The sequence below is a fragment of the Pristiophorus japonicus genome, chromosome 14 (assembly GCF_044704955.1).
Source record: "Pristiophorus japonicus isolate sPriJap1 chromosome 14, sPriJap1.hap1, whole genome shotgun sequence".
NCBI classification, from domain to species: Eukaryota; Metazoa; Chordata; class Chondrichthyes; family Pristiophoridae; genus Pristiophorus; species Pristiophorus japonicus.
The window spans coordinates 117302634-117374722 of NC_091990.1; the positions used below are offsets into that span (position 1 = coordinate 117302634).

General features: G+C 45.3%; 2 protein-coding genes across 2 annotated transcripts in view; one reads left to right on the forward strand and one right to left on the reverse strand.

Annotated features, from left to right (window-relative positions):
• Nucleotides 1–14618: 14618 nt before the first annotated feature.
• Nucleotides 14619–52765, forward strand: rcn1 (reticulocalbin 1, EF-hand calcium binding domain). Its single transcript, XM_070898602.1, has 7 exons — nucleotides 14619–14760; nucleotides 14869–15116; nucleotides 24716–24909; nucleotides 33159–33337; nucleotides 43624–43684; nucleotides 46911–47110; nucleotides 52360–52765. Exons 2-7 carry the CDS (start codon nucleotides 14875–14877, stop codon nucleotides 52465–52467), a joined length of 984 nt encoding a protein of 327 aa, XP_070754703.1. The 5' UTR covers nucleotides 14619–14760; nucleotides 14869–14874; the 3' UTR covers nucleotides 52468–52765.
• A 10587-nt stretch (nucleotides 52766–63352) lies between these two features.
• The window catches only part of LOC139280056 (uncharacterized), a 73501-nt gene continuing 64764 nt past the window's right edge, over nucleotides 63353–72089 (reverse strand). Inside the window, exon 2 of the mRNA XM_070899531.1 lies at nucleotides 63353–68030. Coding sequence (XP_070755632.1) covers nucleotides 67640–68030 — 391 coding nt within the window. The 3' untranslated portion in view covers nucleotides 63353–67639. The remainder of the gene's footprint in view (nucleotides 68031–72089) is intronic.

A 72089-nucleotide genomic window follows, 5' to 3' on the forward strand; every position in this document is an offset into this window, starting at 1 on the left:
TTAAAATTGTACTCACTCTGGCCACCCTTGTCAGATCATTAAAAAAATCTCTGCACTGTGTTCCAGTCCTCACGACACTATATGAGGCAGACACCTCCTCAGTGATTTGCCTCCAGATCCTCTTAAATATTGATGACAGTGATCTGTATCTAACGCTAACATGCAGCTCCTGCCATGTTCTCTGCATAGCCCCCACTAGAAATTCGTTAACCTCCTGACTGAATCGCCTGGCACGCTGTCTCGACTCTTCATCCTCCATCATGACAATCCCGAAGTAAAATGGCTGATTTAGCCCCGGGTGTACTGCACACAGGCATGGCCACGTCCTGCATTAGCATTTGCGATCGGACAGCACACCAGAAGCGCGGGAAGAAAAAAAAATATGCGCATGCGCAGAACGGACGATTTTTTTAGCACCGGAGCTTTCGGCTCCGCCGCACAAAGTTGATGGTGCAACGCAGGAGCCTAGCGCTAACACTGCTCGTGAACTTTCATTCAGAGAAAGTTGCGAGCTCTCGCGCTAATACTAACCCGGCGCTAAAGTTTTCATTTCGCCGGGATTTACACCCGGAAACGGGTGAAATCGCAAAAACCCAAAAATCCAGCCCAGCAATTTTATTTATTTTCATTCCATGTTTATTACCAGATGTTAAACTTCTCACATTTCCGTCATTGAAACAACATGACTTGTAATATACAAAACATGATGGGCAGGAAATTACACTCTGGTCCATCCATCATGTCCCACACAACTGTAATGCCTTGTGCATCGCAATATAATAAGCACCCTACCCCACCCAAGACCATCTGATCTCCTGGGAGAGGCGAAAAAACAGATATAAAAACCCAGGCCAATTTGGGGGGAAAATCCGAAAAATTCCTCTCCGACCCCCTTAGGTAATCGAAACTAGTCCAGGAGATCACTCTGACCCTTATAGTGTTAGGAAATTACTTTTCCACTTCTACTCTGCTGACATCAACTGAACACAGGCCTCGGCGCCTGGTCTCCAAACGATCTCCAGTCCAGCTCTGCAGCAGCAGCCACACCCAGAACATTCAACGATGACTTGAAACCAGTCGGCGGGTTGTCTAGAGTTCCCACTTCTATGTCATTCCAGCTTCAACGGAAATCGTCCTCAATCTTTTCTTTAAAATGCTAACTGTGACACCCTTTAATTTGCTGGGAGCTGATGCTATTCCTGTAGGCTGTAACATGCTCAATGAACTGAGCTACTGAGCTAGAAATGATTGGATCAAACATCAGCTCCTAAACATTGACGGGCCGAATGGGGGGAACATGGATCTAATTATCGAAATGCATCGGCACAATTTGCCTGGGGAAAGTATCTTAAGGAATGATCTCCTCTTTCAGACATTTTATTTGACATCCTAACTTTGGAGGGCACACCCACATGTTTTCCCCCCTTGACAGGAAGACCTGTAATATAGAGCTCCACCTAGTGGACTACTGCTCCACCTAGTGGACTACTGTGGTAATGCAACTAATGATGTATATAATAAAAGGCATCATGTGACAAGGACACCTGACAAGTTCCTGTGCAATGGAGCCATCTTGTAAGTGTGTGTTTATGATTTCGTAAAGAAGATATTATTACCCCGAGGAATGAGTCCTACCCAGTTTGTTGAATTATCTGTCTGGAAACGCATTGATTTACCCCTCACCGAGTCTGAAAGTGGAAAATGTCCTATTACACCGTTCACACCCCGAACCTGTTGAAATACCAAGTTCCTGAATGCAACCTCCCACCCAAATGTTGGAGCTTTAGCTGACTAGCCCGATGACTGTAGCACCAATGCCTGGAGAACACTGTGCTCCTAGGACCACCAGCTCTAGTTCAGATGCTGTGACAAAGGAGACCTGTGCAAACATTACTCGCGGAGTGATAGTCATCCAAAAGGCTGAACTGGAGAAATGTACCCAACAGTTGAGCTTTCTGGATGACTATCACTGGCTCTCAGTGTGGATGGTAGAAGACTATGATGTCACCTCTCGGTATGTCCACCAGTAGATGATTCCTTTGATGGTCAAACCAAACCACTTTGTGAAATACATGGAGGCTCAAGATGCAAATGCAGAGGATAGTCCCTTCTGGTCTCCTGGACCCAGGTGTCCAGAGTGATCCACTTCCACAGGGAAGTACAGGAAATGGCCCATGCTCCCAACTGTGGTAGGCTTTCCAGGCATCATCGCTGCTTGGGGAGGTGGAGCTGGACAGGGTCTCAAAGGTTACTTGTTGCGAACTCCATGCATCCAAGGTCCTAATCTGGAATAATGGGCTAGCATGGTACAAAGGACATTGCGCACCAAATAAAGCCTTGTAAACCTTGGTGGAGGTGAGTGGATTAATGGTGTGAGTGGACTGGAATGGATTGGTGGTGGTCTGTGGAAGAGACCTATCGATGGGGTGGACTAAGCTACAAAGTGAGCAGTGCCCCCCACCCTTGTGTGCCAATTTGGTTCTGCTTTGGCAGCTCCTTCGCTTGCTTGCCAAAGAAGCCCTCAGCACCAAAGGGCATCTGCAGTACCTGAAGGATCCCCAAGGTGTGAAGCGAAGCTAAGTGGCGATGCAAGATCCACTGGACGATAGATCCTGCTCCTACATTGAGGCCACCCACACAGACTGTTGCTGTGGTAGATGCTCTCTGAAGGTGGTCCTCTGTGACGGGGATTGCTCCCTCAACTTGCCTGCAGGCACCAGCCTAGTAAGTAAAACCGGCCCCAGTGGTTTGGTGGCAGGGAATTTGGGATATGCGCCAAACCCTACAGGAAGGTCCATCAGACCCACATGTACCACTATTTGGATTCTGGTGGGTGGAACAGGACTAGTTTGCCTGGCAGTTCCTTTCATTCTGAAGCTTTCATGACTGAAGTTCACCAGCCGTACCAGCGAACCTGAAGGTGTGAGGCAGGGTGGCGGAGGCACTATGATCGCTGACTACCTTGACCATAACTGGAGGGCGCGCACCAAGTCCTCCCAAACTGCTCTGGGAATTGATAGGAAGAATCCAACAAAGGTCGATGTCTGAGGTCTTTGCAAGTCCCCAAGTAAAGAATCCACCCCCCAAGTGAAGGGACTTCCAGAACCTGGAGTTTCAGACTTAAATCACCCTTGAGTTCAACACATGAAGAAGCCTCAACGAATGGAAGTCATGGACCGACTCAAGCTCCCAACTTGGATTCCAAAGCTCCTGCACCCTCCCTGGGAGTGTCCCTCAGGTGTTGTAGGAAGTGGCTGAAGGTGGGTCCACAGTGGTGGGGGGCATCACAGATCTATAAAAGTGAATGGAGACCTGCGAATGCCCTCACCAAAGTGGACATCACTCGCAGCATAGGTGTGATCCTGAGTGAGGTTGAGTCCCTCGAAGTTGGGGCTTCCAAATGAGCTGGCACCAACTGGAGACCAATGTCCCAGGGCTGGGTTGGTATCACCAGAGGCGACGATGGATATCTCTGGTGATGGGCTCACCAACAGTAGCTGGCGGCGCATGAGGGAACCAGCCTGATTCTGGCACCAGGAAGCACGGGCACCTCAGCACCAGCTTGTGTCAGAGAAGGACTTTTCTTCTTTATTCTGGGAGGCCGCGGTACAAGTTGGTACTGGGGCTTCACCCGATGTTGTGGACTGGGATGGCAGGGACTATTTAGCGCGTGGCCTTAACCAGCCCGTCCCACTCTACACCATCGAAGCAACAGCTGGAGTGTCCCCCCTTGAGACTTTCCTGTTTAGTCCCAAGGTGGACCATCGGCCGACATCGATCAGAGATGACTGTATGGACTGGGCTCTATCCAGTGCCAATGGATTTATCATCAAACGATAGCAAACTGAGCCTGGAGTTGGAGCAGAGTTGGTGCTTGATGCCGATGCGGGGACATGAGGGCCGGATGTGAAGGTCCAGTACAGGGGGAGAAGAAGGAAGGAGGGAGATGGGGGTGGGGCAAATATTTAAAATTAACAGTACAAATAGATGTCGGAATAAGTCTAGGCAGAACTGGTAGAGATGATGGACGTGGTGGGATGGGAAAGAAATATACCAGAAGCAGAAGGGAGAGAGTTGGTTTAACACCATTGCTAGTCATGGGCTGTGCGTGTAGATGAATCTCTTATTGGCTGAAAAATAAAAAAACAAATAAATAGATGTAGAACTGACATTGAGAAAAGGATGGGACACAGAGGGAATGCGAGAGGAGTATTTCAGTGCCGTTGCTCCCTCTTTTGTGGTATCTGTGCTGGCATTATTTTATTTCGGTCAGGATATGCTTTTGTTTGTGTGTGGGCCACTTGTCTTTGTGGTTTTGTTACTCACAACTTTAGTCTGTGGGTAGTTTGATACTCAGCCTGACACCAACCGTGTACCTGTGGCAGAAGAAATAAAACAAAAACATCACTAGATTGCATCAAGGACAACTACAGGCGTTTTATAGCTCCCCTCGTACAGTAAAGCATATAACCTGTAAAAGCATTGATCCAATTCCCTTTTGAAAGTGAACACCTGGGCCAATGTCGAGCTGTGTGGAAATGTACCAAGCTCGGTCAACGCAGCTCCAGTAGCATTACTGCCCAAGAGGCGTGTCCAAGCCCTAAGGGGGGGCCCCAGTAAATATCAGTAACCGCACTCCAGGCCTCAGCATTCCTGTGGGTAAAGTCACAGGAGGTTTGGCGGGTGACAACTCGACCCTGCTCAGTGTTACAAGATCTGTTCAAATGTTCACATGGTAGAATCCACTTGAAATGCCCGCTGGAACCAATATGGACTGCAGCCTAGTGACCGTTCCAGCCCGTTCTCCACTGTTTAAATGGTTGGGCTGGGATAATATAAGACCTCATTTGCGGTTTTCCTGGTCAATCTTTATTTCCAGTCCACTAGTGCTGGATCCCTTCTCAAATAATTGAAATTGGGTCTATTCCCATTGGCTATTTTCACCTTTGATTTTTATTTGTCCCTTTCCATAACTACTTTAAACCTAACAGGCAGGCAGTGCAGGAGCCCTCTTTAAGCACTCCCAGGGAATTCCTGCATTGCCTGTCTCTTCCTCCTAGTTTGCCTGGTGGTCACCCATCCCCTCTTCTCCTGAACTCTCTGAAGTTGCGGGGTGGCCACCTGAAAGGTGTTAGCCACAAAATGCTCAGCTTCCTGTGTGCACTCTAGTGATGTCAGCTGGCCCACGAGCTCAGAAACACTGAACTGTTGGCAATACTTCCTGCACATGTGGTTTTCCAAGAAAGACTTGCATTTATATATCGACTTTCATGACCACTGGACGTCACAATGTGCTTTACAGACAATGAAGTTTTTTTTTGAAGTGTAGGAAACGCTGCAGCCAATTTGCAAGCTCCTACAATCAGCAATGTGATAATGACCAGATAATCTGTTTTAGTGATGATGGTTGAGGGATAAATGTTGGCCAGGACATCGGGGATAACTCCCCTGCTCTTCTTTGAAATAGTGCCATGGGATCTTTCACATCCATCTGAGATATCAGACGCAAGCTTGGTTTAACGTCCTATCCGAAAGACGGCACCTCTGACAGTGCATCGCTCCCTCAACACTGCACTGGAATGTCAGCCTATATTTTTGTGCTTAAGTCCCGGGAGTGGGACTTGAACCCACTAACCTCCTGACTCATTACATTAAAAATATTTGCATCATCGTGATCATTCCATTGTATCATATAAATCCATTTTGCCCCTCTGCACAGCCATTCCTCCACCACATATTAACATCAAAACCTGCCGTTTCAAACCCTTATGGACAACTCCCTTTTGATGGGGTTCCAATCCCTCCCTAAGTCTCTCAAATTTAAATTTGCCTTCATTCTTACAATCACACCTCTGGAATTGTCATCCTTAAAGGTCACCTGGGCTGAAATGTCCATCCAAGATAAAGATGCATTCAAATCCCCCACTATACAATGGTTTTCCACCTCTGTCACTTGTGTGAATAACCACCGAAAGAACTCGCAACGCTTGCAGTAGTCGTTCGCTGCATAGATATTAAAGAGATTATTCAAGATATTAAAGACCCAGCTAAGAGAGCCCTACACAGTTAGCGCCTCATGCTAACCTGGCGTGCCTTGATGACCCCAAGACGCAGAGTGCCCACAGCGCTTGGTCTGCCCTCCAGGACTCCATAACCAGTGCCTGCGAAGAGACGCTCGGTCACTCAACCAGGAAACACCAGAATTGGTTTGATGAAAAGGACCAGGAGATCCAAGAGCTAATAGATTGCAAGCACAGGGCATTTCTGAGCCTAAAACAACAACTCAACTTGGGAGCAGAAAGGCAGCATTACAGACGGCTTAAGGCCGAGGTCAAACAAAAAACTCGCGACCTAAAGAACAGATGGTGAATGGAGAAAGCACAGGAGATACAGCAGCTGGCCGATAGCCATGATGTGTGAGGATTATTCACCGCAGTCAAGGCCACCTACAGCCCAAACACCCAAGGCACCATCCCACTGCTGGCCAAGAACGGAGAGACACTTATCAAGGACACTGAAACAGTCACGGCCTGCTGAAAGGAGCACTGCGAAGATCTCAACTGAGGAAACCTATGCAAGGAGACAGAGGGAAGTAGAATGGGGTCAGAAGCAAAAGATAGAAAGAAGAAAAGAAAAAGTGGAGGGCAGAGAAACCCAAGGCAAAAATCAAAAAGGGCCACATTACAGCAAAATTCTAAGGGGGCAAAGTGTGTTAAAAAGACAAGCCTGAAGGCTCTGTGCCTCAATGCGAGGAGTATTCGTAATAAGGTGGATGAATTAACTGCGCAGGCAGCTATTAATGAATATGATATAATTGGCATTACGGAGACATGGTTCCAGGGTGACCAAGGCTGGGAACTTAACATCCAGGGGTATTCAACATTCAGGAAGGACAGACAGAAAGGAAAAGGAGGTGGGGTAGTGTTGCTGGTTAAAGAGGAAATTAACACAATAGTAAGGAAGGACATTAGCTTGGATGATGTGGAATCTGTATGGGTAGAGCTACGAAATACCAAAGGGCAGAAAACGGAGTTGTGAACAGACCACCAAACATTAGCAGTGAGGCTGGGGACAGCATCAAACAAGAAATTAGGGTACAGCAGTTATCATGGGTGATTTTAATCTACATATAGATTGGGCTAACCAAACTGGTAGCAATACAGTGGAGGAGGATTTCCTGGAGTGTATTAAGGATTGTTTTCTAGACCAATATTTCGAGGAACTAACTAGAGGGCTGGCCATCCTAGACTGGGTGATGTGTAATGAGAAAGGACTAATTAGTAGTCTTGTTGTGAGAGGCCCTTTGGGGAAGAGTGACTATAATATAGTAGAGTTCTTTATTAAGATGGAGAGAGTGAATTCAGTTAATTCAGAGACTAGGGCCCTGAACTTAGGGAAGATAACTTCGATGATATGAGACGATGGTTAGAATAGACTGGCAAATGATACTTAAAGGGTTGACGGTGGATAGGCGATGGCAAACATTTAAAGATCACATGGATGAACTTCAATAATTGTATATCCCGGTCAGGAGTAAAAACAAAACGGGAAAGGTGGCTCAACCGTGGCTAACAAGGGTAGTGTTAAATCTAAGGAAGAGGCATATAAATTGGCCAGAAAAAGCAGCAAACCTGAGGACTGGGAGAAATTTAGAATTCAGCAGAGGAGGACAAAGGGTTTAATTAGAAGGGGGAAAATAGAGTATGAGAAAAAGCTTGTTGGAACATAAAAACTGACTGCAAAAACTTCTATAGATATGTGAAGAGAAAAAGATTAGTGAAGACAAACGTAGGTCCCTTGCAGGCAGAAGCAGGTGAATTTATAATGGGGAACAAAGAAATAGCAGACCAATTGAACAAATATTTTGGTTCTGTCTTCACGAGGGAAGACACAAATAACCTTCCGGAAATACTAGGGGACCGAGGGTCTAGCGAGAAGGAGGAACTGAGGGAACTGAGGGAGATCCTTATTAGTCAGGAAATGGTGTTAGGGAAATTGATGGGATTGAAGGCCGATAAATCCTCAGGGCCTGATAGTCTGCATCCCAGAGTACTTAAGGAAGTGGCCCTAGAAATAGTAGGCTAGGTCATTTTCCAACATGCCATGGACTGTGGATCAGTTCCTATGGATTGGAGGAAAGTTAATGTAACCCCACTTTCTTAAAAAGGAGAGAAAAAACAGGGAATTATCGACTGGTTAGCCTGACATCAGTAGTGGGGAAAATGCTGGAATCAATTATTAAACATGAGGATTTTGAAATTGAGGCATTGTTTAACTGGGAGCCAATGTAGGTCAGAAAGCACAGGGGTGATGGGTGATCTTGACTTGGTGCGGGTTAGTACACGGGCTGCTGAGTTTTGGATGAATTCAAGTTTACGTAGTGAGGAATGTGGAAGGCCGACCAGGAGTGAGTTGGATTAGTCAAGTCGAGAGGTAACAAAAGCATGAATGAGGATTTTAGCAGCAGAAGAGCTGAGGCAGGGGCGGAGACGGGCAAAATGCCGAGGTGGAAAAAGGCGGTTTTAGTTATGCCGCGAATATGTGGCTGGAAACTCATTTCAGAGTCAAATATGACACCGAGGTTGAGAACAGACTTGTTCGCCCTCAGATTGAAGCTGAGGAAAGGGATGGAGTCAGTGATTAGGGAACGCAGTTTTTGGCGGGGACCAAAGATAATGGCTTCGGTCTTCCCAATATTTAATTGGAGAAAATTTCTGCTCATCCTGTACTGGATGTCGGACAAGTAATCTGACAATTTAGATACCAAGCAGGGGTCGAGAGAAGTGGTGGAGAGGTAGAGCTGGATGTCATTAGCGTACATGTGGAAACTGACTCCATGTTTTCGGATGATATCGCCAAGGGGCAGCAGATAGATGAGAAATGAGAGGGGACCAAGGACAGATCCTTGGGGGACACCAGGGGTAACGATACAGGAGTGGGAAGAGAAGCCTTGCTGGAGATTTTCTGGCTGCGATTAGATAGATAAGAATAGAACCAGTCGTGTGCAGTCCCACCTAGCTGGACATTGGTGGAGAGGAGTTGGAGGAGGATGGAGTGGTCAACTGTGTCAAAGGCTGCAGGCAGGTCCAGAAGGATGAGGAGGGATAGTTTCCCTTTGTCACAGTCAAAAAGGGTGTCACTTGTGACTTTGATGAGAGGAGTTTCGGTACTGTGGCAGGGGCGAAAGCCAGATTGAAGGGATTCAAACATTGAATTCATTGAAAGATGATCACGGATTTGGGAGGCACCAACACGTTCAAGTACTTTGGACAGGAAAGGGAGGTTGGAGATGGGGCGATAGCTGGCTAGCAAAGTGGGGTCAAGGGTTGTTTTTTTGAGGAGAGGGGTGATGACAGCAGATTTGAAGGAGAGGGGAACAGTACCTGAGAACAAAGAACCGTTAAAAATGTTGGCTAACATGGGAGCCAGAAAAGGAAGTTGGGTGGTCAATAGTTTAGTGGGAATAGGGTCAAGAGAGCAGGAAGTGGGTCTCATGGATAAGATGAGTTTGGAGAGATTAAGAGGGGAGATCAAAGAGAAACTAGAAAAAGATATGAGTTTAGGTTTAGAGAAGGTGGGAACGTCAGATGAAGTTCGGCTCTGTGGGCTAGGTGAAGGAAGGGAACTTGCAGAGGCAGCTGATTAGATGGTCTCAATCTTTGATACAAAGAAATCCATGAGATCCTCATACTTGTTGTTGAAGGTGAGTGTAATGGAGACAGGGGAGAAGTGTTTAAGGAGATGGTTAGCAGTAGAGAATAGTAGCCGGGGGTTATTTTTGCAATCCAGAATGATCCTGGAATAGTGAGCAGTTTTTGCAGACAAGAGTAAGAACCAATAGTGTTTTATGTGTTTGAGCCAAATCTGGTGGTGAATGGCTAAACCAGTTGCCCACCACATCCTTTCAAGTCTGCACCCTTTTGACTTGAGGGAGCGAAGATGAGGGCTATACAGGGGTAATGGCTAGCGTGGGAGAAAGTGATCATCTTAATAGGGACTAGTGCATCAAAGGTGGTAGAGGGTATGATTGAACAGATTGGTGGCTGAAGAAATGTCATTGTTTAAAGAGGGCCAAAGGTTGCACAGTTTCGAGTTGATAAGTGCAGTTGTAATAGAATCTGGAGAAAGTTTTTTCTAGGTATGGATGCAGAAGGAAGTAGGTTTGGATTGGGGAAGGGGATTGTGGGTCGAGAGCGAGGCAAGGAAATGGTCAGAGATGGCTTTATCTTTAATTGATACAGTTTGATAATGTATGCCTCTTTCCTTACCTTCAATTTTTTCCTTAAGGCTTTATTCATACATGGAGTTCCACTATTGTTTAACTTGTTCTTTCCTTTTAACGTAATATATTGTTCCTGCATTGTGTTCAACACCATTTTAAATGTTTCCCATTGCTGTTCTACATCATTTTTTGCCAATATTGTTGCCCATTTTATTTTCCCAAGTTTCTATTCTCAGCTTTTCTCCAATCTATTACCCTGGTTTTCTCATACTTATGTCCTCTCAATTATCATTTAAAGCGTGTTATATTATGATCACTATTGCCTAGATGATCGCCTACTTTTGCTTCTCTTATCTACTCTGGTCCATTCCCCATTACTAGATCCAATAGCGAGTCCTCCGTTGTTGGGCTTTTTACATATTTGGGTAGAAAGGAGTTCTGTACACATTGTAGGAACTCCATTCCCTTATCTCCTTTAATTACCTCTCCTGTCTAATTAGTATCAGGGCAGTTGAAATCCGCCGTGATTATTATTCTATGTTATTTACTCATTTTCCGAATTTGTCTGCATATTTCTTCTTCCACAATAATGTGATTGATCCTTTATTATCTTTTATCTCTAGCCTCATGTATTCTATTTCTGTCTTGCTGATAGCTGTGTCACTTTTTTCTACTGCCAATATGTTATCCCTAATAAGTACAGCTCCTCCACCTCCCCTTTTTCCCTCTCTATCTATTCTAAATATGTTATACCCTGTAACGTTTATGTTTGACCATCTTTTTAGACTCCTGTTCTATAACTCTATTTATTCCCCTTGCCATCAATGTCTTCCCTTATTTTATCCTTTCTGATGCTCTTTTCCTGTTTTGTTTATATTTGGCTGGTTACATTTCTTGTAGGTCCCTCCCTCCATTTTACCAGTTTATAGCCTTTGCCACCTCCCTATTTACCCTTTCCGCTGGAACACGGGTCCCATCCCGGTTCAGGTGGAGCCCGTCCCATCGGTAAAGCTCCTTCCTGACCCGGAACTGGTGCCAGTGTCCCATGAAAAAGAAGCCCTCGTTCCCACACCAGCCCTTTAGCCACCTGTTAATTCTCCTGATCTGTTTGCTTCTATGCCAATTTGCACGTGGCTCAGGCAATAATCCAGAGATTATTACCCCCGAGGTCCTGATTTTTAATTTAGAACCTAATTTCTGATACTCTTTCAGCAGGACCACCTCCCTGTTCCTACCTATGTTGTTTGTTCCAACATGGACCATGACAATTGGATTTCCCACATCCCTCTCCAGCCACCTTGAGATATCCCTTTTCCTGGCATTGGGTGGACAACACACCTTTTGGGATTCTCATTCTTGGCTGCAGAGGACGCTATCTATCCCCCTAATTATAGAGTCCCCTATCACGACCACATTTCTATTCTGCTCTTCCCCCACCACTTGGACAGCCGTCTGAGCTTGGTCTGCATTGTGGCTGCCCACCCCGCAGTCTATCTGCTTGTCCTCACAGGTAGCGAGTACATCGTACCTGTTGGACAGGACCAGTGTCTGCGGGACCTCCTTCTCAACCTCTCCTAAATCCATGCTACCCAGCTCCCCAACAGTCATATCCTCCCCTTCCTGAACCTGTGCTTTCCTCAAGGGTATGACTGTATTCTGGATAAAACTGTCCAGAAATTCCTTCCCCTTCCCTTATGTGTCGGAGTGTCTCCAACTCGCACTCCAGCTCAATGACTCTGAGCCGGAGAGATTCGAGATGGAGACATCTCCTGTTAAGATGATCACTTTCTCCCACGCTAGCCGTTACCCCTGTATAGCCCTCATCTTTGCTCGGGACAGTCTCGCTGTCTACAAACTCCCACATACTGCAGTCCAGACACACAACCTGCTTGTAGATAGTGGAAAGGCTTTGGGGAATCAGGAGGTGAGACACTCGCCGCAGAATATCCAGCCTCTGACTTACGACCTTAACTTATGTGACTTTAGAGTATGAAATATGATTATGTAAATTGGGCATGTTCTCTCTGGAAAAGAGAAGGTTGAGCGGTGATATGATTGCTGTTTTAGGATTCTAAAGGGACCAGATGTAAACAAAGATGAGCCAGAACAGTAGAACCAGAGGACACAGCCAACACTTGAAAGGGGTAAATTCTAAACTGATCTGTGGAACTATCATTTCAGTGAGCAAGTGGTCAATCTATGGAACAGGCTCCCTCAAGAAGCAGTTAGTATTGATTAATTCAAATGCAAATTAGATAGATTTATTTCAGAAAGTAATATTTTGGGATAGAGGGGCTGATTTTGATCAAGGGCTCCGCCCACCCAAGTGCCGCCTAAAGTGCCGCCGATGGCTACCGAGGTACTGGACGGTACTTTGGGTGGGATATTCATGGCCGAGGTCCCTTGTGGGTCGGCGGGCGGCAAATGGACGATGTATGCCACCAATCTGGGTGGCAGCAGGTGAGAGGTCTCATTCTCGGTGGCAGAGGCTCTTGCCACCCAAGAGCCACCGAGGATGGAGTCGGGTCCATGGAGGGTCGAGGACCTGAAAAAAAAAACACCACAAAAAAATAAAAAAAATATCCGAAGACATTCAGGGGACACCATCCAGGTAAGTCGCTGTTGAAAAAAAATATTAAAATGTTCACTTACCATTTTGTCAGGTTTTTCATACTTAACTCAAGGACAGACCAGCCTGCAGCCAGCGATCCACCCCTGTTCTGCCGCCGAGTCCCGCCCGAAGGTATCTGGGAGCTCGGCGGGCGGGAGCTCAGTTGTACCACTTGGACGTCCGCTGACATCAGCAGGTGGTTCCTGGCGGCTCTCCCCTCCCGCCCGCTCCAGGCCACCCTGAATGTGGCACTGGGCGGATCTTCCAGAAGAATGTCGGCAGCAGTGGGCGGCAATCGGCAGCAGCGGGCGGTGAGTGATGAATTTCGGCCCCATTGTGTATGACTAATTTGAGACATAACGTGTGCTTGAGGGGAATGAGCACCTCGAGTCTCGTCACCAAGAGTATGCAGAAAGCAAGTGCAGGCAGCGGAAGAAGTGTGCGGCAAACCAGTCTTTCCACCCACCCTTTCCTTCAACGACTGTCTGTTACACCTGTGACAAAGACTCTAATTCCCGTATTGAACTGTTCAACTCACTTTTAGAGTGGAAGCAAGTCTTCCTCGATTTTGAGGGACTGCCTATGATGATGATGATGATGATGCTTGAGAGGAACAGGTGACTTTGGACCTGGGGTTCTCAAAAGCTCTCCACCACTGGGGCTTTTCCTTGCCTCATGTCTGGGCATCTTGTAGACTCATTGATAGTGATTGATCGCTGTGATTCGGCAACAATTTTTATCATTGTACCTTCGTGGATGAGATGTTAAACAGTGGCCCCATCTGCTCTCTCATGTGGACGTAAAAGATCCCATGGCACTATTTCGAAGAAGAGCAGGGAAGTTATCCCCGGTGTTTTGGCCAATATTTATCTCTCAATCAACATAAGAAAAACAGATTCATACAGGTTATTATCACATTGCTGTTTGTGGGAGCTTGCTGTGTGCAGATTGGCTGCTGCGTTTCCCACATTAGAACAGTGACTACACTTCAAAATGTACTTAATTGGCTGTAAAGAGCTTTGGGACGTCCGGTGGTCGTGAAAGGCGCTATATAAATGCAAGTCTTTCTTTCTTTCATGTGACTACCAGGATGGTAGAAGGCAAGCCCGATGGACTTTGGTCTTTTTTTCATCGAGCAATTCCTATGCTTTTCTCTTTTAAGATTATTTTACATCTGTCAGAAAGTGTGCCATTTGAAGTGTGATGTCTGGCAGACGATATCGGGAATCCCACGCACGACAGATGTGAACTAAGTGCAAGATTTTTATATGCACCATTTCGTTGGCTGAGCTTCAGCAAAATATAATGAACATCAACATTTTCTTAAATTAGAAGACTTTTTTTTCATGGATCTTATAACAGGAGTGTGTTAGATTTAAATATTTAGATTCTCAATTCCACAATCACTGTCTAACAGAATAGGTACCATTGTCGTTGCATGAGAACTGTCCAAGTACTGCACCATGTGAAGATATGCAAACAAACAAAAAAAGCATGTTAAAATGCAATGCTATACTTTTTTAAAGGGATGGGTAGTATAAAGTGCATACACACAAACAATTTACATCTTTGAGAGGGATTCAAATAAAAGCATTGATAAAGTTGTTGCGAGGTAGATTTTGCACCTCCAACCCCTGCAACGTGGCGACTCCAACCTCCTAGCGTCGCCGACACTCCCTCTCGCCAATCAGAAGCGCTGTAACAAACCCGCAGTCCGCCGCTCAGAGATGCAAGCGGAGCGGCGAGTGGCTCGGCCCGCTATCAAAGGCGAATGCATGAGGGAGACAGGCACATGAAGGGGGAAGGCTGCAGCCGCTGGGTTTGAAATAGCTCTGTAACTTACATGGAGGCGGCTGGCGGCCGGTGCATGTTTTAAGAGGCGCCCGCTGTTCAAACACATCAAAAGGGGGGCGGTTAATTTGAACAGGTATGTGAGAGCTGCTTTATTTCTGCCAGGAAACCGCAGTGATTGAAGCAGATGATTTCTTGAATTGTATCTGTTGTGTGTTTGTATCCTTGTTGTTTCTTGTTGCAGATTTCAATGGTCACAATGTATCCCGGCGCTGGGAGCCCGCGGCTGGTCTATTTCCTGCTGCTCTACGTTGCCGGAGGATGCCCCAAGCCCACTCTGAGGAACGAGCGGGTCCACCAAGACCCGGAGCTCAGCGATCAGGTACACGAGGACGCCGAGAACTTCCAGTACGATCATGAGGCCTTTCTGGGCAAGGAAGAAGCCAAGACTTTCGACCAGCTTAGCCCGGAGGAGAGCGTGGAGAAGCTGGGGTAAGGCTGCTGATGTGGCGATTCCTGAAATATATATTAAATATATGTGTTTGTGTGTGTAAAATAACTGGGTCGCATCAAGTCCTATCGCCAGCTGCGCCTGCCAATTTCACAAGCATGCAGCCAAAGTTGGTGGGGAGTAACAGCCCCACGAGTAAAGCACCGCGCGTTATTTAGATTCTTGTTATCACCAAGCATGTTTAAAGTTGCGAGCTAGTTTCTGCAGTGAACTTTACAGAGTCTAATTCCGGATGAAATGTTGCTGAGTGGCCGCAGTTCTTCGGTATCAAACCTACAAACCGCCAGTTTCTTTTGCAAAGTTTCGTTTTGCGATCGGCTGCCGCTTGTTACACAATTCCCCAAAGACTCTTTGGTCCAGTATCTTCAGAAAAGTGTCCTGTTTATACGGAAACGTGGCAGTGGGCGTCTGTCCAGCGATCAATTGTTTCTGGCATGCACGGCAAGGGGAACCGACTGAATCCAGAAATAGAAAGAGAGAACTTGCATTTCTGTAGCGCCTTTCACGACCTCAGAGCGTCCCAAAGCTCTCTACATTGCTTTGAAGTGTAGGCAAATGTAAGGAAAACGTGGCAGCCAATTTGCGCACAGCAAGCTCCCCACAAACAGCAATGCAATAATGATCCACCCATCTGTTTTTAATGATGTTGGTTGAGGGATAAATATTGGCCAGGGCACCTGCTCTTGAGAACTCCTGCTCTCTTGCGGTTTAACGTTTCATCTGAAAGACGCCACCTCCAACAGTGCAGCTCTCACTCAACACTAGCCCAGGTTATGGGCTTGAACCCACAATCTTCGAACTGGGGGTGCGCATGCTACCCATTGAGTCACAGCTGACACCTTATCATTAAGTGAACTGAAGCCACTGCATGCCAAGGGAAGAGAGACACATTTAAGATTCCGTATGATTCACATTGATTTCCTCGACCACTGCCTAATCTTAAGGAAGGTGTTTGCAGCTGCAGCGATTAGTTTTAAAATTTTAACGGCATTGTGCAAAAAGTTATTTTCTCAGAACTCTGTAGTATTCAGCAACATTCATTTAATATCCCTGCTGTGGTCTGACACACCGTTTCCAGTCTTGCACACCGTTTCCATACGACACTGTCGGGTGCAAAACGTGGCCAAGTAGATTGGAAACTTCTTAAACCTGCCTGCAATTAATTGCAGCTTTTGAAGGCCATGCCAACACTGCCGCCCACAACGTGCATCTAAAAGTTAGCTGGTGGGAGAGGAGCCATGGCATGCTTGTGCAGGGGCTTGTTCAGCCCGACGGCCTGCCTCTCTTCCGCGGTTACATCCGAGCTAGGGTGTCCCTGGAGATGGAGCACGCGGTGTCCACCGGTACGCTCGTGGTCTTCTGCGAGAGTTGGGCACCGGAGGGACTGGAGTGCATCATCACCCCCGGCAACTAAATTTTAAGTTGATCATCGTTTTTCAAAAGTATTATTTGTTTATTTAGTGCCTCTTTTTAACAAGGGGACACTTGATTTAAAATTTACTTAAAATAGTTGTGCAGAACTTTCTCCACAGCAGCAGAATTTGAGTTTCACCTCGACAGGCTAAAACAGTCTGAACTCCAGTCTCGGAGCATGCCCGAGTGCAAAGGTACGCTGAAACCACAAACCTCATTAACATATTCAGGCCCTGGGGATGTACTGATTTACAAGGATGATACTAGAACTGAGAGGTTATACCTACCAGGAAAGATTGAACAGGCTAGTGTTCTTTTCTCTAGAAAAGAGAAGGCTGAGAGGTGACTCGATAGAGGTGTTTAAGATTCCGAAAGGGTTTGATGGGATTGACGTAGAGAAGATGCTTCCACTTGTGGAGGAGGTGATGGAGACCAACACTAGAAATAAAGAAATACTTGGATTTATATAGTGCCTTTCATGACCACCGGATGTCTCAAAGCACTTTACAGCCAATGAAGTACTTTTGAAGTGTAATGTGGAAAATGCGGCAGCCAATTTGTGCACAAGCAAGCTTCCACAAACAGCAATGTGATAATGACCAGATCTTCTGTTTTTAGTGATGTTGATTGAGGGATAACTATTGACCAGGACACTGGGGATAACTCCACTGCTCTTTTTCGAAATACTGTCATGGGATCCTTTTCGTCCACCTGAGAGAGCAGACGGGGCCTCATCCGAAAGACGGCACCTCTGATAGTGCAGTGCTCCCTCATGTTTTGTGCTCAAGTCTCTGGAGTGGGGCTTTAACCCACTATCTTCTGACTCAGCGGCGAGAGGTTCAAGTCCCACTCCAGAGACATGAGCACATAATCAAGCCTGACACTGCAGTGCAGTACTGAGGGAGCGCTGCATTGTCGGAGGTGCCGTCTTTCAGGTGAGATGTTTAACCGAGGCCCCATCTGCCTTCTTGGGTGGATGTAAAAGATCCCATGGCACTATTTTGAAAAAGAGCAGTGGAGTTATCCCTGGTGTTCTGGGCTAATATTTATTCCTCAACTGACCATCACTAAAAACAGATTATCTGATTATTATCACATTGCTGTTTGCGGTACTTTGCTGTGTGCAATTTGGCTGCTGTGTTTCCTACATTACAACAGTGACAAACACTCCAAAAGTATTTAATTGGCTGTAAAGTGGTTTGGGATGCCCTGAGGTTTCATAAGATGTTGTATAAATGCAAGTCAATTGATATTAGTGGACGAATCCTTAATATATTCAAATAGCATTCCTCTGTGTGCTATTTTAATGCAGGTGCTAAGCCGTTTCTAAATGGGTGACACGACTCTTCTAACCACGGGCAAATTCTCTTCAGTTTGAGTCTCACTGAGCGAAGCCATGAGGTTAACAGCTGCGAGTATCTGTACTTTTTTATATATTTACTCTTATGTTCTTAGTCAAAGCTGTTGGACAGAAAAGCTGCTTAGTGTTAAGAGAGAGATTTTCCTGGGTCTGCGATTGGATCAGCTGGGCACAGTGAATAACAGAAAATCGGACATTCGGTCCGACCCTCCGCATTTTCCGATATTTGTCCTTCCTGGTGATCCAATGTGTCTGGGCACAGAGCCACGAAACTCTCCCCTTGTATCCTGTAAACATTATTTAAAATCAAAATAAGCACATGTAGCCGTACTCCGGGTCATGGATGCACAAATACCAACCTTTGATTGACCATTGCCAGAATAAGGGGTGAAGTGTCGTCAAATTTTGGGAGAATGGAATAGGAAAAAAAAACACTCAAACTAAGCCTAGGATCCATGTCCTATTTAATTCCCTCCTAAGGTATGGAAGGTCTTGATCCACACATAACATTAGTTTTATATTCTGTGTACAACCCAAAATCATAGAATAGTACAGCACAGAAGGAGGCCATTTGGCCTGTCTAATCTGTGCCAGCTCTTTCGAAGAGCAATCCAGTTAGTCCCACTCCCCCGCTCTTTCCCCATATCTGCAATTTTTTCTCCAAGTATTTATCCATTAACCTTTTTGAAAACTACTATTGAATCTGTATCCACCACCCTCACCCTATCAGGCAGTGCATTCCAAATCCTAACCACTCATTGCATAAAAAAGATTTTCCTCATGTCGCCTCTGGTTCTTTTGCCAATTTGTGCCCTCTGGTTATCGACCCTTCAGCCACTGGAAACAGTTTCTCTTTCTTTAGTCTACCAAATTGTACATAGTCTTGCAGTATATTTATATTCTAAGCAGGCACACCTTTTCTTGGAAGGGGCAGTGGGAGCCTGCACACTCCTGCCTTCGTGTTGTCATGGTTCCCCTAACCTGATTTTTGTTTAAAAGCTTGGCACGGTGTGTGTATATATGCATTTTTGTTTTGCTAGAGGGCCTGCATTGGTAATAGACTTCCATCCAGAGACTTAGGCTACAGTTACACCAACAGTAAGTCAGGGTGAGTCTGCAGTCAGGAGCAAAGTGGAATTGGCTCCCTATTAGGAGCAAATCCCATGCACTTTGCTCTGGAGTCAGGTCGGGCAGTGACTCTGGATTCTAACCTGTTTTCTTTAGCATTGATACAAAGTGAGGCTACAGTTGTTGTAAAGAAAGAAAGACTTGCATTTATATAGCACCTTTCATGACCACTGGACATTTCAAAGTACTTTACAGCCAATAAAGTACTGTCACAATTGTAATGTAGGAAACAGTGCCATGGGATCTTTTATGCCCACTTGAGCGAGCAGACAGGTTTAACGTCTCATCTGAAAAAGTGCAGCACTCCCTCAGCACTGCACTGGAGTGTCAGCCTAGACTTTTCTTGCTCAAGTTCCTGGAGGGGGACTGGAACCCACAACCTTCTGACTCAGAGGTGAGTACGCTACCTACTGAGCCACAGCTAACACTAGTATAAAAGAAGCTTTGAAGGATTATATGTAAACTTGGAACATCCTTCATAGTGTAGCACTCACTCTGATCCCTGCTGCTGAACTGTGCCACACTGAGACTAGGAGAGCATTGAAATATGAACCTATAGTTAGAAGTACGGTACCAGTATAGCAAGATATTTTAGTGACACATGTGCTCTGCACGGATTATTCAGCACTCAGAGACTTGCATTGCCGTACATGTTAGCTTGCAGTAATCAAAATGCAAAGCTCTTTATGATCTATCTTTAGGCCCATGTTGTTAACTCTCTCTCCAAAGTACTTCATTTCTATCACAGACAGCAGATAAAGTCAACATTGATGTGTCCGTGCTTTCGGTTGTGTTCTGTAATTTTAGAAATATGTTTTTATTATGTGCATGCAAACACATTTCGCAACGGAATGTATTCTCCAGACTTCAAAGGGCTTGTACAAAATCCGAACATTTAATAGAAACTCTATGCTGTTGAGGACCCGTGATTTAATCTCCCATAGACATTTACAGCACAGAAGGAAGCCATGCCTCATGTCTGATATCCTCCATTAGATACAAACACCTGTATTGTTGTATAATAGATTAGAATGTTAATCCCCCTCCTGGCATCTTAACCCCCTCCTTACTCGCACCATTCCGCTGGGCGGGTAGGGTTAAAACCCCTTTATTCCCACATTATAACAGTGACTACACTTCAAAAGTACTTCATTGGCTGTAAAGCGCTTTGAGATGTCCGGTGGTCATGAAAGGCGCTATATAAATCCGAGGAAGATTGAGAAGAGGGTTGGCGCGATGACGCAGCCCTGCTGGACCCCGGTCCGGACGTGGATTGGGTCTGTAATGGACCCATTGGTCAGGATCACGGCCTGCATGTCATCATGGAGCAGGCAGAGGATGGTGACAAACTTTTGGGGGCAGCTGAGACGGAGGAGGGCACTCCATAGTCCCTCGCAGTTGACCATGTCAAAGGCCTTTGTAAGGTCAAAGAAGACCATGTTTAAAGGTTGGTGCTGTTCCCTGCATTTTTCTTGCAGCTGTTGTGCTGTAGAAATCCTGTCCGTTGTGCCCTGTAGAGGATGAAATCCGCACTGTGACTCAGGGAGGAGCTCCTCAACCACAAGGAGAAGACGGTTGAAGAAGATTCTAGCGACGACTTTCCCAGTGGCTGATAAGAGCGATTCCTCTGTAGTTGCCGCAGTCGGACTTGTCCCCTTTTTTTAAAGATGGTCACGATTACTGCATCTCTGAGATCTCCTGGCATGCTCTCTTTCCAGATGAGACAGATGAGGTCATGCATTCGTATCAGTAGTGCCTCATTGCCATACTTTAGTGGCTCAGCGGGGATTCCATCCGTTGCCTCGTTGTTCTTGAGCTGGCGGATGGCTTTTTCTACCTCGTGCAAAGCCGGGATTTTGCTGAGATGGTGGTGGGTAGCATGCATGTGCACCAACCCTCTTCTCAATCTTCCTCGCTGCAATGCTCCACCTCACACTCAACAAGCTCCCCGCTGGAGTGGAACTAAACTACAGAATCAGTGGAAACCTGTTCAACCGTCGTCGTCTTCAGGCCAGATCCAAGACCGTCCCAACCTCTGTCGAACTACAGTACGCGGACGACGCTTGCGTCTGCGCACATTCAGAGACTGAACTCTAAGTCATAGTTAACATCTTCACTGAGTCGTACGAAAGCATGGGGCTTACACTAAACATCCGTAAGACAAAGGTCCTCCACCAACCTGACCCTGCCACACAGCACTGCCCTCCCAGTCATCAAGATCCATGACGCGGCCCTGGACAACGTAGACCACGTTCCATACCTTGGGAGCCTATTATCAGCAAGGGCAGGCATCGATGACGAAATTCAGCATCGCCTCCAGTGCGCCAGCGCAGCCTTCGGCTGCCTGAGGAAAAGCGTGTTTGAAGATCAGGTCCTCAAATCTGCCACCAAGCTCATGGTCTGCAGAGCCTCCTGTATGGCTCAGAGACATGGACCATACTCAGTAGACACCTCAAATCGCTGGAGAAATACCACCAACGATGTCTCTGCAAGGTCCTGCAAATCACCTGGGAGGACAGACGCACCGTGTTCTCGACCAGGCCAACATCCCCAGCATCGAAGCACTGACCACACTCGACCAGCTCCGTTGGGTGGGCCACATTGTTCGCGTGCCTGACACAAGCCTCCCAAAGCAAGCGCTCTACTCGGAACTCCTACACGGCAAGCGAGCCCCATGTGGGTAGAGGAAACGTTTCAAAGACACCCTCAAAGCCTCCTTGATAAAATGCAACATCCCCACCGGCACCTGGAAGTCTCTGGCCAAAGACCGCCCTAAGTGGAGGAAGTGCATCGGGGAGGGTGCTGAGCACCTCGAGTCTCTTCGCCGAGAGCATGCAGAAACTAAGCGCAGGTGGTGGAAAGAACGTGCGGCAAACCAGTCCCACCCACCCCTTCCCTCACCGATTATCTGTCCCACCTGTGACAGAGACTGTAATTCCCATATTGGACTGTTCAGTCACCTAAGAACTCACTTTTAGAGTGGAAGCAAGTCTTCCTCGATTTCGAGGGACTACCTATGATGATGATGATAAATCCAAGGCTTGCTTGCTTTCTTTGTGTTGGCCCCTTCACTCTACCCGTTACCCTTTAATGTTGATGATTTTGAAGAAATTCAAATAATCACAATCCATTTTCACCTAAAATTTCGGTTTGCTTTTTGTATATTTTATTTGCTGGGGTTGATGTTCAGACCTCTGTTACACTAAATCCTTTCACCTATTTGTTTGATAACTGCTAAGTATTTTGATTCCAATGAGAACACTTTTTTAAGAACATGCTGATAGGAATTGTGACTGATGGGTTTGGATAACTGGTTTTAATGTTCACACAACTTCAATTCACCAAAGTTACGGAGCTGGTCTGTGAAGCTCCAAGCGATCAGGAGACTTTAAAAACTTGGTGAGAGTCAAAGCTGAGAATCGAAGGGAAAATAACTGGAGGCATACTTAACCTGACTGCTCCATCGGAGAAACTGACAGGATCGGATTTAAGCCCCACCGATACTACTCCCCATTAAAGAAAGACTTTCATTTATATAGCGTCTTTCACAACCATCGGGCTTAAAGCGCTTAACTGCCAATGAATTACTTTTGGAGTGTAGTCACTCAATGTTGTAATGTGGGAAACGCAGCAGCCAATTTGCACACAGCAAGCTCCCACAAACAGCACTATGATAATGACCGGACAAACTGTTTTTGTTATGTTGGTTGAGGGATAAATATTGGCCAGGACACCGGGGAGAGCTCCCTTGCTTTTCTTCGGAATAGTGCCATGAGATCTTTTACATCCACCTGAGAGAGCAGAAGGGGCCTCGGTTTAACGTCTCATCTGAAAGACTCTGACAATGCAGCGCTCCCTCAGCCCTGCACTGGAGTGTTAGCCTAGATTTATGTGCTCAAGTCCCTGACTAAAGTCTCTATTGGCCTGGGTGTAAAACTGGCATTTCACCTGGTCCATGGGCGTCCCGCCTGGCAAGTTTGGTTAAAATTGCCCCCAAAGGTGTCTGGCCTCAAAGAAATGGCCACGATTTGCCGCTGTTGCAAACTTTCCTGTCAAGTTTAGCCTTGTACTGTACATTTCTGTCAATGCTAACTTACTGTACACTGCTATCAATGGTAACATTGTACTGTGCACTGTTGTCGATGGTAATATTGCACTGTACACTGTCAATGGCAACGTACTGTACACTGCTGTCAAGGCTTCTTCGACAGCACCTTTTACTCCTCTCAGTACCACTGTCTGCCTTTTGATCTGCCAATAGGGAATACTGTACCCTCCGATCTTCTCTGCTTTGTCAGGTGTCAGCTCAGTGGGTAGCACTCTTGCCTCTTGAGCCAGCAGAATGTCAGTTCAAGTCCCATTCCAGGGATTTGAGCACAGAATCTGGGCTGACACTCCAGTGCAGTGCTGAGGGAGCAGTGCACTGTCGGAGGTGCCGTCTTTCAGATGAGTCTGGTAAACTGAGGTCCTATCATTGGACGTAAAAGATTCCATGGCACTATTTCGAAGAAGAGCATGGGGAGTTCTCCCAGTGTCCTGGACAATATTTATCCCTCAATCAACATCACTAAAACACATTATCACATTGCTGTTCGTGGCAGCTTGCTATGTGCAAAATTGGCTGCCGCGTTTCCTACATTACAACAATGACTACACTTCAAAAGTTCTTAATTGGCTGTCAAGGCTGTCTATGATCAGCCATGATCTTATTGAATGGTGGCGCAGGCTCGAGGGGCTGTATGGCTTACTGCTCCTATTTCTTATGTTCTTATGTGCTTTGGGATATGGAGCTATATAAATGCAAGTCATACTTGCATAAGAATTATGAGCAGGAGTAGGCCATATGGCCCCTCAAGCCTGCTCCGCCATTCAGTAAGATCATGGCTGATCTTCGACCTTATCTCCACTTTCCCTTACAGTCAAAAAATCTATCGATCTCAGCCTTGAATATACTCAACAACTGAGCATCTACAGCCTATAGTGAAACTGTTGCTCCTCCAATTCTGGCCTCTTGTGAATCACCGATTTTAATCGCTCCACTATAAGTGGCCGTGCCTTCAGCTGCCTGGGCTCTGAGCTCTGGAATTCCCTTCCTAAACCTCTCCGCATCATTCCTCCTTTCAGACGTTCCTTAAAACCGAATTCTTTGCCTGTCCTAATATCTCTTTATGTGTCTCGGTGTCGAATTTTGTTTGCTAATGCTCCTGTGAAGCACCTTGGGATGTTTTACTGCGTTAAAGATGCTATATAAATGCAAGTTGTTCTTGTACCCACAACTTATATTTTTGTCATGAGTGTGTTCTTTAGTTGAATCAAAGCTTGTGTTGGACTACTCATCTTCCAAGTTCTTCATATTCTGCTGACATCTCATCTGAAAGCTGGCATCTTCGACAGCGCAGCACTCCCTTAGCACTGCACTGGAGTGTCGGCCTGGATTTTTGTGCTCAAGTCCCTGGACTTTAACCCATGACCTTCTGACTCAGAGGCAGGAGTGCTACCCACTGAGCCACGGCTGACACTTCTGAGTCACTATGATTCAATGTAGCGAGAGTCCATGTCAGAAGCAGAGTATCACAAGCTATTACTGCATTGATTGTTGATGGGTTGTTGCTTGTCAGTGAACGTGCACACATTTAACAGCGATATGCTCAAAATGTAATGTTTTATCTATTTTTGCAGAAAAATAATAGAGCGGATAGATGATAACCAGGATCGTTATGTGACTGTTGAAGAGCTGAAGGCGTGGATTATACGGGTGCAGAAGCGTTATATTTATGAAAACGTAGCCAAAGTGTGGAGGGACTATGACCTTAACAAAGACAACAAAATTTCCTGGGAAGAATACAAACAAGCAACGTATGGCTACTACCTTGGTACGTCTACCCTTGTCCAATACTCACGTCTGTTAATCTGATGCGTACTGTCTGTGTGGAAGTGGTAAATAGTCAAGTTTGTGCTGATACTTGCATTGAGAGGGTACAGTGGGTTGTGATGGTTACATGGCCAGCAGCTCTGTCGGAAGCCTCCGGAACAGTCTGGTTCTGTTTATTATTAACTCTGCAGTTGCAGTACACAATACGTCCACATCCACATTCACAGTGTGGAGCTACAAACATTAGAAGCTTACAGCCATTACAGTCCTGGGACTGAGCAATCCAGAGGCCGGGAGATCGAATCCCACCGCAGCAAGCTGTGACCTTATATTTATCCAGAGAACAAACAAAAAAAGCACCATGGAGAGTTCCTGGATTGTTGTAAAACCCAATCGGCTGAGTGGGAATGAGAATTGGGTGGGTTGTATAATGGGTGGTTGATCCGATATCACCTGTCTTACACTCACACAAAGTCAACATTTACCCCCCTCCCCCCCCACATCCAGTCAGCCAAGACCCAATGCAGCCTTCAGGTGAAGCAGGGTTTTGGAGGGTGAGGGAAGGGTTGAGGGGGCAGGGGTAATTAGATCAGAGTGCACTGATGTAATTCAGCCCCCATTTTAAAGTCATGTATCCTGTCATTATTTTTATATTTAAAGAATAAAACAAAGACTTGCATTTATATAGCGCCTTCACGACCACCGGATGTGTCCATTATAAACTCCTATGTCTCGATGTAATTGCACCCTACTGCCTGGGGGCGCTACAGCTGGCAGGAGGTCGATAGTGTGACAAGCCTGCATAAGCAGTTTCATGTACAAATTCATAATTCTAAAAGTTCACAGGAACCGTGTGCAAACATAAGATTTTTAGTAGAATATAGATGAACTGAGACAAAGTCAGCATTAAATCGTACAATCCTACAGCACACAAGGAGGCCATTCAGCTGTTTCTTTGAAAGAGCTGTCCAATTAGTCCCACTGCCCTGCTCATTCCCCAAAGCCCTGCAAATTTCTCCTTTTTCAAATATTTATCCAATTCTTTTATGGAAGTTACTATTGAATTTGCTTCCACCGCCCTTTCAGGCAGTGCGTTCCGGATCACAACAACTCGCTGCGTCAAAACAAAATCTCCTCATCTCGCCTCTGGTTCTTATGAAGTGCAGTCACAGTTGCAATGTAGGAAATACAGCAGTGAAGTTGCCCACAAATAACAATGTGATAATGACCAGATAATCTATGTTTCCTCGTATCGCCTCTGGTCCTTTTGCCAATCACCTTAAATCTGTGTCCTCTGCTCACCGACCCTTCTGCCATTAGCAACAGTTTCTCCCTATTTACTCTTATCAAAACCCGTCATAGTTTTGAACACCTCTATCAAATCTCCTCTTTACCTGCTCTGCTCTAAGGAGAAAAACCCCAGCTTCTCCCGTTTCTCCACATAACGGAAGTCCTTCAGTATTATCATTTATATAAACAATCAAAATTAATTTTGCATGGGAGCAATTTTTTCCCTATTTTGAATTTTTGTTTTTTGACTACTACAATAATATTCTCAGTGCTGGCGGCTGGAGGAAGAAACTTACGTTCAGATGCTCTACATGCATTTGTTTAAGAATAACTTAATGTAGGTTGCAAGTTTCATATCTTTATTCATTTCTCCTCAGAGTTTGTCCCGTTTGGCTGTGACTGTGTTGGAATTTGATCCAGTTTGTGTACCTATATCTTGGAGTGTATCTACCATCACTGTGAAATACTAAATGCCACATTGACCAAATTTGATGAGTGGTTTCCTCCGTAGATTGGTGGTTCCTTTGAAAAGCGAGTGTGCTGTCTGAGCTGCAAGTGTGCACAGACCACCAGCGTGTCACCTGGGAACTGAATCGGCATCAATAGAGACCCCTGTGTGTTCAGGTTGTAACTCACAGCAGTCACTGAAACAGCAGTAAAATTCACAAAGTCGATTAAAGTTACTGCTGGCGATATTAGCAGAGGAATGCCTAGTGAGTTTTTCAAACATTCCTCTGCTAATTCAGTGGAGCTAGCTATTAATCTCCTTGAAATAAATGAGCAATGCCTGTGTTAGTATAGAGAACATAGGAATGTCATACTGTGCCAGCAGTAGTGTCAGCTGTGGCTCCGTGGGTAGCACTCTCTAAGTCAGAAGATTGTGGGTTCAAGTCCCCACTCCAGGGACATGAGTACAGGTTGAACCTGCCTTATCCAGAACTCCCTTATTCGGAACCATTCCCAGTCACCAGATGGCACATGCGCAGAACTCTGACATGAACAAATTGAAGTCCTTCCTCGCGTGCCGACTCCCGTAATCGCTGGCCTGACCCCACGATCCATCGCTGCCCCTCCCCATGATCTCTCTGCCGCACTCCCAGCCCCAAGCCAGCCAGCCCCGATATCCCCTTGCTCAGTACCTGTACCATCCAATTTAACGTGACCACCCCTCATCCAGAAAAATCCCTTATCGAGCCAGGTCCCGAGGGTTCCGGATAAGGGAGCTTCAACCTGTACATAAATTTAGGCTGACATTTCAATGCTGAGGGAGTGCTGCACTGTCGGAGTTGCCGTCTTTTGGATGAGATGTTAAACCGAGGCCCCGTCTGCCCTCTGAAGTGGACGTTAAAGATCCCGGGGCACTATTTCGAAGAAGAACAGGAGAGTTATCCGTGGTGTCCTGGGCCAATATTTATCCCTCAATCAACATAACAAAAAAGCAGATTATCTGGTCATTATCATATTACTGTTTGTGAGAGTTTGCTTGTGTGCAAATTCCCACATTACAACAGTGACGACACTCCAAAAGTACTTTATTATCTGTAAAGTGCTTTGTGACATCTTTCTTTCTTTCTTTCTTTTCTCTTCTTTTTTCTCTTTCTATAATCCAATTAGCGACACCACAATTATTTGCTCATAACTTAAGAAAGAAAGGCTTGTATTTATATAACACCTTTCACAATTACCGGACGTCTCAAAGCGCACTACAGCCAATGAAGTATTTTAGGAGTGTGGCCACTGTTGTGGAAACATTACTCAATCTCCCAGGACATTGTAGAGAAGGAGGCAGATAGTGACTCTGTGCGATAGAGTGAGGCGAGTGATATTGAATCGGCAGCCCATGTTACAGCTCTCCCGATTCTTCATTCCATTGACTTATCGCCCGTTTTACACTGACGCACAAAAAGTCAAGATCTACCCCGAAGAGTTGAGACTAACTATAACTCTTCAGGTGAAGTGGGATCGGATGGTGGGAGATCATCATCATAGGCAGTCCCTCGGAATCGACAAAGACTTGCTTCCACTCTAAAAATGAGTCCTTAGGTGGCTGAACAGTCCAATACGAGAACCACAATCCCTGTCACAGGTGGGACAGATAGTCGTTGAGGGAAAGGGTGGGTGGGACTGGTTTGCCGCACGCTCTTTCCGCTCCCTGCGCTTGATTTCTGTGTGCTCAGCACCCTCCGAGATGCACTTCCTCCACTTAGGGCGGTCTTTGGCCAGGGACTCCCAGGTGTCAGTGCACTTTATCAGGGAGGCTTTGAGGGTGCCCTTGTAATGTTTCCTCTGCCCACCTTTGGCTCGTTTGCCGTGAAGGAGTTCCGAGTAGAGTGCTTGCTTTGGGAGTCTCGTGTCTGGCATGCGAACAATGTGGCCTGCCCAACGGAGCTGATCAAGTGTGGTCAGTGTTTCAATGCTAGAGATGTTGGCCTGGTTGAGGACGCTAACGTTGGTACGTCTGTCCTCCCAGGGGATTTTCAGGATCTTGCGGAGACATCATTGATGGTATTTCTCCAGCGACTTGAGGTGTCTACTGTACATGGTCCATGTCAGAAGGATGGGTATTATTACAGTCCTGCAGACTATGAGCTTGGTGGTAGATTTGCGGGTCTGGTCTTCAAACACTCTTTTCCTCAGACGGCCGAAGGCTGCACTGGCGCACTGGAGACGGTGTTGAATCTCGTCGTCACTCTCTGCTCTTGTTGATAAGAGGCTCCCGAGGTATGGGAAATGGTCCACGTTGTCCAGGGCCGCGCCGTGGATCTTGATGATTGCTGTGCAGCAGGGACAGGTTGGTGGAGGACCTTTGACTATGATTTGGAGTTCAGCCTCTTATGTGCGCAGACGCACGCAGATTTTGTTTTGCCAGCTACCCCATTCTCATTGCCTGTGTGCATAACTTTCCAGGAAGCTATTTTATATTTAATGTGACAGGCCCCATCTGAACTGCCTGGTGCTCTCAGGTAATGCAGGAAATGTCCGCTATACAAAGTCGTCCAATTCACAGACCCTTGGGTCACACAGGTGTATGGCAGAATGAACACAGCTTTATTTTAGTGCAGTGCAAGTCCAAATGATTTAGACCAGCTTGAGCCCTGTAGTTTAAAGAGAAAGTTATGATGGCACCTTGCTGCAGAATACACAATATTAATGCCGCAAGTGGACAAAGCAGCCTGCTTGATTGGCACCCCATCCACCACCTTCAACATTCACTCCCTCCACCACCAGCGCACTGTGGCATCTACAAGATGCACTGCAGCAACTCGCCAAGGCTTCTTCTGCAGCACCTCCCAAACCCACGACCTCCACCACCTAGAAGGACAAGGGGAGCAGGTGCATGGGAACACCATCACCTATAAGTTCCCCCTCCAAGTCACACAACATCCTGACTTTGACATACATCGCCGTTTCTTCATCGTCACTTGTCAAAATCCAAGCACTTCCTCCCTAACAGCACCTTTACTGCACGGGACTGCAGCAGTTCAAGAAGGTGGCCCACCACCACTTTCTCCAGGGCAGTTAGGGATGGGCAATTGCCAGCGACGTCCACATCTGGAGAATTAATTTATAAAAATGCTGCACCAGGAATATTACCTCAACATAAGATCCAGGGTAGAGTAGTAAAGATACAAACATTAGGGTCATCGCAAATGTAACTGGAGCCTAAGCTGGGATAGTTGGGGTAGTAAAGGTACTTCAATGGGCCGAATGGCCATTTGTCTTCCTGATCATTTTTATATATTCTTAAGTGTCTGTAATGTCTGCTGTACTTTGTTATTCTGAGATTGAGTTGAATTTATTTTTATATGGTATTTTTATGGGTTTTTCTGATTTCTCTTAAATTTTTATATGGAATTTTAATGGAATTTCCGTGTTCTTTAAGTGTAGGGCAAATTAAAGAAAGAAACAGTCGTTGGATATCAGGCTAATTTGAATTAATATTAACCGGCTACTCCCGGTAATTATTTTTCAGAGTATTCCAAATCTACGGTTCATGGTATTATTTAAATGCTTCCTGGTTTTAATTTCAGCATCAATATTCTCTCAGTCAATCAAATAATGGTTGGTCTCAGTGTAGTTTTGAACAAGCCGTATGGTATGTACGGACTAAGCGGGACATCTTAAATATTCCTAGTGCGACATCTTAAATATTCCGAGTGTCGTATGACCTGAAAGCTGCGTCCAGTTTGCAAGCAGTGGTTCCGTTATTAATGCCAATTAACCCCGTTTTATCTCTTGACCCCTAAAGGACTCGCCCATCCCTGGCCTGGAGGTTAAGGTTGCAGTGAGTCACAGGAAGCCATTGCTAGCCTCAGTCAGCCTCAGACTGGGATGGCGATGCCCCAACACCATTCCTGACGTTCCTTGCGGAACCATCGCCAGTGGGAATTGCTCTGCTGCTGAGAGAAGCATTGAGGATCACTTCAAGTCATTCCTCCCCTGCCCCGTACTCCTATTCTGTCACTCCATTCATGCACTTCTACCCACTAATAAGGGGATAGAAAATAAAATTATCCCCGAATGTCAAGGAATCATTAGTACGTCATCGGCTGGAAAGCGCTTTGGGACGTCCTGGGATCATGAAAAGTGCTATATAAATGCAAGTCTCTCTTTCATTTCTCCCTCTCTCTATACTTCTTTCTCTCTCTTTTTCTCTTCCTCTCTCAATTCAGGTCTTTTCATGCATAAAACATCTAGCAAGAAGTGTGTAAAACATTATTGACTATAATGTGGTTTCAGTACATCGGGCAAACCTCTTTGTGTCCTAGACCCCTAAACTATACCTTGGTGGGTCTCAAATTTCTCGAAGTAGAGAACGTTTTCTGACCTTTTGGAACAAAAACTACACACACATTCTTTTTTTAAACTATGATTTAATTAACCTGACATACAAAAATGTGAAGGGCTACAGATTTGATATTTGGTAGGGATAGTCTGGTATATCTAGGAAGATCATTTTGACTTTGTGGGAGGGTGTAAAATGGGTGATAGTGACTGGGCGCCCCGTTTTACATCTCTCCCGAATTTTATTTCTGATGACTTCCAATGAAAATAAAAATGGGGAGAGATGTAAAAATGGACCCATTTTACACAACCGCACAAAGTCAGAATTGTCCCCCCGCCCCCCACCCAACCCCCACCCCCAGTGTGCATTTCCCAGCCATCACACATTGAGAGTCACAGGGTAGATTTTCAATGATCGATCGCCCATTAATCTGCCCAATTTTAATTTCCATTAGTAAAGTGTGGGATTTGAGAGAAGACCTGTTGACAGCTTGTTTTTGGAATACTTCAATCAATAAAAAGAATGACTTGCATTTATATAGCGCCTTTCACAACTACCGGAGGCCTCAAAGTGCTTTACAGCGAATCAAGTACTTTTTGAAGTGTTGTAATGTGGGAAACGCGGCAGCCTCCGTTTACATAAGAACATAAGAAATAGGAGCAGGAGTAAGCCATTTGGCCCCTCGAGCCTTCTCTGACATTAAATAAGATCATGGCTGATCTGAACTTGGCCTCAACTCCATTTCCCTGCCCGCTCCCCATGACCCTTGACTCCCTTATTGTTCAAAATTTTGTCCATCTCCACCTTAAATATATTCAATGACCCAGCCTCCCCAGGGTAGAGAATTCCAAAGATTCACAACCCCCCCAAAAAGCAGCACCTCTGCCTGCACAGCACTCCCTCAGTCTTGGACTGAAATGTCAGCCTAGATTTATGTACTCAAGCTCCTGGAGTGGGATTTGAACCCACAACCTTCTAGGCCTCAGAGGCAAGGGTGCTACCCACTGAGCCACAGCTGACACTTTATGGGGGAACAATGCTCCACTCCCTGGCGCATTTTGATTTCACTTTGTGTTTAGTGTATCCATAAACTTTAACTGTGAACAATGGCGTGGGTTGGAGTTCATGATGGTCGTTCTTTCATTTCCTTAATTGAAGGCGATCATTGCAACAATGTGCTTCGTTGGCAGCTCACAGATTTGACCCTCACTCCAAATTTGGAGCCCACAACCTCTTAATTTCCAATAATGAAAGTGGTATAATGAAAAGTTTGCTTATTTTTATAGACGGCAGTCAATAACGTGGGTGTAGCTGTCACAGCAGAGCTTTTGATTTAGCCACACCCATTTCGTTGATTGGCAGCTGTAAAGATAAATAAAAACTTCATGCTGCTCAATCTCGGTAAGTAAGCAAAATATGACCCGTACTGCTTGTATGTTATTTATTTAAATATATATTCAAGTAAAACACAGAAGATTTGAACTGTATTAAGGGATGGCTGCAATATGATTCTGATATATAAATCTGTTCCTGCTTTGTATAGCACTGAGTTCCAACATAACTGTGGCGATGTACCTCAAATAGTTGATGTATTGGAATTGTCAACGTGCCTGCAATTTTTAATGTCAAAAGAAATGGGAGTAGGAGTAGGCCATATGTCCTCTCGAGACTACTCTGCCATTCAATCGGAACATGGCTGATCTTTGACCTTAACTCCAACTTTCCCGTCCGATCTCCATATCCCTCGATTCCCCGAGAGTCCAAAACTCTATCCATCTCAGCCTTGAATATACTCAACGACTGAGCATCCACAGCCCTCTGGGGCAGAGAATTCCAGAGATTCACAACCCTCTGAGTGAAGAGGTTTCTCCTCATCTCAGTCTGAAAAGGCCGACCCCTTATCCTGAGACTGTGCCCCCTAGTTCTAGACACTCCCCACGGGGAGAAACAACCTCTCAGTATCTACTCTATCAATTCCCCACAGAATCATGTATGTTTCAATGAGATCATCTCTCATTCTTCTACACTCCAAAGAGTATCGGCTCAATCTCTGCTCATTGGAAGCTTGATTGCCGTTGACATAGTGGGATATATGAAAATTATCTGGGATACTTCCAGTAGGTCTGGTTTGCAACAACTCATTAACTCAGATCCTGGCCTTCTGTGGATCACAGAGAACCCTGAGGAGTTTCAAGATGCAGCAGAGCAGCTCAGCTTTAAGAAAATGCTGCCTCGGGATGAGCGGAGGTTCCATGCTGCGGATCTAGACGGGGACATGGTGGCCACCAGGGAGGAGTTCACCGCCTTCCTTCACCCAGAGGAGTTTGACCACATGAAGGAAATTGTTGTTTATGTAAGTACTCGAGTCTCTTTATCGCTCCTGAATCCGTGTAGAATCAACAACAATTAATATTTGCATAGCGTCCTTAACGTTCTGAAACGTCCCTAGGCGCTACACTAGGAGTATTATGAGATAAAACAATTTGGCACCGAGCTGCATATGTAGAAATTAGCGCAGGTGAGCAAAAGCTTGGTCAAAGAAGTAAGGTTTAAGGAGCGTCTTGAAGGAGGAAAGAGAGGCGGAGAGGCGTAGGCAGTGAGTTCCAGAGCTTGGGGCCTAGGCAACAGAAGGCACGCCCACCAATGGTTGAGCGATTGTAATCAGGGATGCTCAGGAGGGCAGAATTAGAGGAGCGCAGACATCTCTGGGGGTGTGGGGGGAGCGGTGTTTGTGGGGCTGGAGGAGATTACAGAGATAGGGAGGGCAAGGCCATGGAGGGATTTGAAAATAAGGATGAGAATGTTGAAATCGAGGTGTTATTTAACCGGGAGCCAATGTAGGTCAGCGAGCACAGGGGTGATGGGTGAGCGGGACTTGGTGCGAGTTAGGTCACAGACAGCTGAGTTTTGGATCACCTCATTCAATCTTGTAGTCAGAATCATAGAAGCTTACAGTGCAAAAGGAGGCCATTCGGCCCGTCCCTGTGCCGGCTCATTTAAAAGAGCAGGCGTGTTTAGTCTGACTTCCCCGCTTTACATCTGTAGTCCTGTAAGTTCCTCATCCTCAAGCACCTGTCCAACTCCCTTTTAAAATTATTTATAGAATCAGCTTCCCCCACCTTTTCAGGCAGAGCGTTCATTTTCTTTCTTTCAATAACTATATACATCACCTGCAAAAACTTTTTCCCCTCTCCCTCCCTGAGACCTTTGAACTGTAGTTTGCAGTGCATCAGCTCAAAGGCATTCTTTTAAAGAGCATTAAAACATTAAAATGACGCGAAGATTAAATTGCCATAATTTGGTTACTGGCTGCACCTTGTGTGGGAAACGCCAGCTCTGGATTCAGACTGCACCATGACCTTTGACTGAGAATATCTTTCCTACCTTCAATGTCAGCTGTGGCTCAGTGGGTAGCCCTCTCCCCTCTGAGTCAGTCTTGGAGCGAACACTGCCTGATCCTTAGAACAGAGAAAGAAAGGAAGACTTGCATTTATATAGTGACTTTCACCAACTCGGGACATCCCAAAGCATTTTTCAGCCAATGAAGTACTTTCAAACTGTGGTCACTATTGTAATGTAGGAAACGTGGCAGCCAAGTTGCGCACAGCAAGCTCCCACAAACAGCAATGAGATAATAACCAGATCGTTTGTTTTTCAGATGATGGTTGAGTGATAAATGTTGGCCCAGGACACCCGGGGAGAACTCCCCAGTGGGTAAAGGATTTGGGGACAGAGAGAGGCGAAAGAGAGAGGCCGAAGGTATTAGAGAGACTGAGACTGAAGGAACACTTTAAAATGAAAATGTTGTTTTGTGTGGCAGTGTGAATAGTAAGATGATGGTGTTCATTTTTTGGGAGGACGGGATATTTTCTTTGAATTGGGAACTGAATGTAGAGGGCTGAATGTGTGAAATTTAATACAAATAATCCAGCTATAGAATCCTGAATGTGTTCATCAACTTTCCCTAATCCATTCAATAGATTCACTGGCAAGGCTCAGCATTTGTGTATAATTCTGATCTAAGCATTAATTGTGTCCTACTACTCATGTTTCCCTTGCTCAAGACCGCCGCAATCACCTCTTTCACACATAACCGTTTAGATTTTGTCGGCTTTCAACGTAGAGTAGAAAATAGGTGCAGGAGTAGGCCATTCGGCCCCTCGAGCCTGTACCGCCATTCAATAAGATCATGGCTGATCATTCCCTCAGTTACCCCTTTCCTGCTTTCTCTTCCTTGATCCCCTTAGCCGTAAGGGCCATATCTAACTCCCTCTTGAATATATCCAATGAACTGGCATCAACAACTCTCTGCGGCAGGGAATTACATAGGTTAACAACTCTCTGTGTGAAGAAGTTTCTCCTCATCTCAGTCCTAAATGGCCTACCCCTTATCCTAAGACTATGTCCCCTGGTTTTGGACTTCCCCAACATCGGGAACATTCTTCCCGCATCTAACATGTCCAGTCCCATCAGAATCTTATAAGTTTCTATGAGATCCCCTCTCATTCTTCTAAACTCCAGTGAATAGAGGCCCAGTTGATCCAGTCTCTCCTCATATGACAATCCAGCCATTCCTGGAATCAGTCTGGTGAACCTTCGCTGCACTCCCTCAATAGCAAGAACGTCCTTCCTCAGATTAGGAGACCAAAACTGAACACAATATTCCAGGTGAGGCCTCACTAAGGCCCTGTACAACAGCAGCAAGACCTCCCTGCTCCTATAGTCAAATCCCCTAGCTATGAAGGCCAACATACCATTTGCCTTCTTCACCGCCTGCTGTACCTGCATGCCCACTTTCAGTGACTGATGAACCATGACACCCAGGTCTCGTTGCACCTCCCCTTTTCCTAGTCTGCCGCCATTCAGATAATATTCTGCCTTCGTGTTTTTGCCCCCAAAATGGATAACCTCACATTTATCCACATTATACTGCATCTACCATGCATTTTCCCACTCACCTAACCTGTCCAAGTCACCCTGCAGCCTCTTAGCGTCCTCCTCACAGCTCACACCGCCACCCAATTTAGTGCCATCCGCAAACTTGGAGATATTACACTCAATTCCTTCATCTAAATCGTTAATATATATTTTAAAGAGCTGGGATCCCAGCACTGAACCCTGCGGCACTCCACTAGTCACTGCCTGCCATTCTGAAAAGGACCAGTTTATCCCGACTCTCTGCTTCCTGTCTGCCAACCAGTTCTCTATCCATGTCAGTACATTAACCCCAATTCCATGTGCTTTGATTTTGCACACCAATCTCTTGTGTGGGACCTTGTCAAAAGCCTTTTGAAAGTCCAAATACACCACATCCACTGGTTCTCCCTTGTCCACTCTGCTAGTTACATCCTCAAAAAATTCCAGAAGATTCGTCAAGCATGATTTCCCTTTCATAAATCCATGCTGACTTGGTCAGATCCTGTCACTGTTTTCCAAATGTGCTGCTATTTCATCCTTAATGATTGATTCCAACATTTTCCCCACAATTGATGTCAGGCTAACCGGTCTATAATTACCCGTTTTCTCTCTCCCTCCTTTTAGCTACCCTCCAGTCCAGCTAAGAGTAAATGAGCTGGAGTACAGATCTGATCAATTGGCATTTACATATATTTAATGGGGGGAAATTTGTGGTCGGAGGCTTCCTTCAGACAAACACCTCCGACCCGAAATCTTTTAACGAAAACACCTGGTGGTCCTGGAGGAACCTACGATTCTGGTCTGAGGCCTCCATTCGCTGTGCAGCGTATGGGAACATGTCTTCCAGGTACATATTCGTATCCTGGAATCATGTGGGCCTGAACCACCAATCACCAGGTAGTATTCTCATTGATAATAATAGGAGTTGTGTTTGTACGGGCTCCCATTACTATCAATGAGAATAACCCCCTAAAACAAGAAACAACACAATAAATAAAAAAACACCTCACATATTTAAAATTAATTGAAATTGAATGTTTTAGAAAAAAATATATAAATTTGTTTTTAAATGTGTTTTAATAGGGTTAAAAATAAACTTACCTTAATGAACAGGTGTTTTAATATAAAAATTATTGATTACATTTAATGTTTCTATGTTTTAAAACTCTTATGCTGGTAAAAGTAGACTATACGCCTACTTGGAATGGGAGGTGGAAGATCCAGTTGTCGTGGCCCACATGGCTACCAATGACAAGTAGAATAAAGAAAGAGCCCCTGCTAGAAACATAGAAAATAGGTGCAGGAGTAGGCCATTCGGTCCTTCGAGCCTGCACCACCATTCAATAAGATCATGGTTGATCATTCCCTCAGTACCTCTTTCCTGCTTTCTCTCCATACCCCTTGATCCCCTTAGCCGTAAGGACCATATCTAACTCCCTCTTGAATATATCCAATGAACTGGCAACAACAACTCTCTGCGGCAGGGAATTCCATAGGTTAACAACTCTCTGAGTGAAGAAGTTTCTCCTCATCTCAGTCCTAAATGGCCTACCCCTTATCCTAAGACTATGTCCCCTGGTTCTGGACTTCCCCAACATCGGGAACATTCTTCCCGCATCTAACCTGTCCAGTCCTGTCAGAATCTTATACGTTTCTATGAGATCCCCTCTCATCTTTCTAAACTCCAGTGAATAAAGGCCCAGTTGATCCAGTCTCTCCTCATATGACAGTCCAGCCATCCCTAGAATCAGTCTGGTGAACCTTCGCTGCACTCCCTGCTGAGGGAGTATGAGCAGCTAGGAGCTAAATTAAAAAGCAGAACCACAAAGGTAATAATCTCTGGATTACTACCTGAGCCACGAGCAAATTTGTATAGGATAAATAAGATCAGAGAGTTAAACACATAGCTCAAAGATTGGTGTTGGAGAAATGGGTTTCGATTCATGGGGCACTGGCACCAGTACTGAGGTAAGAGGGAGCTGTTCCGTTGGATGGCCTTCACTTGTCAAATAACCCTTAATATTCAGTACCCAGCCTTGGTCACCTTGAAACCATGTCTCTGAAATGAACGGAAATTAATAAAGTCAAAGAGCAAGGAGAAGGCAATAGAGTGTGAGAGGAAGGGACAGAATGTATAAAAATAAGAGTGTATCAGAAAGTGGGGTCAAAACAGGGAAAATGGTAAAAACGCAAAATTAAAAGTTCTTTATCTGAATGCACGCAGCATTCGTAACAAGATAGATGAATTGATGGCACAAATGACTATGATCTGATAGCCATTACAGAAACGTGGTTTCAAGGTGACCAAGGCTGGATACTGAATATTAAGGGTTATTTGACAATTCAGAAGGATAGACAGAAAGTAAAAGGAGGTGGGGTAGCTGTGTTAATAAAGGATATCAGTGCAGTAATGAGAAATGATTTTGACTCTCAAGATCAAGATGTAGAATCAGTTTGGGTGGAGATAAGCAATAATAAGGGGAAGAAGTCACTGGTGGGTGTAGTCTATAGGCCCCCTAACAGTAGCTACACTGTTGGATGGAGTATAAATCAAGAGATAATGTTGGCTTGTAAGAAAGGTACGGCAATGATCATGGGCGATTTTAATCTTCATACTGATTGGACAAATCAAATTGGCCAAGGTAGCCTTGAAGAAGAGTTCATCAAGGAAATCATCCTGGATACACTTTGGTTCCACAATGTACTGTTAATCAGGGAGCAGGCTATCTTGGATCTGGTACTGTGTAATGAGACAGGATTAATAAATGATCTCATAGTAAAGGATCCTCTAGGAAATAGTGATCATAGCATGGTTGAATTTCAAATTCAGTTGGAGGGTGGGAAAGTTGGATCTCAAACCAGCATCCTGATCTTAAATAAAGGCGATTATGAAGGCAGAGTTGGTTAAAGTGGACTGGGAAAATAGATTAAAGGGTAAGATGGTAGAAAACTAGTGGCAGATATTTCAGAATTGCTCAACAAAAATATATCCCAATGAGAAGGAAAGACTGTAAGAGAAGGGAGAACCATCTGCAGCTAACTAAGGAAGTAAAGGATGGTATCAAATTGAAAACAATGGCATACAAAGTGGCCAAGATTAGTGGGAGGCCAGAGAATTGGGAAATTTTTAAAAACTAGCAAAGGACAACTCACAAAATAATAAAGAGAGAGAAGATAGATATAAGAGTATACTGGCAAGAAATATAAAAACAGATACTAAGAGCTTCTACAGATATATAAAAAGGAAGAGTAGCTAAAGTAAACATTGGTCCCCTAGAGGATGAGACTGGGAATTAATAATGGGGATCAAGGAAATGGCAGAGACTTTGAACAAATAATTTGTATCGGTCTTCACGGTAGAAGACACTAAAATATTCCAATAATAGATAATCAAGGGGCTATAGGGAGGGAGGAACTTAATACTATCACTAATGAAGTTGTACTCGGTAAAATAATGGGACTAAAGATGGACAAGTCCCCTGGACCTGATGGCCGTAAAAGAAGTGGCTGCAGAGATAGTGGATGCATTGGTTGTAATCTACCAAAATTCTCTGGATTCTGGAGAGGTCCCAGCGGATTGGAAAACTGAAAATGTAACGCCCCTATTTAAAAAAAGAAGGGAGACAGAAAGCAGGAAACTATAGACCAGTTAGCCTAACATCTGTCGTTGGGAAAATGCTGGAGTCCATTATTAAGGAAGCAGTAGCAGGATATTTGGAAAAGCATAATTTAATGAAGCAGTCAGCATGGTCTTCTGAAAGGGAAATCATGATAGACAAATTTGCTGGAGTTCTTTGAGGATGTAATGAGCAGGGTGGATAAGGGGGAACCAGTGGATGTGATGTGTTTGGATTTCCAGAAGGCATTCGATAAGGTGCCACATAAAAGGTTCCTGCACAAGATAAAAGTTCATGGAGTTGGGGGCAATATATTGGCATGCATAGAGGATTGGCTAACTAACAGAAAACAGAGATTTGGGATAAATGGGTCATTTTCCGGTTGGCAAACAGTATTTAGTGGGGTGCCACAGGGATTGATGCTATATTAATCTATATTAATGACTTGGATAAAGGGACCGAGTGTAATGTAGCCAAGTTTGCTGATGATACAAATATGGGTAGGAAAACAAGTTGTAAGGAGGACACAAAGAATCTGCAAAGGGATGTAGACAGGCTAAGTGAGTGGGCAAAAATTTGGCAGATGGAGTTTAATGTAGGAAAGTGTGAGGTTATCCACTTTGGCAGGAAAAATAAAAAAGCAAATTATTATTTAACTGGAGAGAGATTGCAAAATGTTACTTTTCAGAGGGACCTGGGGATCCTTGTGCATGAAACACAAAAAGTTAGTATGCAGCTACAGCAAGTAATCAGGAAGGCAAATGGAATGTTGGCCTTTATTGCAAGGGGGATAGAGTATAAAACCAGGGAACTGTATAGGGTATTGGTGAGGACACACCTGGAGTACTGCGTATAGTTTTGGTCTCCTTATTTAAGGAGGGATATACTTGCACTAGAGGCTGTTCAGAGAGGGTTCACGAGATTGATTCCCTACTTGAAGGGGTTGACTTATGAAGAAAGGTTGAGCAGGTTGGGCCTATACTCATTGGAGTTTAGAGGAATGAACGGTGATCTTATTGAAACATATAAGATACTGAGAAGGCTCGACAAGGTAGATACAGAGAGGATGTTTCCCCTCGTGGAGGAATCTAGAACTAGGCGGCATAGTTTCAGAATAAGGGGTTGCCAATTTAAAACTGAGATGAGGAGGAATTTCTTCTCTCAGAGGGTTGTAAATCTTTTGAATTCTGTGCCCTGGAGAGCTGTGGAGGCTGGGTCATTGAATATATTTAAGGTGGAGATAGACAGCTTTTTGAGCAATGTGAATAAAGGGTTACTGGGAGCTAAGCCCAAGATCAGATCAGCCATGATCTTATTAAATGACGGAGCAGGTTCGAGGGACCAAATGGCCTACTCCTGCTCCTATTTCTTATGTTTGAAGGACATTCGGCGAGCAAGAGTTGGGCAAATAGCCCAAATCTCTGCCCCGTGGATGACATTCCATTTGCCTTCCTGATTACTTGCTGTAGCTGCATACTAACTTTTTGTGTTTCATGCACAAGGATCCCCAGGTCCCTCTGAAAAGTAACATTTTGCAATCTCTCTCCAGTTAAATAATAATTTGCTTTTTTATTTTTCCTGCCAAAGTGGATAACCTCACACTTTCCTACATTAAACTCCATCTGCCAAATTTTTGCCCACTCACTTAGCCTGTCTACATCCCTTTGCAGATTCTTTGACAGATTGCAAAAGGCGGTTCTCGGCGCATGTGCATTGCGCCCCAAGAACCGGCATTTGCGAGGCCTCTTCGGGGGCGTGCGCACATCGTACACACTCAATTTTCGGCTCAATATCTTGTTCCAAGCGTAACATTTCTTGGCAAACATCGCTAAAGCGTTCATCGCAGTGTAACTACTTGAAAGTATAGGACTGGGATCCCTGCTAGTTTAATGAGTACAGCCTAACAATATTAGCAGAAACCTTTGAATGACATTGCTCTGTCCACCAATTTGACACTGGTCTTAACCCAGTAAATTTTAGGCTTACATACTCACTTATCAGTTTTAAACTTCAGCAACATTCTTAATTTATTTGTTGTTGGGACAAGGGGAACACCACACCTGCAAGTTCCCCTCCAAGTCACACACCATCCTGACTTGGAAATATATCGTCGTTCCTTCATCGTCGCTGGGGAACTCGCTCCCTAAAAGCACTGTTGGAGCACCTTCACCACACGGACTGCAGGGTTGAAGAAGGCGGTTCACCACCACCTTCTCCAGGGTCAATTGGGGATGGGCAATAAATGCTGGCCTTGCCAACGATGCCCACATCCCATGAATGAATAAAAGAAAATGTCTGCAGTACTGGCAAGGCAGTATTTATTACCCATCCCCAGTTGTCCTGAGGGTCTTCAGATGCAACCACATAATGTAGGTCCCACCAGGTGTTGAAGCAGTTGGGTTTCTGAGCCTTCATACTTGAGCCAACCCACAAAGTACCAGATTTAACTAATCCAATTTCACAATGGCCTACGATGGGATTTAGCACTCCCGACCTCTGAGTTGCCAGTCTGGTACTGCAAGCAGTATTCCAACTGTAACCACTTGGCTACCATACCCTATGGAAGTCTTTGCCTGGGTCATTTTTCTCAAGACCCTCATCACAAGCCTCTTCAAGCAGCTTAGTGGAATCGGTCAGTCTTGCCAGCAACTGCAGTTCATGGAGGGGAAACAAAACACAGGAGATGAAATTGCAGCTGGACCTACCTCGCTTGTGGGGGAAAAACGTTGACATTTCCAATAAAATATCTGCACGCTCATTGGGTACTGGCTATGTTTCTAATTGAGGGGGGTTCAGGTGATTACATCTGGATTACTGTACCGAGACTGTAACATTGTTTAGCAACATAATACATCAAAATTACAGCACGGAAACTGACGATTCGGCCTCACTGGTCCATGCCGGTATTTATACTCCACTTGAGATCCCTCCCTGTGGGAGTGCTGCACTGTTGGGGGAGCCGTCTTTCAGATGTGGCGTTAAACCAAGGCCCCGTCTGCTCTCTCAGGTGGACGTAAAAGATCCCACGGCACTATTTTGAAGAAGAGCAGTGGAGTTATACCTGGTGTCCTGGCCAATATTTATCTCTCAATCAACATAACAAAAAAACCCAGATTATCTGGTCATTATCACATTGCTGTTTTTGGGAGCTTGCTGCACGCAAGTTGAATGCCGCGTTTCCTACATTACAACAGTGACTACATTTTAAAAGCACTTAATTGGCTGTGAAGCACTTCGAGACGTTCGGTGATCGTTAAAGGTGCTATTTAAATGCAAGTTTTCTAGAAGCGCGCAGTAGCTAGTTGTAAGGCAGCAGTGCAGCACTTGAGTTGGGTTGCCGATGTCCTGTTGTGCCTTCCGACTGCTGTTGTTGAAAGCGCTGCCTGCTGCTGTGTTCGATGAAAAGGTGCTGTAACCCACGGGTGATCTCAAGGGCACGGTGCCAGTCGGTGCTTTTTTCTCTGTGCAGTGTTACAACTATACAAATACAACCACAGGCCAGAGAAGCTCTCTGAGTCGTGGCCAACATTCATCCCTCAACCAACACGAAAAATCAGATGATCTGGTCATGACGTTGCTGTTTGTGGGAGCTTGCTGTGTGCAAATTGGATGCCGTGTTTCCCAGATTAAAAGGGTGCCGATATTTCAAAAATATTTCACTGGCTGTGACAACAACTTGCATTTATATAACGCAGTTAGTTAAACTTCCCGTGGCGGTTCACATGAGCGTTTATCAAACAAAATTTGACACCGAGCTACACGAGGAGATATTAAGACAGGTGACCAAAAGCTAGGTCAAAGAGGTGGGTTTTAAGGAGCATCTGAAAGGTAGAGAGAAGCAGACAGGCGGGGGAAAGGAATTCCAGAGCTTGGGGCGCGACCACCAATGGTGTTGCGATTAAAATCGGGGATGCTCGAGACCAGAATTGGAGGAGCGCCGAAATCTCGGAGGGTTGTAGGGCTGGAGGAGATTACAGAGAGGGATGGGCGAGGCCATGGCAGCAAAAACGCTTTGGGACATTCTGAAGTTGTGAAAGGTGCTATATAACGGCACTTTCGTCCTTTGTATAGTCAGTAACTGTACTTAGTGTGTTTTTATCACTAGGAAACACTGGAAGACATCGATAAGAATGAAGATGGATTTGTTGATGAGGATGAGTACATTGGTAAGGAATGACTCCTTTCAAATCACTTACTTTGACCCGTTTCTTATTTTCTGATAGATTCCATTCAATCTTTTCCGGATCGTTTCCCAGTCAAACTATCAAACTGTATTGGTTCCTTGTTCAGGTGCCTCTTCCCCTGCAGTAGTGGGGAGAAACCGAACTCCAGGTTTAAAAGCTTCAAACTCTCTGTGCTTCTGCATGTTCATCACTGGCTAGACTCAGATCTGATGGATGGGAAGCTCAGCAGCTGATAACGGGCAAAAAAACCAGGGGGGAGGTGAGGACATTTTTTTTTAATGCAATGAATTGTTGCGATTTGTAATGCGCTGCCTGAAAGGGCGGGGAAGCAGATTCAACCTCAAAAGTGGATTGTATATATAACTTCAAAAAGGAAAAAAAATGTGCAGGGCTATAGAGATAGAGGAGTGGGACTAATTGGATCGCTCTATCAAAGAGCCGGCACAGGCACGATGGGCCGAATGGCCTCCTTCTGTGCTGTATGATCTTATATATTCCAGTACCATCATAAAACATGGCAAGAATAACCCATACTAACTGCTGCACAAGCAAGATTTAATCCTCACTTTTACGACTGTAATCAGCATTTCTCTTTTACTCATTTTCATAACTGTGTCTGAATGTATTGCAGGTTAGCACCTGAACATATTGAAAATATTTACCTGGACATCGGTATGTGCCTAATGAATTTTTTGTTCACCGTGATGTCACATACAGTAGCTGACATAAATACAAAGATTTGTGCATTAGTAAGTGAATTATTAGCACAGGTTGGACCTCCCTTGTCCAGCACCAACCCTCGTCCGGCATGATTCTGGCGGCCGGGGGCGCATGCGCAGAACGCGGCTGACCTCCAACCTGACTTTGGGGCCGCGCCAACACTTGGCTTGCCGACACACGGGCCGCGTCAACACCTGCTGGGGCTGCGCCAATACTCGGCCTGCCGAGGGCCCGCCGATATTTTGGGCCCGCCCGGGGCGCTGACCTCGGGCTTCCACCTCTCCCCCCGGGCCACTGACCTCCCCTCATCCAGCAAAATCCCTTATTCGGCACAGGCCAGGTCCGAGGGTGCCGAATAGGGAGGTTCATTCTGTAGCTGTGTCTAGGAACATAGGATCAGGAGGAGGCCATTCCACCATTCAATGAGATTATCGCTGTTCTGCGACCTAACTCCATATACCTGCCTTTTGCCCATATCCCTCCATAACCTTGGTTAACAAAAATCTATCAATCTCCGATTTAAAATTAACAATTGACCTAGCACCAATTGTCATTTGAATAAGAGAGTTCCAAACTTTTATCACCCTTTGTGTGTAAAAGTGTTTCCTAATTTCACTAAAATTTTTAGATAATGTCCTAAGACTCCCCAGTGAAAATAGTTTCTCTATCTACCCTATCAGTTCCCCTTTAATATCTTCTGTCAAATCACCCTTTAATCTTCTAAATTCCAGGGAATACAACCTTAGTTTGTGTAGACACTCCTTGTAACTTAACCCCTGGAGTAAAGTTTAAATTACGAGGAGAGATTACGGTCGACCATAATTCCTCATCGTGCGGTCAGTGCATTTAAAGAAAGAAAGAACTAACGTTTATGTAGTGCCTTTCATGTACTTTTTGGAGTGTAGTCACTGTTGTAATGTGGGAAACGTGGCAGCCAATTTGCGCACAGCAAGCTCCCACAAACAGCAAAATGATAAATGACCAGATAATCTGTTTTAGTGATGTTGGTTGAGGGATAAATGCAAATGCATTGTACAAATTCAAATTTAAATACAAAAAAATTGAATTCATTTGACTTTTGGCTCTAAGGATGGAATGTTTCAGTTGCGATAACACTGGTCCTCTGTGAAAGAAAGAGAGACTTGCATTTATATAGCGCCTTCCACGAGCACCCGACATCTCAAAGCGCTTTACAGCCAATGAAGTACTTTTGAAGTGTAATCACTGCTGTAATGTAGAAAACGTGGCAGCCAATTTGCGCACAGCAAGCTCCCAGAAACAGCAACCAGATAATCTGTTTTTTAGCGATGTTGATTGGGGGATAAATATTGGAAGGGATAACTCCCCTGCTCTTCTCGAATCATGTCACGGGATCTTTTACATCCACCTGAGAGAGCAGACGGGGCCGCGGTTTATTGCCTCATCCGAAAGACGGCATCTCCATCTGAAACCACGTCCCCTAGTTCTAGATTTCCCCATGAGGAGAAACATCCTCTCTGCATCTACCCTGTCGAGCCCTCTCCAGTATCTTGTATGTTTCAATAAAGTCACCTCTCATTCTTTTAAACTCCAATGTGTATTGGCCCAACCTGCTCATTCTTGCTTCATAAGTCAACGCCTTCATCTCAGGAATCAACCTAGTGAACCTTCTCTGAACTGCCTCCACTGCAAGAATATCCCTCCTTAAATATGGCGACCAAAACTGCACACAGTACTCCACGTGTGGACTCACCAATACCCTGTACAGTTGTTGCAGGACTTCTCTACTTTTATAATCCATCCCCCTTGCAATAAAGGCTGATGTTCCATTTGCCTTCCTGATTACTTGCTGTACCTGCATACTAACTTTTTGTGTTTTGTTTTTTTGTGTTTTGTCTATCTCCCTAAATAATGTGATTTAAGGATTGAGAAAGAAATAGAGCGAATTAGAATCACATTCGATGCTGAAAGAGAAACAGAGAGAGAGGGTATGAAATATTGGATTAAGAGAGAGAGAGAGAGAAAAAAGAGACAGAAAAGTAAGAAAAATTGTAAACATTTTTGATTCGTAAATCTCTTAACGATAATTTACTACATGCAGGAATGCGACTCAACACCTTAAACTGTTCCCTTTCTGGGCCAAGAGGTTTATTGCCCGTTATTAACCATTATCACGTTTTTAAAAGAGTAATGGAACCATGAAGTATGAGCCCTAACATGCTGAGGTGAGTTTAACGGACAATTAATGTGCAAAAGCAGCAAGTTGTTAACAATAATGGGGAGGCGAAGGGCGAGATGTTGCTTGTGGAAGGCAAACGGTGGAGTGGCATAAATCCACCCGCAAGATCTGGAGATTTGCAACTCACTGGTTTGGATATTAGTAGAATCAAGGGATATGGAGATAGTGCAGGAAAGTCACCACACACGTGTAGTGAAATCTTGCACTGGACGTTTAGCGGCACAAGGGCTCATTCAGGCGGTCGAACTCATTGCCTTGATCTACTTTCAGACGATATGTTTGCACGGGAAGAAGGTGCCACCGAGCCCGAATGGGTCAAGACAGAGCGGGAGCAATTTTCCGATTTCCGCGACTTAAACAAGGACGGGAAGATGGACAAGGCTGAAATCCGACACTGGATCCTCCCGGAGGATTATGACCATGCACAGGCTGAAGCCAGACATCTCGTCTATGAGTCTGACAAAGATAAGGTGAGTAGAAATACCTTCCTGTAAGCCTGCAGAGGCCCCTGAGGGACGCTAACGGGGCGCAAACCATTTTCCGCCTGAGCACGGCGCCGCTAACAATCCCCATGAAATTCCATGGAAGTTTATTGGCGGCGGTGACCAGTCGTACTCCACTGCACCGACGATGACGCCGTCGTCATCGCACGCAGCGACCCGTTTTCGCCCCAGAGCGAAAATTCGGCGGGCAATTGCGCCGGGCAATGACAGCGAAGGAGTTAAAGGGGAGGTGGCGTGCCCGAAAATAAAAAATTGGCCGACTTACAGGGTGCATTGTTGAACTCTGGGTCCTTGCTGTGATCTGGCAGCCCAACACTCCGCTTGAGTGCCGGGCTGATGCTTGGCCCTCCCCTTTAATGAAGGCGAGGGCCCCTTACACATGGCAGTGCTATGTGTCCAAGCGCATAGCACTGCCTCTCTCCATGTGCGTCCACTCTGCTCATGCACCGCAGAGCAAGGGGAGCATGTTATTTTGCGCTCCACTTGCTCTCGGGGGTGGTAACCCCAATATCGTGAGCGGGGAGCGACTTCCGTGCCTGGCGCAGGGACTCCCACCTCGCGGCTGTTACTGCCCCCAAATGGGGCGTTACACAATTTCCCCCCCCATAGTATCTTACAGCACAGCAGGAGCCGTTCAGCCCATCATCTCTGTGCCGGCTCTTTGAAAGAGCTGTCCAGTTTAGTCCCACAGCCCAGCTATTTCCTCATAAACCTGCAAATTAGTCCTCTTCAACTACATGTACAACTGGCTTTTGAAAGTTCCTGTGAAATCTGCCTTCACTTCCCCTTCAGGTGGTGCGTTCCAGATCATAGCAACCCTCTGTGTGAAAAAACTTTCCTCGTTTCCCCTCTAGTTCTTCTGCCAATTATTTTAAATGTGTGAACTCTGATTACCAACCCGCTTGCCAAAGGAAACAGTTTCTCCCTATTTGCTGCTTCAAAATGCCTCTCGATTTTGAACAACTCTATTAGATCTCCCCTTAACCTTTTCTGCTCCAAGGAGACCAATTCCAGCTTCTCCAATCTCTCCACATAACTGAAGTCCCTTATCCCTAGTATAATCCTTGTAAACCTCCTCTGCACCCTCTCCAAGGCCTTGACATCCTTCCTAAAGTGCGGTGTCCAGAACTGTACACAAAACTCCAACTGAGGCCTAACCAGTGATTTGTAAAGGTTTAGCATGACTTCTTTGTTTTTGTATTCAGTGCCCCTATTTACAAATCCAAGTACCCCTTACACTTTCTTAACCACCTTATCAATTTGCCCTGTCTTTGAAGGTAAAAGATTTGTAACTATGCACCTCCAGGTCCCTCTGCTCTTGCCAGAGGATAATGACCACCTGCGTGTGACGATGAGGTATTCATCTAATTGTGGGGTTTGAATGATGTCATAAGAACATAAGAAATAGGAGCAGGAGTAGGCCATAGGGCCCCTCGAGCCTGCTCCTCTATGCAATAAGATCATGGTTGATCATCAACCTCAACTCCACTTTCCTGCTCTATCTCCATATCCCTTGATTTCCCTAGATGCCAAAAATCTATCGATCTCAGCCTTGAATATATTGTGAGACTCAGCATCCACAGCCCTCTGGGGCAGGGAATTCCAAAGATTCACACCCTTCTGAGTGAAGAAATTCCTCCTCATCTCTGTCTTAAATGGCCGACCCCTTATCCTGAGATTGCCCCCTAGTTCTAGACATTCCAGTCAGTCAGGGGATACAACCTCTCAGCATCTACCCTGTCAATCCCCTTCAGAATCTTGTATGTTTCAATGAGATCACCTCTGATTCTTCTAAACTCTAGAGAGTATAGGCCCATTCTACACAATCTCTTATCATATGACAGCCCTCTCATCCCAGGAATCAATCTAATGAACCTTTGTTGCACCGCCTCCAAGGCAAGTATATCCTTCCTTAGATAAGGAGACCAAAACTGTGCACAATACTCCAGGTGTGGTCTCACCAAGGCCCTGTGCAATTGTAGCAAGACTTCCTTACTCTTATACTCCAACCCCCTTGCAATAAAGGACAACATGCCGTTTGCCTTCCTTATTGCTTGCTGTACCTGCATGCTAGCTTTCTGTGTTTCTTGCACAAGGACACCCAAATCTCTACGAACACCAACATTTAAAATTTACTCACCATTTTAAAAAGATTTTGTTTTTCTATTCTTCCTATCAAAGTGAATAACTTCACATTTCCCTACATTATACTCCATCTGCCACCTTACTGCCTACTCACTTAGTCTATCTATATCCCTTTGCAGACTCTTTGTGTTCTCCTCACAGCTTACTGTTCCACTTAGCTTTGTATCATCAGCAAACATGGATACATTACATGCGGTCTCTAGGTCATTAATATAGATTGTAAATAGCTGAGGCCCCAGCACTGATCCTTGCGGAACCCCGCTAGTTACAGCCTGCCAATCTGAATAAGACCCGTTTATCTCTACTCTCTGTTCTGAAGTATGTTAAGTTGCTGCATTATCCAAAGCCTCAATGTTACATTAGTCCCTCAAAATCAGTTGGAGTCGGGGTGTTACTTAGTGAGGGTGGTACAACATAGGTTTGTGCCTGTTTTCCACCACAGAAGAAGTTCCTTTTCTGCGTTGTCTTGAAGTGGTGTCAAATGGAACCCGAGGTCTCCTACAGGAAATGCCATAGGAAGAGTCACCCAGCCTTGCACTCTCGCACCTCCACAAAGATAAAGGAGAAGAGAGAACTGGCATTTATATAACACCTTTCACAACTTCAGGATGTCCGAAAGTCTTCACAGCCATCGAAGTGCTTGTAGTATAGTCACTGTTGTAACGTAGGAAACACGGCAGCCAATTTGTGCACAGGAAGGTCCCACCAACAGCAATGTGATGATTAGTTTTTTCAGGTGTTGGTTGAGGTTGAATTTTGGTCAGGACATCGGCAGGGGACAACTCCTCTTGCTCTTCTTCAAATAGTGGTCATGGGATCTTTTATAGCAGACACCGCCTCGGTTCAACGCCTCATTCGAAAGGCGGCACCTCCAATAGTGCAGCGGAGCTCCCTCAGTACTGCGCTGGGAGTGTCAGCCTAGATTATTGTGTTCAAGTCTCTGGAGTGGGGCTTGAACCTTCTAACTTAGAGGTAAAAGTACTATCATCTGAGCTAAGGCTGACGCCCTTTCTGATAACCAGCTATGACCCAGATGTAAACTTGCTGGGATTCAGTAAGGCTGTTGGCTGGAAAAACCCACTAAATATTGGTCTCCCTGCCCCCTTCAGCGGATGCTGGCAGATTTACCCTTTGGGATAGCGCAGATGGAGCGAGCGCAGACCTTGGTGCAATAAAAAAGCAGCTTAAAAACAACAAACTCTTGCTCTGTGAAAAAGAAAGCCAGGAGGTGTGGTTCTATAGATTCTCAAGCCACAGAGATTGACAACACAAGTCCCGGCAAGAATGGAGCTGATTGGGTAATTCCCCCGTTAATCACGTCTGGACACTGCAGTGCTGTGATCGATTTTATGCACATCATTTGTATTCTAGCCTATGTAAACTAGAGGTGATCCAAAACTCGGCTACCCGAGTCCTAACTCGCACCAAACCCCGCTCATCCATCACCCCTGTGCTCACTGGCCTACATTGGCTCCCGGTTAAGCAACGACTCAATTTTAAAATTCTCATCCTTGTTTATAATTCTCTCCATGGCCTCGCCCCTCCCTATTTCTGTAATCTCCTCCAACCTCACAACCCCCCCGAGATGTCTGCGCTCCTCAAATTCTGCCATCTTGAGCATCCCTGATTATAATCACTCAACCATTGGTGGCCGTGCCTTCTGTTGCCTAGGCCTTAAGCTCTGGAACTCCCTCCCTAAATCTCTCCAGCTCTCTACTTCTCTTTCCTCCTTCCAGACGCTCCTTAAAACCTACCTCTTTGACCAAGCTTTTGGTCACCTGCGCTAATTTCTACTTGTGCGGCTCGGAATCAAAAATTTTAAATCTCATTTTACTCCTGTGAAGCACTTTGGGACGTTTCATTGCGTTAAGTGCGCTATATAAGTACAATTTGTTGTTGTGTAACTATCCTCCACTCACTGTATTTTGCTGGGGAAATCACCCCGCTCTTATCAGGAGAAGTTGCTGCAGTTTCGGTCATGAGTTCCGTTTGTGGTAGATTTAAATAGACTCTTGTCAATAGATTTTATTGGCTTTGCTGTTTGCTGGAAAAATACTCTGTTTGCTGTGAAACATACTGCGAGTCCTGCCGTAAATCCCATCCCCACCTCCCGCTCCAATTCATTGGCTGACACAGTGGTGTTAATAGACACTCCATTGATTATCATCATTAACCACGATTACCTCACAATCATTCACTTCCTTCAGAGAGGTCATCGTCATGTAGCAGCTGCAGAACTGACCTCTGCCGTGACAACCGGCATGGCCAAAACAAAGCCCAAGTAAAACTATCCCCACCAACTCCAGTCTGCATTATACAACCAATGGATACCCTTTAATGGTCAACAGGATGTCAAAAGGATTCAGATGTGCCCACCATGTTGTACTGGGACAAAAGAAAAATACTGCCGATGCTGGAAATCTGAAATAAAAACAGAACATTTTGGAAATTTTGGAACATTTTCAGCAGGTCAGCAGCAGATGTGGAGAGAGAAACAGAGTTGACGTTTCAGGTCGATGACCCTTTGTCAGAACTGGAAAAAGTTAGTGAAGTAACAGATTTTTAAGCAAGTGTAGGGGCAGGGAAAGGGGAGGGGAGGAAAGAACAAAAGGGAAGGTCTGTGATAGCGTGGAAGGCAGAAGTGATTAAGAGACAAAAGGGATGATAGTGCAAGGCAAAAGGAGATGGTAATGGGACAAGTTAAGAAACAAAAGATGAGTCTAGAGGGGGTGTGAATAGCAGAATCATCAACAGTTCTACTGGAAACCCAATTTGCATGTTAATATATAGCACAGAATTATACAGCACAGAAAGAGGCCATTTGTCCCATTGTGTATGTGTTGGCTCTCTGAAACAGCTATCCAATTCAGTCGCACACCAAAGTTTCCACCCCCCCCCCGATAACCATGCAAATTGGTTCTCTTGAAAAGCCAATTGGCTTTTGAAGGTTCCTGTAGAATCCGACTCCACCACCCTTCCCGATCTTAACAACCCGATCTAGATAGGCTGGAGCTTGATCCGTTTTAGCCCCAAAAGATTTAACTCTCCTAGTTCTGTTTTTTTTTAAATAGGATAAAAGATTATCAAAACAAGAAATCCTAGACAATTGGAATATGTTCGTTGGCAGCCAAGCCACCAACTATGGAGAAGATCTGACTCGAGACCACACTGAGTTGTGATACCCACAGAGGAAGCGACAGATGGCAACGCAACAATTTATTCTCCCAGTTACAAATTCTTCACATATTTCTGCTGAAGATACAGGGGTGGACTGATGGACTGCAAGTTCTTGCCATATGCAAAGTGAATTGAAGCTGTTGGAGCAGTCTCGCTCTGTTAATATAGTCCATTCTTTACCTCATTAACTCAAGGGGCACCTTTGCCCAGATGTTTGTTTGCACAAATGACAAGGCAGTGCTAATCTATGTGTGTTGTACAAAGACTTAATTTCAATACAGTTGTACAGTTTAAAATGTTGGAAGGTGTTGGGCACGTTGAGTCCTTTTCTTCCACGCAGGAGCTAAGATACTAGATCATTTCCACCCCGTTACACAATCTGTTGCTATAAATAATAAAGCACCAGCAAGATCTCACACTAGGAAATCTGGCTGGCTTCCAAATTGTACTCCACGAGGTCCCATTTTGCGAGCGTAGGTTACAAAAGATAACGGGGCCGAAATTCAGCTCCCAAAAAAAGGCCACTTACCGCCAGAAAGCGGCGTCCAGGAGGCGGAGTCGAGTGGCCGCTGATCTCCGGTCCAATGGCCGCTGCCAGCGAAATTCAACTCGAGGGTTCTGGCAGTCCCCACTTCCGCCCCGCTGCTTCTGACCGTCCTAAATGTTTCATCAGAGGGCGCACCACCGATCACCCGCACCCCCCGCGAAATTTAGCTGCAAAAATCATACATGTGCCGTGCGGTGTGCCCGACAGCTTTTTCTGTCGGTGCCCCTTCCTTTCACTCTGTGAGCCATGGCAGCGCAGCGGCCCTTCAAGGGGCTGCCAATGTTTTTTTTGCCGGCCAGCTTCCCAATTGGCAGGACAATTATGCCCCCGGATTCCCGGCCGAAACCCTCCCACTGGGCCGAACCTAAACAATTGCTGCTTCTCTACCCTTTAAATGGTGGAGAGTCGCGCACTGACGTCATCACCGCTCCGCTGCTGATTGACAGCGGCAGTGACTCCGTTCCGCCTCCACTTCCGCCCCCATTATGACCGACTTCCGATCCACCTGAAAAAAAATGACAAAGAGCTGAATTTTGCGAAAGCTCATCGGAAGCTGCGGTAAAAACACTTTACAAATGGGAGGTGCGACCCATTTCGGACGGGGCTGAATTTCGGCCCTAACATGTTCATTTGATTTTAATGTTTCCAGATTCTTGATTCTCTCCCAAATCTGTGACCTCTGCCACCTAGAAGAACAAGGGCAACAGGTTCATGGGGACACCATCAGCTCCCAGTTCCCCACCCAGTCACACACGCCAGCCTGACTTGGATTATATATCGCCCTTCATTCATTGGCGCTAGGTCAAACCCCTGGAACTACTGACTGAACAGCGCTGTGGGAGAACCTTCACCACACGGATTGCAGCAGTTCAAGAAGGCGGCTCACCACCACCTTCTCGAGGGAAACTAGGGATGGGCAATAAAAGCTGACCTTGCCAGCGACGCCCATAACCCGAGAATGAATTTAAAAAAATCAAAGTTTGCAGTCTGCATTTTCAAATGACACTAATTTTCGCTGCATATTTACCTTTTGGTTGTGTACAATGGAAGTGTGTAGAATAATTGGACCATTTCACTCTTTTGACATTCACATGAAGTCCTTGTGTTTTCTCCCTGGTGGCTGGTACTTTGTTGATTTGGTTTGTTCTGAATGATGCAATGGTTTATTCGCTGCTGAGTGGCCTGAACAGGTGATGGGAGGGGCAAGATCTGAAAAGGAGGCATGGTGAAGAACATGTCAACATGTGAAGGTACTCCCACAGTACAGTTCAGGAGGGTGTTCCAGGATTTTGACCCAGCGACGATGAAGGAAAGGTGATATATTTCCAAGTCGGGATGGTGTGTGACTTGGAGGGGAACGTGGAGATAGCAGTGTTCCCATGCACTTGCTACCCTTGTCCTTCTAGGTGGTAGAGGTCACAGATTTGGCCGTTAAGAAGGTGGTGGTGAGCTGCCTTCTTGAACTCCTACAGTCCGCGTGGTAAAGGTGCTGTTAAGGTGGGAGTTCCAGGATTTTGACCCAGCGATAAATATCACAGCAAACAATGAAGTTCTGCATTGATCTGCCACACTTGTAGTGACATCTCTCACACAGAATAGCTGGATCCACTGATCGAGGCAACTATCTAAGAATGGAAACCTCGCTTCTTAATCAAATAAAGATCAGCAAACCCTCAAGGCAGCAACCCCCAGGGCACAAGGTACTCCTGAAGTAGGGTTGCCAATTCTGGTTTGACATATTCCTGGAGATTTCATCACATGGCTTCCCACCTTGTCAAACAACCTCCTCCCCCACGCACCCCCATCTCCACTATTTTTATAACCAATTAATGAAGTAAATGAAAAAAAAGTTTTTTTTAACGTCCCTCTGGTTTTCCTCTTGGCTTGGTCTCAGCAGTGTCCAGGAGATTAATCTTTTATTCCTGGAGACTCCAGGGCAATCCTGGAGAGTTGGCAAACCTATTCAAGACCAGAGAAAGAGACGTTGCACCGGGAAGGAACTGGAAAACTAGAAAGACTTGCATTTATATAGAGCTTTTCACGACCACCAGACATCTCAAAGCACTTTACAGCCAATTAAGTACTTTTTGAAGTGTAGTCACTGTTGTAACGTAGGAAATGCGGCAGCCAATATGCGCACATTTGTGCAAGCTTCCACAAACAGCAATGTGATAATGACCAGATAATCTGTTTTTGTTATATTGATTGAGGGATAAATATTAGCCAGGACACCGGGGACACCTGCTCTTCTTCGAAATGGTTCCATGGGATCTTTTATGTCCACCTGAGAGAGCAGACGAGGCCTCGGTTTAGCATCTCATCTGAAAGACGGCACCTCCGACAGTGCAGCACTCCCTCAGCACGGCACTGGGAGTGTCAGCTTAGATTTATGTGCTCAAGTCCCTGGAGTGAGACTTGCCTCACAACCTTCTGACTCAGGCGAGTGTGCTGCCCACTGAACCACAGCTGACACTGCCACTAGCCACGCAAAGAGTGTTTATCCACTATTGGAATGTTTTTAGTGTCTTCTACCGTGAAGAACGATACAAAATATTTGTTCAAAGTCTCTGCCTTTTCCCTGTTCCCCATTATTAATTCCCCAGTCTCATCCTCTAGGGACCAACATTTACTTTAGCCACTCTTTTCCTTTTTATGTACCTGTAGAAACTCTTACTCTGTTTTTATATTTCGTGCTAGTTTACTTTCATAATTAATCTTCCCTCTCTTATTTTTTTAGTCGTTTTTTGCCGGCTTTTAAAAGTTTCCCAATCCTCTGGCCTCCCACTAGTCTTTGCCACTTTGTATGTCCTTGTTTTCAATTTGACACCATCCCTTATTTCCTTCATTAGCCATGGATGGTTATCCCTTCTCTTATAGTCTTTCCTTCTCATTGGAATATATTTCTGTTGTGAGTTATGAAATAGCTCCTTAAATGTCTGCCACTGCTCAGCAATCATCCCACACCTCAATTTATTTTCCCAGTCCACTCTAGCCAACTCTGCCTTCATACCATTGTAGTCTCCTTTATTTAAGCTTAGGACACTGGTTTGAGATCCAACTTCTCACCCTCCAACTGAATTTGAAATTCATCCATGTTGTGGTCACTCTTGGTTCCGAGATGATCCATTACTAAGAGATTATTAATCCTGTTTCATTTAGTAGGAACCAAGATACCCATGGAAATTGACACTGGTGCATCCGTGAGAGTAGTACTGGAATCGCTATTACTCGACAAATTGCGTGAGTTCCCATTGGAGAAATCCAAGATAGAGCTGCGAGGCTACTTGGGAGAACATTCCTGTGGTACGTCGTATCACCGTACTGGTGAAATACAAGGATCAATTTCAGAGCTTGCCTCTCTTTGTAGTGGCAGGAGACAAGCTTGCCTTACTAGGAAGAAATTGGTTGGGATCACTGAAGCTGGATTGGAGTGAGATTTTTCGTGTTGAAATGAGATTTGCATCGAAGGAATATCCGAAGGTGTTCTGTGAAACAGGCAGTCCGATTCAAGGCAAGTGTCAGGGTACAGAAGAACGCTAGACCAGTTTACTGCAAGCCACGTCCCATACCATATGCACTCAAGGAAAAAGTTGAGCAAGAACTCAAAAAACTAGAGACTGAGGGCTAGATATTCCATTATTTTTGCATGCATAACGCCCACTTAACGTCAATTTAAACGCTGAAATGACGTAACGCCCAGATATCGCTCATTTAGCCACAAAATGGAAACTGACGTCGAGCGTTACTTTCTGCATGTGCATAACACAGAGAAAAAATAATATCGCACGCACACTTTTTTGGGGCGGAATCATCAGAATGGGCGATCCCAACGCCCATAATATCAACCAGCGTTACTTTCGGCATGTAATTAACGCTGAGATTTAATAATACCGCCTGGCCACTGTTTTTTGTCATAAAGATCAAATTTGCCGAAACTAACGGCCAGTATATCGCCCATCCTTACTTTCGGCACCTCGCACACATCTCGCCCACAATATCGCTCGCCGAAAAAACCGCTGGGAAAACCGGAACTACTCACAACGGTATGGATGCCATGTTCTAAATCACATGTCGCATCATTTAAAAGGCTGTTCTGCTTTAACCTCGGGGGAGTTCGGATGTACTTGCGAGGTCTTTGGAGGTGATGTGAACATCAGATCAAATATCTTATCACACTGGACGATTGGAATTTAATAGGTGTCTTGGTGGGGTCATTCATTCTTTGTGACCAATCGGTGGAAAACAGATAGCTATTGCAATGGAGCCTGTCCTTTCTCACCCTCTCTTGATTACCACTAACATGCTGCAGACTCGAGATGGTAGAAGGTACGCTGCACAGCATCATGTGCCCAATGTAAGACGTGACAGACTGATGAGGAGGACCAGACGTTACACCCCCTGTACAGGGAGAAGCAGTCTTATCTCAACTTGTCCGACACCACCTGCCTTCGGAGACTGTGCTTCCACAAAGAGGTTACAGTGAAGTATGCCAGCTCATCAGGGGAAATCTGCAGCCTGTCAGTACCATCTGTACTGCACTGTCCGTCGAGGTCAAAGTCATCGTGGCACTGTTCTACGTGTCGGGTTCTTTTCAGGCCTCAGCTGGCGACATTTGCAGTATGTCTCAGCATGCCACACATTGCTGCACTAGGCAGGTCACTGAAGCTCTGTACGCACGCAGGATGGACTTTATCAGCTTCCCTATGACCAGGGAGGCTCAGACTGAGAGGGCTTTAGGATTCTACCAAATTGCTAACTTCCCAAAGGTGCAGGGAACAATAGACTGTACGCACATCGTGATGCGGGCACCTTTTCAGGATCCAGAGGTTTTCAGGAACCGCAAGGGATGTGCAACTCGTTATTATGGCAGTGAATGCTAAATTTCTGGGCAGCATCTAAGATACTCACATCCTGCGTGAGAGCACTGTATCTGACTTGTTTAACAATCAGCCACAAGGTCAATGCTGGATGCTTGGTGACAAAGGATATGGCCTCGCCACCCGGCTGATGACCCCCCTGCATGGCACCGACACCAAAGCCGAGAAGCGATATAATGAGAGCCACAGAGCCACTTGCAATATCGTGGAGAAAACCATTGGAGTACTTAAGCAGCGCTTTAGATGCCTGGACCACTCAGGAGGCGAGCTCCAATACCACCCTGAGCAGGTAGTGTGCTCCATGCTGTACAACTTGGCTATGAGGAGGGGACAAGAATTGCCAGAAAGGTATGATGGTCCAACTCAGGAGAGAGAGGAAGAGGAGGACGAGGAGGTGGACGCTGACCTCGGGCCACACAATCAGGCTGACGTAGAAGCCATGCCCCGCCCCCTGTAGACCGCAGGAAAGGGCCCGTGGTGGCATCATAGCTGCAAGACTCTTACATCAGGAACTCATAAATGAGCACTTTGCCTGAAAGAACGTTGGTGGTATTTACAAGGCTGACACACTGCTGGGTGTGCTGGTCCTACATCAATGGTGTGCATCACCTTGGTGACAGTTAAAGTTTAAGTTGTCTGAAGTTAAGTGTAATTATATCCTTTGATGTTAAGGAATCACCAGTGTGTAACGGTGCAGCTATCTGAGCCAATGCACAACAAGGTTATGTTAAATAAAAAACATTTAAACCGACCATTTGTCTGACCCACCCTCCCCGCTTCTCATCCCCACCTCTACCCCTTCCCCTCCTGACTCCAAGCCGCATGGCCGAGGAGGTCCTCAGGCGATGCTTCATTGGAGGAGGGGGGGGGGGGGAGGAGATGACGGTAGAACCGCTGCTTGGACGGATATGGGAGAGGATGGTCCTGAGGTGGGGACATGCTCCGAGCTAGAAGAAAGATGTTGCACCTGGCTCTCATGTGTCGTTGGCAAGGGAGTGCGGCACCTTGGGGTGCAGTGCCGCGTTCCAGGACCACTGGGAGCCCTCTGCCACCAGTGTTGCTGGCTAACAGCTGTAGGGCCTCCTCCATCCCTTCCATGTTATATATTATTTGTTGGACAAAAACTTGGTGCAAACTATGTTCTTGGTACTTGGTAGGCTTTTCGCTGCTGGTAAATCTCCCCTCGTGCCTCCCACAACAGCCAAACAAGCAGATACCACACACACATACGATTTCAGTCCCTCTCTGCTCCCTCTCTCTCTGTCTCCTCTTCTGCACATGTAATGATGACCCCTGACCTCCTGAGTCGCAGAAAATGAACATTGCCATGCTGTGCTAAGGACGGCGACACTTTACGGCAGAAGGTCAGAGAGATTTAACGCTAACGCCCATTTCAGATCGCTCGTGGTAATGCCCAATTTTTAAAATGGAGACTAGGGTCTTTGAAAATGGTGACAATCCAGCGATCTGAAAACCCATTTTAACCACCGTCAGAAATACCGCCCATTTTTGGGCGATCTGCACAAAAGTGTAAAATCTAGCCCTGAGAATATTATCTCAAAGATAGACCTATGTAATTGGGCTACACCCACTGTTGCATTGTTGTTGTACATAAGTCTGATGGTAAGGTAAGGTTGTGTGGTGATTATAAAGTAATTGTAAACCAAGGGTACCAATTAGAGGGTAATCACCCCAATACATTGCCAAATGTAGAAGATTTGTTCACAACACTGACAGGTGTTGGGATCTTCTCAAAGTTGAATCTTACAAATGCCTACTTACAACTTGAACTAGATGAGGAGTCCAAGTCATGCTTGACTATAAATGCTCATCTAGGCCTATATCAATTTAATAGGCTACCATTTGGAGTGTCTTCCTCCCCTGCCTTATTTCAAGGGGTGATGAACCAGATTTTGCAAGGCATTGAAGGGGTAGTATGTTATTTAGATGGCATACCAACTTCAGCAACAAACAGGCAAATTCATAACATATTGAATGAAGTCCTCAAATGGCTAGAGAAGCACAGAGTACGAGTGACTGCTCGCAAGTGTGAATTATTTCAAAACTCAGTGGAATACTTAGGGCACAGAGTAGACAAAGATGGTTTACATCCGACCAAGGGAAAGCTGGATGCAATCAGAAATGCACCCACTTCCAAGAATGTCACTGAACTTCGGTCATTTTTGGGTCTTTTGAACTAGTATGGGAAGTTCCTACCAAATTTGGCTACAGTATTACATCCACTGAATGAATTGTTGAAAAAACAGGTCCATTAAAAATGGTCAGAAGAATGCGACGCAGCATTCAAGAAGTGGTGTAAAAGCCAATTAGTAGAGAGCACCATGTTAGTTTACTATGACGTATCTAAGGAGATCAAGCTAGCATGTGACGCCTCTCTGTATAGAGTAAGGGTAGTGATCTCTCGTGTACTACATAGTGGGGAGGAGAGACCAATTGCTTTTGCTTCACCCACTCTCAATGCCATAATTATGCGCAAATCGAAAGGGAAGCTTTGGCAGTAATTTTTGGGGTCAAGAAGTTTCACAAATACTTGTATGTCATAAGTTTACCATTGTTACGGACCATAAGCCCCTGACAGCAATCTTCCATCCAAAGTCCCCAGTTCCAACATTAGCTGCAGCCCGAATGCAGAGATGGGCGTTGATTTTGTCAGCATACACATATGATATTGAATACAGATGATTAGTTGATCACAGTAATGCTGATGCTATGTCTAGATTGTCTTCCCTATCACAAGTTACACCCGATAGGGAAGAAGTGTTCTATTTTTCATATACTGATGAACTGCCAGTCACAGCTGAAGAGATTGGTAGAGCAACCAAATGTGATCCAGTTATGTCAAAGGTGTATGATTACATTGCAAATGGCTGGCCAAACCAGGTATCAGAGAAAGATATTCATCCATTCTTCAGTCATAGGAATGAATTATCATTCAATAAAGATTGTATCATATGGGGTGCAAGAGTGGTTATACCAAATAAATTCAGGTCCAAATTATTAGGAGATCTTCATGACCAGCATCTGGGAATGTGCTTGACCAAGAGTTTTGCATGCAGTTACTTATGGTGGCCAGGTCTAGATAAAGATATAGAGTACATCGTTAATCAGTGTACTACATGTTAATCGGTAAGCAAGAAACCACCATCAGTGCCATTACAGCCATGGAAATGGCCTCCCAGGGTGTGGCAAAGGTTAAATATTGATTTTGCTGAGCTAGAAGGGCAGCAATTGTTCATTGTCATTGATAGCCATTTGAAGTGGGTAGAGGTGTTTCCAATGCAGAAAACAACAAGTAAAACATTAGACATTTTGCGAAGATTATTTTCTTCATATGGCCTTCCAGAAGAAATTGTGTCTGATAATGGCCCACAATTTTGTTCAGAGAATTTGCATAATTCACAAGCAAAAATGGTGTGAAACATACCAAGGTTCCACTGTATCACCCGGCTTCAAATGGTGCAGCAGAGCACATAGTGCAAATTGTAAAATGTGCCCTCATCAAGCAGATGTTGGATCTAAATCCAAAGAAACGACAGTTGTCATTGGACCACAAATTGGCTAATTTTCTAATTACGTATCATAATACTCCTCATATAACTACTGTTAGAACACCAGCAAAGTTATTTCTCAAATGACAGCCATGAACCAGATTCTCGTTAAAACCAAACTTGGCACAGTCCGTAGAAGAGAAACAATTAAGACAGAAAGAGAATCATGATAGAGGTAGAGTAATGGAGAGAGAAGCGTGAAATTAAATCAGAAGGTGAGAGTGAATAATCATCACCATAAGTGGTTAAAGTGGTTACCAGGAAAAGTGGTGAAGATATGTGGTCCTCGCACATATTTGGTCAAGATGTTTGATAATGGACAGGTTAGGTTTGTTCACATTGATCATATTTAACTACAGATATGGAAGGAGTTGAAGGTTGGAATGATTCAATTATTTCTGACACATCAGATAGTTTTGATACAAGTAGACTATCAATAGCATATCCTACATCAAAAAGAGAAAGTCAGAATTTAAGTCTGAGTCCGAGTCAGGCAGACAAACAGTCTGAAGTTGTAGAGAGTTCAAATGTAAATCAAGGGCATCCCTTGGAGGATAACTTTCCTCAGGATCAGCCTAGAATGAGTCTAAGTCCGACATCATGTTTGGAAAGTTCTGTTCGAGAATGAAGGTATCCTCTTCAAAACAGAAAACAAGTGGTAAAGCTTGATTTGTAAATATGGCAAAATAAGTCCATATCCTTTGTTATGTTTAACCATGCAAGTTATGTATGATGATTGTTTGTTATAATTACTTCTTCATTAAGGAGGGAGAAGTGTAATATATATATATATAGCTCTACCCAGTAGATTACTGTGGTAATGCAGCTATTGCTGTTCACAACAATAAAGAGGGAACAGGTCACCTGACAGGTTCCTGAAGTTATCAGCCGTCTTAAAGTCTGTGTGTTTGTGAAGTTGTACAGAAGATATTACAAATCCCTTTGAGGCAGAAGTTCTGCAAGGGTAGGAAAGTGAGAGATTATACTTTCGAAATGGATAGTATCCCCTCCAATTGATCGGGTTGATATAAATTATTTAGGTGGGAAATCCATAATTTGGCAGCTGAAACTGCGGCACTACTTACTCTTGAGAGATGAAAAAAAAGACTTGCATTTCTATAGCATCTTTCACGACCACTGGATGTCCCAAAGTGCTTTACGGCCAATTACGTACTTTTTGGAGTGTAGTTACTGTTGTAATGTAGGAAACACGGTAGCCAATTTAAGCACAGCAAGCTCCCACAAACAACAATGTGATAATGACCTGATAATCTGTTTTAGTTATGTTGATTGAGGGATAAATATTGGCCAGGACACCAGGGAGAACTCCTCTGTTCTTCTTCAAAATAGCACCATGGAATCTTTTACGTCCACCTGAAAGGGCAGACGGGGCCTCGGTTTCTTTGTACTGAAGTCTCTGGAGTGGGACTTGAACCTACAACCTTCTGGTTTAGAGGTGAGGGTGCTACCCACTGAGCCACAGCTGACACTGGAATGGGAAGACTGATTATTTGACTGTGGTTACCTTCTTATGGACCGTGCACCAGTTTAGCAAGGGGCTGTATGTTGCTGTAGTTGATAGTACAGCTCCATGTCGTAATGGGTTGAGATGTTCCAAATTGTAAATGGTTTTAAGAAGTCCCTTCCTGGTCAGAAAATGTTGACTTCAACATTCAGTGCTGACTGCCCATGGAATGTCGTGCTCCCTCCTGCTGTTTGTCATCCAGGTTGGTTACATTTTATTTGATATGGTTGATTTTTACGATTATTTGCTGAGACTGGATACCTGTTCTGCCACCAGGAGAAATCAGAAACTTGCCCGTGATATTCTGACCCATGCTCGCAGTGTGTGAAGACTTTAAAAAAATGGTATTCATTACAACCTTATTAATCATTAGAAGCTTAAGAAAGTATTTTATTGGTATATCAAAGAGAAATACAAATGAACTATACATCAAAACATTGTTTAGCGTTTGCAATAAGCATACATGATAACAGATAAAGCTATTATTGCTCAATTTGAAAAAGCATTATTCAATTTATAGGATAAAATTACACCATTTCCAACTTTATGCACTAGTAAAGATAAGACAAGTGTCTCGTAATCAAGGCAACACTGAAGTCATCACAATTTCATTTGTGTCCTGCAAGCTTAGATTTCAGCAGTAAGCGTCACAAGAGACTTGCAACAGGAAGGGAGGAATTGCCCCTCCTTCCAAAGACATGAGGAAGGAGGCAGAATGAGTACAAAAGCCAAGAAGTTATGCTAAACCTGTATAAAATACAAGTTCGGCCCCAGCTGGAGTATCGTGTCCAATTCTGGGCACCACATAGATGAATGTGAAGGCTTTGGAGAGGGTACAGAATAGGTTTCAGGGTTCCAGGGATGAGCGATTACGGTTAGGTGGATAGCCTGGAGAAGCTGGGGGCTGTTCTCCTTAGAGCAGAGATGGATAAGAGAAGATTCGATAGAAGTGTTCAAAATCATGAAGGTTTAGACAGAATAAATAAAGAGAAACTGTTTCCAATGGCTGAAGGGCTGGTAACCAGAGAGTACAGATTTAAGGTGATTGGCAGAAGAACCAGAGGCAACATGAGGACAAACCTTTCTACGAGTGGTTAGGGTTTGGAATGCACAGCCTGAGAGGGTGGTGGATACAGAGTTAATAGTGGGTTTCAAAAGGGAATTGAATAAAAAAAATTGCAGGGATATTAAAGAAGAAGAAAGTCTTGCATTTAGATAGCGTCTTTTATGACCATCGGATGTCCCAAAAGCGTTTAATATGGGGAAACAGCAGGGGAGTGGGACTAACTGGATCGTTCTTCAAAAGAGTGGGCGCAGACTTGATGGGCCGAATGGCCTCTTCTGTGCTATACTATTCTATGATTAGAATTGTGTTGAGTCTGCGCTTAACAACAGGTCTTTGGCCATCTGCATTGCCCCAACCTTAATCAACCCAAACCTTGGGAGGAGGAGAGTGGATTTCCCAATCGGACACGCACAGCAAGGAGCAGCAGAGGCAGGGAGAGCTAGTCAGGAAACCGTGGACCAAAAGAACTTGATTTCACCACCACTCCTCCAGGATTGTCCTGCAGTTCCTAGGAATTGAAGATTAAGCTCCAGGCCACTGCCGCAAGCAAAACCCAGGGAGAAAAATCATAGAGGTATTAAGAGTTGTTATTTTATCTTCTTTGAATGCTTTTCCGAATGAGTTAGAAAAAATGTCAGCGATGGGGAAAAAAAGGCTGTTTGATTGACAGTCAAGAGTCATCAAATCGGGTAATGAAGATTCTGTTCACTGGCCAATCGGTGTCGGATGGCCGAGCCCCGTGAGGATGGACATGTCGGACGACCAATGGCGGGAGCATGGGAGCAGGGCAGTTGGAGGTGGGTGCTCATGTGATGAAACCAGAGTTGGTAAACCCTGGACTCTAGCCATTTAAATGAATAGATGGAAAATCCAGCTTCAGGCCCACAACGTCCCGACCAGCATTCCACGCAAGTGTCGCTCATCACTGGGAACGCCTGATCAAGGAATCAGCCCGAGTATCTCACCGTGCCCTTGGCTCCCTGAACAGCTTCCGCAGACGAGTTAAGACACGGATGCTCAGAAATGATTCACGTGAAAGCCCAGGACTAACGCTGCGATGGTATTTGGTTGAACAAAACCAACTTCTTCCAGGAGATCGCATGGCTCTGGTTGGGGTGGAGTGTAGAATGCTGCGGTGCAGGGGGTGTCACAGTTGTGTGGGGCGGACTGGTTGGGCCAGATGCTCTTTACCTTTCCGCCATTGTTCATAGGTTTATATGTAACCTTCAGGGCTGATGACCGAGGGCTGTGTGGCTCTTTGTCGGCTGGTGCGGACACGATGGGCTGAAATGGCCTCTTTCTGTGCTGTAGATTTCTATGTTTCTTCTATGATTTTTCCTGATTATAATCGCTCAACTATTGGCGGCCATGCCTTCAGCTGCCTAGGCCCCAAGCTCTGGAACTCCCTCCCTAGGCCTCTCCACCTCTCTAACGCTTTTTCCTCCTTTAAGACGCTCCTTAAAACCTACCTCTTGAACCAAGCTTTTGGTCATCTGCCCTAATTTCTTCTTATGTGGCTCAGGGTGAAATTTATTTGTTTTGTCTTATAACACTCCTGTGAAGTGTCTTGGGACGTTGATAAATACAAGTTGTTGTTGTTTTCTCCTCCCTCTGGAATGTCTGGTCTACACAGCCTCATCGGGTGCGGTATCTCAGCCTGTAGAAGGTTCCTCAGGGGAGGGGAGAGGGAAGCAGAATGAATGTCGAGCCACAGGGCTTGGTGCAAGTGAGGTACACTGAACGCTCAGGTTGGCTGGGTTTGTATTGCCCACAATCAGTGCAATTCGCTTTGAAACTCAGAGTGCCGCTGCACATGTGTAGGCACCTATGCATACAAACACAAAGGGCGAGAAAGGACTTTGGGGCACTTCGAGTGCAAACTCGGGTAGGCTATTACCTCCCGGGGAAGTAAAAGCGCATTTTTGCTCCTGGATTTTAAATGAACAGAACACCTTGCATTTATATAATTTGGAATGATAAAGGAATCAAGGGTTATGGGGAGCGGGCAGGGAAGTGGAGTTGAGGCCATGACCTTACTGAATGGCAGAGCAGGCTCGAGGGGCCAAATCCCCTACTCCTCCTCCTGCTCCTACTTCTTATGTTCTTATGTAGCGCCTTTAACATAGTAAAACATCCCAAGGCACCTCACAGGAGCATCACCAAACAAAATTTGACACCAAGCCACATGGGGAGATACTAGGTCAGGTGACTAAAAGCTCGGTCAAAGAGGTAGGTTTTAAGGAGCAATTTCAAGGAAGAGAGGCAGAGAGGTTTAGGGAGGGAATTCCAGAGCTTGGGGCCGAAGGAGCTGAAGGCATGGTCACCAATGGTGCAACGATGAAAATTAGGACTGCAAATCTAGCTACGTAAAGAATTACCTGAGAGAACATCTTCCAAGCAAGAGGCCAGAATTGGGGCAGGGCAAAGATCTCGGAGGGTTGTAGGGCTGGAAGAGATGAGAGAGATAGGGAGCGGGCGAGGCCAAGATTGACAATTATAGTATTGAGGAGTTGCCGGACTGGAAGAAAGCCCATTGTTTTCACCTTGGGCGAGTCTCCAGCCGTGAAATGATTTGGGCCCCGAGATATTCAGCAGGCAGGGTTATGTCAATAGCGTGTGCAGTACGTTGGGGCCTTGTGATGAGCCAGTGTGGAACAACCTCGTGTGTGCAATGCTGGAGCAATGAGATTGGGCCGCAGTTTGGGGTTAGTAAAAGCATAAACTGAGCACAAAATTCCTCATGTGCTAAAAAAAGGGCGTTAGCGACTATCAACAGTTGGACAAGCATCGGAACCTTCGCAAGGCAGAGGCCAGCACTGTGAAACTGGGTAAACTACCCACGTGGATGCCTTTGAGGGGAATCTAGATACATACACGAGGGAGAAAGGAATAGAAAGATATGGCGGCAGGATGAGATAAAGTAAATAGAGTGGGGTTAGGGGTGGTGTTCGGGTTAGTGTTAGGGTTAGGGGTAAGGTTAGTGTTCGGGGTAGGATTAGGGATAGCGTTAGGGTTAGTGGTAGGGTTAGAGTTCGGGATAGAGTTAGGGTTAGGGGTAGGATTAGGGGTAGGATTACAGGTAGGGTCTGTGTGGGGCAGAAACAGCAGCATGGACCGAATGGCCTGCTTCCCTGCTGTAAAAGTCCATGTAATGCAATGCGAGGGCTGAAACCTGATAAAACAGAAATCTTTGATTTTTGTTTCAGAAAATATTTCTCTTGGCTCAGGACTTCGAGCGAAGGGAAATGGCGCATCTTAATTCCAAATTCAGATTAGGCGTGCACTGATCCAGCAAAATTATTAAGCAGCTCAAAAAAATAAAGTGGGAAGAATTAATTTTTGCGCCCACAAAGCTCCAATTCCAAAGAGCGCTCCTTTGCTCAGGATTCCGATTTGCTCGTAAAGATAAATTTAGCGAGGCTTAGAGCCGAGGCAAGGGCATTACATCAGTGAGCACACATCGGGTGGAAAACCGGGAGGACATTTTCACCGGGCGACTTTCCAACCTGCGGCGGCCTGGTGCGGTCGCAAAATTTACCTTTTACGAGAAGACAATCGCTCTCCCTTTTTTTGGTAAAGCACTCGCCAATTTAATTGGTAGCTCTTGGCGGCATGAGAATCTTTTCGAGGTGCTTCCTGAAATGTTCAGGCAGCTCCCTGGGCCTCTCGCTGGCCGTCTCCACGAAGACGTGGGTGGACGCTCCCGTCGTGCAGGCCGTGGTTTCGAATCCTGCCAGCAAGGGGCTGCCGGAGTGGCAGCCGTCGGAGAGGAGGTCGTAATCCAAGGGCACCGCCCCGCGGCCCAGGCGGGGCTTGAACAGAGCCAGCCGATAATGCACGCTGGTCCGGCCTATCCTTTCCACGCCTAAGGCCGCCAGTGGGTTCTGAGGGAACATCACGGGTGCGTGGAACGAGCACTTGCAGCTGACGATAAATCCCACCATCGATGAGGTCTCCCGGTTGGCGTTTAACCCGCAGTACCTAGAGCACAAAGGGAACATAAGAACATAAGAATTAGGAGCAGGAGTAGGCCATTCGGCCCCTCGAGCCTGCTCCGCCATTCAATGAGATCATGGCTGATCTTCTACCTCAGCACTTTCCTGCACTATCCCCATATCCCTTAGTATCCAAAAGTCTATCGATCTCTGTCTTAAATATACTCAAAGACTGTGCCTCCACAGCCCTCTGGGGTAAAGAATTCAAAAGATTCACCACCCTCTGAGTGAAAAAGTTTCTCCTCATCTCAGTCCTAAATGGCCAACCACTTATTCTGAGACTGTGACCCCTGGTTGTAGACTCCTCAGCTAGAGGAACCATCTGCCCTGCATCTACCCTGTCAAGCCCTGTAAGAATTTTGTATGTTTCATAATTACACACTCAATCTGTGTGGTGTCTTCCATCCGTAAAATATCAGTATCCCCAAATCATCTTGGCTCAATCTAAAGCACCCCCCCTCCACCCCCCCCCCCCCCCCCCCGCCCCGCCGATTTCCATCGCTCCATCATTGGTGGCTGTGCTTTCAGCTGTCTAGGACCAAGTTTATGCTACAAATATATCCCATTACAACCCTCTGAGATAGAAACATAGAAAATAGGTGCAGGAGTAGACCATTCGGCCCTTCGAGCCTGCACCACCATTCAATAAGATCATGGCTGATCATTCATCTCCGTACCCCTTTCCTGCTTTCTCTTCATATGCCTTGGATCTCTTTAGCCATAAGGGCCACATCTAACTCCCTCTTGAATATATCCAACGAACTGGCATCAACAACTCCCTGCGGTAGGGAATTCCACAGGTTAACAACTCTCTGAGTGAAGAAGTTTCTCCTCATCTCAGTCCTAAATGGCTTACCCCTTATCCTTAGACTGTGTCCCCTTTTTCTGGACTTCCCCAACATCGGGAACATTCTTCCTGCATCTAACCTGTTCAGTCCCATCAGAATTTTATATGTTTCGATCCCCTCTCATCCTTCTAAACTCCAGTGAATAAAGGCCCAGTCGATCCAGTCTCTCCTCATATGTCAGTCTAGCCATCCCGGGAATCAGTCTGGTGAACCTTCTCTGCACTCCCTCAATAGCAAGAACATCCTTCCTCAGATTAGAAGACCAAAACTGAACACAATATTCCAGTGAGGCCTCACCAAGGCCCTGTATAACTGCAGTAAGATCTCTCTGCTCCTATACTCAAAACTATGAAGGCCAACATACCATTTGCCTTCTTCACCGCCTGCTGTACCTGCATGCCAACCTTCAATGACTGATGTACCATGACACTCAGGTCTCGTTGCACCTCCCCTTTTCCTAATCTGCCGCCATTCAAATAATATTCTGCCTTCGTGTTTTTGCCCCCAAAGTGGATAACCTCACATTTATCCACATTATACTGCATCTGCCATGTATTTGCCCTGTCCAAGTCACTCTGTAGCCTCTTAGCATCCTCCTCACAACTCACACCGCCACCCAGTTTAGTGTCATCTGCAAACTTGGAGATATTACACTCAATTCCTTCATCTAAATCATTAATGTATATTGTAAATAGATGGGGTCCCAGCACTGAGCCCTGCGGCACCCCATAGTCACTACCTGCCATTCTGAAAAGGACCTGTTTATCCCGACTCTCTGCTTTCTGTCTGCCAACGAGTTCTCTATCCACATCAGTACATTACACCCAATACCATGTGCTTTAATTTTGCATGCCAATCTCTTGTGTGGGACCTTGTCAAAAGCCTTTTGAAAGTCCAAATACACCACATCCACTTGTCCACTCTACTAGTTACATCCTCAAAAAATTGCAGAAGTTTTGTCAAGCATGATTTCCCTTTCATAAATCCATGTTGACTTGGACCGATCCTGTCACTGCTTTCCAAATGCGCTGTAATTTCATCTTTAATAATTGATTCCAACATTTTCCCCACTACTGATGTCAGGCTAATCGGTCTATAATTACCCGTTTTCTCTCCCCCTCCTTTTTTAACAAGTGGTATTGCATTAGCTACCCTCCAGTCCATAGGAACTGATCCAGAGTCTGTTGGAAAATGATCACCAATGCATCCACTATTTCTAGGGCCACTTCCTTAAGTACTCTGGGATGCAGACTATCAGGCCCGGGGATTTATCGACCTTAATCCCATCAATTTCCCACCTAATAAGGATATCCTTTAGTTCCTCCTTCTCACTAGACCCTCCGTCTCCTAGTACTTCCGGAAGGTTATTTGTGTCTTCCTTCGTGAAGACAGAACCAAAGTATTTGTTCAACTGGTCTGCCATTTCTTTGTTCTCCATTATAAATTCACCTGAATTTGACTGCAAGGGACCTACGTTTGTCTTCACTAATCTTTTTTTCTTCACATATCTATAGAAGCTTTTGCAGTCAGATTTTATGTTCCCGGCAAGCTTCCTCCCATACTCTATTTTCCCCCTCCTAATTAAACCCTTTGACCTCCTCTGCTGAATTTTAAATTTCTCCCAGTCCTCAGGTTTGCTGCTTTTTCTGGCTAATTTATATGCCTCTTCATTGGATTTAACACTATCCTTAATTTCCCTTGTTAGCCACGGTTGGGCCACCTTCCCCGTTTTATTTTTACTCCAGACAAGGATGTACAATTGTTGAAGTTCATCCATGTGATCTTTAAATGTTTGCCATTGCCTATCCACCGTCAACCCTCTAAGTATCATTTGCCAGTCTATTCTAGCCAATTCACTTCTCATACCATCAAAGTTACCTTTCCTTAAGTTCAGGACCCTAGTCTCTGAATTAATTGTGTCACTCTCCATCTTAATAAAGAATTCTACCATATTATGGTCACTTTTCCCCAAGGGACCTCGCACAACAAGATTGCTAATTAGTCCTTTCTCATTACACATCACTCAGTCTAGGATGGCCAGCCCTCTAGCTGGTTCCTCGACATATTGGTCCAGAAAACCATCCCTAATACACTCCAGGAAATCTTCCTCCATCGTATCGCTACCACTTTGCTTAGCCCAATCTATATGTAGATTAAAGTCGCCCATGATAACTGCTGTACCTTTGCGTTCTTCCAATTCTGGCCTCTTGCCCATTCCCGATTTTCATTACGGCCATGTCTTCAGCTGCCTTGGCCCTAATTCTGTAATTCCCTCCCTAATCTTCTCCGCCTCTATATCTCTCCCTCCTACTTTAAGACACTCCTGAAAACTTTGACCAAGCCTTTGGTCACCTGTGCTAATATCTGCTCATGTGGCTAGGTGTCATTTTTTGTTTGATATCACTCCTGTGAAGCAACTTGGGACGTTTTTCTCAATAAAGGCGCTATAAAAATGCAAGCTGTTGTTGTGGGTTGAAGTGTCACTCCAAGACTTGAGCACACAAGTGCTACGTCACAGTGCACTACTGAGGGAGTGCAGCATTGCTGCCTGTGGATGAGATGTTAAACCAAGGCCCTGTCAGCCTTTTTTAGGAAGCCAAAAATATCCCATGGCGCCATTTGATGAAGAATAGTGAGATTTGATATCCTAGCCAACAATTCCCCTTCAGACAAAACCTCCAAAACAGGTTAATGGGCTATTTCATCTCAATTTATTGCATTGCTATTTCTGGGATCTTGGGGACATAGGAACAGGAGGAGGCCATTCAACCAGATCATGGCTGATCTGTATCTTAATGCCATTTGCCCACCTTGGTTCCATAACCTTTGCCTAGCAATGATCTATCAATCCTAGTTTTGAAATTTTCAATAGACCCCCACCCCCAGCCTCAACAGCTTTTTGGGGGAGAGAGTTCCAGATTTCCATTACCCTGTGTGTGAAGACGTGCTTCCTAACATCACCCCTGAATGGCCTAGCTCGAATTCGAAGGTTACACCCTCTTGCTCTGGACTCCCCCACCAGAGGAAATAAGATATTTCTATCTACCCTATCAAATCCTTTAAGCATCTTAAACAACTCAATGAAATCACCACTTAATCTTCTATATTCAGGGGAATACAAGCCTAGTCCAAGCAATTTGTCCTCATCATTTAATCCTTTTAGCCCAGTTTTGCTGTCACAAATTGGCGAGCGCATT

Coding starts and splice junctions, on each gene's coding strand:
- rcn1 (XM_070898602.1), top strand. CDS start 14,875: ATGGTCACAATGTATCCCGGCGCTGGGAGCCCGCGGCTGGTCTATTTC. Junction 15,117..24,715: donor GAGAGCGTGGAGAAGCTGGG/GTAAGGCTGCTG, acceptor CTATTTTTGCAG/AAAAATAATAGAGCGGATAG. Junction 33,338..43,623: donor TGAAGGAAATTGTTGTTTAT/GTAAGTACTCGA, acceptor TTTTATCACTAG/GAAACACTGGAAGACATCGA.